Raw genomic sequence first — 60,948 nt, 5'->3', positions numbered from 1 at the left:
GGGAAGACACTGGAAGTAGCCGATACACTGTCGAGAAGTCAAATAGCCAATATTGCAACGAGCAGTGGACCTACAGTGAACTACTACGTTGACACAGTTATAGCCAGCTTGCCCGTGTCACAGTCAAAGTCGAGCCTGATCATATCAGTGACTGAAAGGGATGAACAGTTACAACTAGTAAGTAAGTTCATAAAGCAGGGATGGCCAGAGCACATAAGAAAGGTACCGGAAGGTATTAGAGGCTTTTTTTTCAGTGAAAGATGCACTGTCAATAAGTGAAGGACTGATAATTCTGGGCAGATGCATTTGTATTCCAAATGAACTGAGACCGGACATCCTTGAGTGCATTCACGAAGGCCATCTATGGTTGACAAAACGGGCAAATTCATCCGTATGGTGGCCTGGTATATCATCGGATATAAATAACAAAATTTATTTGTGTATGTTCTATCGTGCAAACAGGAAAACACAAAGGAAAGAGCCACTTAAGTCAACCCCGCTACCTGAGAGACCGTGGCAGCACGTGGCTATAGATGTTTGCGAGAACAAGGGCCAGATGTATCTTATGTTTCTGATTATTACTCACACTTTATAGAGATCCTTCATCTGCCAAAGACAACGACAGCGCAGGTGATAAACAGACTACAAGCTACGTTTGCGAGATTTGGAATACCGGAGCAGATTATGAGTGATAACGGTCCGCAGTTTACTAGTGAGGCATGGACTTCATTTAAGGAAAAATATGACTTTGAACATGTTACATTGAGCCCTTCACAACCCACAAGCAAACGGGCATGCCGAGCGCATGGTCCAAGTAGCCAAACGCATCCTCAGACAGGACAACCCATACCTCGCTTTGATGTGTTACCGCACAACACCACATTCATCTACAGGGGTAAGCCCTGCCAAATTGTTGATGGCCAGAAAATTTGTACGACACTGCCTACATTGATGAAAAACCTGCAGCCAAAGTGGCCAATGTTGGTGAGAGAAAGAGATGCTTTGGTTAAAATCACAACAAGTCTTCTACTTTAATCGGAGTTGAAGCCAGGTGATGCGGTGCTGATGAAACTGGACGGGGAAAAGTCATGGAAAGCTCCAGTGTAGGTCAGAACGCAAGAGAGTGCACCGCTTATTCGTGGTGCAGGCTCCGAAGGGGGAAGGTGAGATGAGGCGGAACCACAGACATCTACAGAAAGTGCCTGCTCGGAATGTCTAAATGCTGATAACAACTGTGAAAAGACAGTGAAGAGCCCGCAGAAGCCTGAAAAACTGCACATTAGCAACGCGGATCAGCCAGTGTCGCAGACACCATGTGAAACACAAGGAGTGACTGTGACCAGGTCCGGCAGTGTAATAAAACCTACTGTTAAACTAAATTTATAGTTAAGTAAATTGAAAATCTATGCACGTTTAATGTGTAGTGGATGTGAGTTATGCATCTTGAATGCGATGTTAAATGTTTATTTGATAAAAAGGAAACTGTTAAATGTTTAAAATGTTCATTATAGTTAAAATGAATAGTTATTAAACAAAGAATTACGGTTACAATAATGTGTTTCTTTAGGAAAAGTTAAAGGGAGATGTGTCATAGAGATTAGATAATTACATATGTTGATTGACCTATCAGAGAGTAAGAGGGGAAGGGGCTTTAATCCAGTAGCCAAAGACATAGGGATTGAGACTGTGTCTGTTGTAGAGCTGTAATCGGGCCTTGAAAGTTAGGCCCGACATGACCCGAGCCCGAAAGATTTCAGCCTGAGCCCGACAAGTACATTTTGATTGACAGCTTTCTAAAAGCCAGAACACATTTACAGCCCGACATTATTCAAATGTGCGCACTTTCGCCTTATGTCAAGAATGAGTCATTTATACATGTTTTAACATAATTTATTCATGAATAATGTAGGCGGCCACTTGAAAGTTTGTAACAAATAAATAAAATAAGTCCTCTGTAACATCGTAACATCTCAGCACTCTAAACAAACATAGGCATACACTTAGCCTATAAATAGGTCAGCACGCCAATAAAAATTAGTCTTTCATAACAAATTAAATTAATATAAATTCTAAAATTAAAATTAGGAAATTACGATAAAAGGTCTGCCAGATTTGCTTCGCCACTGGTAGCTTTAATTTAATAAAAGAATAATGCCAACATTAGCGTATTTACTCTGTCTACATTATGCATTTAGGAGTCAATTAATATTTAGTTATAATTAGGGATGGGTATCGCTAAGGTTTTATAGGTATTACTACTCTTACCGATAATGCTTAACGGTCGGGTACTTTAACGGTATTCTTATCGGTACTTTGTGTTGTGTTACTTTTTGTTGTGTTACTTTTTGATGTGTTAGGCAGTCAAAAACTTTGTTTTCGTACTGTAAGGGGCTGTTCACATATCGTGTCTAAAAACGCTTGGAAAACGATAGGCGCGCTGCTTTCTAATTTTTTCCCAAATCCTTCGGGCACTTGTGCTCCTGAGGCGTCTGCCATTGCTAAGCAACCATGACCTGCTCTCTCCATGAAGACACGGAAATTTCAGCAATGGATAAATGGATTTGCAGCACTAAAAATTGCTTGCAGTAGCTCTGCTACTAATTTAATTTAAAAATCTACATACAGCTATGATCAGCTGTTCCTTCATCTTGGCTGAGCTTTCAATGTTGTTACGGAAAAGGTGAGGAATCTACATGACCTGTGGTGCGCTTGCGGCATTCTGAAAAGTTGAGATGTTTTTAACTCGATGAAGTGCGGACGCGCCTGGAAAAAACGAGCGCGTCACACTGTGTGCGCGTCGCGTCCACGCTGCTTCCATTATGAGCGCGCATATCGCATGCCTACATTTGAAATAAAGAACTTGAGCGCGCAAAAGACGTGATATGTGAACGGCCCCTTATGTGTGTGTGTGTGCGCCACGCTCGTTCTTAACGTCAAACGTCTTAATATGATCACACATTAGAAATGTTTGGTGAGATAAAATGTGCACGATAACATTATTAAGCAAAAATACAGTGTATTTTGTACAAAAATGTACAGTACATAATTTTTTTCCCTCCAGTTCCCGAAAGCAGAACCAACACTGTCAGATCTTACTGATACTACGGTTTTTCATAATTTAGCCCCGGGGCCAGTTTAATACCGGGTTTCGGTACCCATCCCTAGTTAGAATTTGAAACCCTTTACTCACCAAGATTACTAGGCCTACATGTTTTTGTGAAGAAAATGTTTTGAATCCACATGGCTTCGTTGCATTCCTGCGCTCACTGATGGTGCATCCAGCAATATAACCTACTGGTTCAATATTCTCATTATAAACATGGTCAAAACATTTCCACACCTTAGACTTTGCTTTAGTTGCTGGTGAAACAAAAATGTAATCGCCAGAGACAAGCATCCGTTTCACCTACTCAGCCTACATTTTCGCATCTCGCGCTAATCGAAACACATCACATGACCACTCGTTTACCACGCAAACCGGAGCGCAAGCCCGAGCACGTGTAAAATGACATGAATTAAAGGGGGGGTGAAATGCTATTTCATGCATACTGAGTTTTTTACACTGTTAAAGAGTTGGATTCCCATGCTAAACATGGACAAAGTGTCAAAAATTAAGTTGTACGTTTGAAGGAGTATTTTTGTTCCAAAAATACACCTTCCGGTTTGTCACAAGTTTCGGAAAGTTTTTTTCAAGTATGGGTCTGTGTGACGTTAGATGGAGCGGAATTTCCTTATATGGGTCCTAAGGGCACTTCTCCCGGCGAGCGTGCCCGTAGAGCAGAGCAGAGACATTCACTGACCAGAGCGAGAGAGTTTTTGGTTGCCAGGGCAAGACAACCCTGCACAGATTACCAAAAAAAACAGCATTAAGGGACCAGTGGATGGAGTTTATTTTTACAGAGCATCAATGGAGCACGTGTTTTTGTTTGTTCCCTGCATTTCGAAGATGCTTGTTTTACAAACAAGGTCCAGTTTGACGCCGGATTTGCATATCGTTTATTTCTTAAGGATGATGCAGTCCCAACGAAAAAGGGTCACAATCGTGTGTTGGAACCGCAGGCGGTGAGTAAAACTGCTTAAAACATCTGTGTTGTTGACTTAGCTATCGGCGCTTAAGCACATCAAGTAAAAAACATGCGATGTTGGCATCAAACTGCACTTCCCACATGTACACCATTAAAGAAAAAAAAAAAAAGACGACATAAAGTGGAACTTAGTCATTTTCCAAAACCGCTAAGCAAATATATACAGTTTTAATACATACCACATAGAGACGTCCTGCTGTAGTCATTGCTGCTGCTGCTCTTGTTCAATTTCAGCCTCGGGATCTGATTCTGGATCATAAATATACGGCTGAATCTGACTGTTAGCCATGGTTTGTTTTGGATGATGTTTTTTTCCTCACGGTAATGTCACAGCTTACAGACGCTCTCAACGCAAAAGCTTACCATACTCGTGATTCTTTAGCTCCGCCCACACGTCACGCCTCCAGCCGCTTGTGTTTTTCCGAAGAAAAGAAACGGTACAGACTATCTTTCTCTTATAAATATAATAAAACTAAAGATTTTTGGAGATATGAAGGATGCAGTACTACTCTATAGGTACTCAAGATTAACAGGAGATTGAGTGAAAATTAGCATTTCACCCCCCTTTTAAGCTCGAACAAAGATCTTCAGCTTTAGTCTGTTGCACTCAGTTATATAAATAAGTTCTTAGCAACAAAGCCGTTGTAAGTGAGACTTATTTGACAATAATTAACATTTTAAACACAACACTGTTTTCGAGAAACTGTTGTGCATCTAAGTGGTTTAGTTTCATATTAAAGCTGCGGTAGGGAACTTTTGACGCTCTAGCGGTTAATAAACAGAACTGCTTGAGTCTTGCGGAAGAACATCGTAGCCGGAACTACTTCTCTCTGTTTATGTCTATGAAGAATCACAAAGGTACTGGGTTACTCCGCCGCGGTACCCCCTAAGCAATCTAAAATAGTCCGAATATAAACACTTATTATAGGTGCACCCTAGTGATTTAGGACAAGCTAAAAACACGGTTTGGAAAATGGATTCATGGTGTACTTGCTTATTATATACATTTTTCTACATTTTTTTAGTTACGGACCGCAGCTCTGATTGGTTGATTTCTTACCGGGAGCGGTCTGTAACTGCAAATGGCAATAGGACCACTGGGAGGAGCCAGAGGAGCTTGATTTTTTCACAGATTATCTGTCTCATATTCTACTGTCAGGACATAATGACAGGTTTAACAAATATGTAAAAAATATATATTTACAAAAGTTACCTACTGCAGCTTTAAGAGTATCATTTAATGTTTTTTTTTACTTTTAAAATATTACATAATAATAATAATAATAAAAAAATACCCATTTAAAACCTCATAAAATCTCATAGCATTATTTATGCAATTCTAAGTGTGGTCTAAAAATACATTGTATGGGTCAAAATTATAGATTTTTCCTTTTATGTCAAAAATCATTAGGATATTAAGTAAAGATCATGTTCCATGAAGATATTTTGTAAATGTCCTACTGTAAATATATCAAAACGTAATTTTTGATTAGTAATATGCATCGCTAAGAACTTCATTTGTTTTTGTGAAAAGTGTGGACATCCCATAGGCATAATGGTTTTTATACTGTACAAACTGTATATTCTATGGCCCTATACCAACCCTACACCTAACCCGAACCCTCACAGGAAACTTTGTGCATTTTTACTTTCTACAAAAAACTCATCCTGTATGATTTATAAGCGTTTTGAAAAATGGGGACACGGGTTAAGTCCTCATAAGTCACCCTCTCCTTGTAATACCTGTGTCATTCCCATGTCATTATACAGAGTTGTGTCCTTATATGTCACAAAAACAAGAGCACACACAGTATTCATAGTTAGTATTCATTGAAAGTTTGACCAGATATCTTTGTGGTTTGATTTCATTTAGAAAAGAAAGTGCAACATGTACTGCATACAAATATGTTGCAGTAATTTAAATTTTTCAAAAAGACTTTTCCCACTAAGTAAAATGTATTATTGAGAAAGGGACAAATTATCTTTCTGAAAATCTACATTTTATAATCATTATGTAATGAAAATTTATATACTCTACTTTGAATTTGTTTATGAGGGTGGATATATTGTGGATATATTTTGTGGTTTATTATATTGTCTGCTTGCAGTTAATTTATAAAAAGTACAGAAGCTTGACCAATATGCATTTCTAAAAGCCTACAGTCTCCTTAATGAAACAAATATTATTTTCGAAATTGTGAAGTCTCAAAGGCTTTATAATAATATAAAGCTTTATAATGCTATTGTCCCATGCACTACCGGTATATAAACTATTATACTTGAACTAACATGTAGCAAAGTGGGCATTACTGAGACTTGAATATGAAGTCAAATTTATTGGTATAGCGCTTTTCACAATACAGTACACATAATTTCAAAGCAGCTTTATAGAAAGTATACTGTTATGTCTGTAAGCTAATAAAGTTAGACCTCATGTTTCCTTATTTTATGCTACTAATATATATATATATATATATATATATATATATATATATATATATATATATATATATATATATATAATATATATATATATATATATATATATATATATATATATATATGGAGCCAAATAAATCACCACTAGCAAATTATTCTTCTATTAGAACCAAGCTCTAATTAATAAGCATATTGCTTAAAGACTGACACAACCCTTTATAAACAATAATGACATTTAAAATAGTTCTAAATACAAAAAAGCACATATTTTAGGCAATCAGTGAGATCAGGTGAGTAGAATGTTATACATAATGACATCAGACAAAACATCTATAATATATAATGTTGCACAAATTATTTAGGGATCAAATGCTAAAGCGGAATGGAATGTCCACATCTTTCATTTGGTTATTGTAGTCTTCATCAAACATCTGGGATTGAGCTGAGGTGAAATGGTTAACCCAGTCACCAACCTCTCCTGTGTAAACAAACATGCTTAGTGATTCATTATGAACACAGTATTTTGTACATAATTTCTTATTACATGTTCCTTGGAATAGCTGATTCTGATTGCTTAACTGCCATATTGAGTGGTCAAAATGTTTGCATAATGACAGCAAAACTATTTTAATGTTATCCATAACAACAGAATAGAAACAACATTAATCATGGGATGACGTTGATGACATGACAACATTTTGGCTAAATATGTTAGCTAACAATTAATTAAATGTTCATTTTTAGGCTGCTTTTTCTATGCCACAAGAAAATGACTTGTTTTAGCTAATCTACAAGATAAATGATTTTACAACAGATTCCTGTATGCTAAACAGCCATATAAGCAGGATATACGTTTCTGTATGGTTTCATTAGTCTAAAAACAGCCTAAATGTATACAACTCTCAGCCAGCTAAAACAACAAGCAGACCAATCTTATCTTATGGCAATAGGTCCTGTTCCTCATTCTTTAACTAAAAAAACAATTAACTTAATATCATAAGTGGTATTTAGTATGGTTTTTACAAACCTTTTCTCATGAATGCAGAAATGGACTGATCAAACACAGGTTTTGGGATGTAGGAGTAGTTAGCCATCGGATTGTCTTTCATGACTTGGAAGGATGTCAGCTGCACAATCCTCTTTATGACATCTTCAGAAACAGACAGGTCCAGATAGTGCATGATCCTTTTAATCTCCCTAAAAGGATTCTTGAAAAAAAAGGAAAATATGAGACAAAAAAACTCAGAAAAGCAGAGAAAATTGATTAAATCAAATTTTAGAAAATTGGCACGACTGAAGATGTGGTACTAAAATTACCTCCTTTATGTCCTCATAGAGTATGTAGAGAATATTCCTTTCCTTGCGTTCCTTCCAGTAGCCTTTTACATGGTCATACCAAGAGCCCCAACCTACTGTAAAAGCATTAGAAGACAGAGTAACCAAGGATTTCAGATTAAACATTTCATTCTATGTTAGTCAAAAGCTAATATGGTAAAAACTGAAAAGAGTGTATATAGTCTGTTTAGTAGAGGGATTGTTCACCCAAAAAATGGAACACTGTCTCAGTTTTTGTCCATATAATGAAAGTCAGTGGGTTGAATATATTTACATTTTGTGGACAAAAACAGCTGAAGTATTTGTCAAAATGTTTGCTTATTGTTTCCCAAAGAAAAATATCAGTCACACAGATTTGGAGTGACATGAGGGTGATTAGATGATGACAGAATTTTCATTTTTGTAAATTATATTTAAATATGTAGTTTTATCTCACATTGTCCCTTCATGAACTTGTGAATGTATCCATCCCAAGGTCCTGGTTCTGGCTGGGTAAGGTTCATGCGATCAAAGTGGAAGTAGCTTACAAGGTTATCCTTAGCATTCCGGGCCAGATAAATGACCTGGAAAAACAGGGGGACTAGTGGACATGATTTGCAGTACTCAGTGATCAGATACAGTTCAAGGGGTTTTAACATTTTCATTTACATTATATTTACATGTATTCATTTAGCAGACACTTTTATCCAAAGCGACTTACAGATGAAGACAGTGGAAGCAATCAAAAACAACAAAAAGATCAATGATATATAAGTGCTATAACAAGTCTCAGTTAGGTTAACACAGTACATGTAGCATGGGCTCTAAATAATATAATAAATAAAAAGAAAACAGATAGAATAAAAAAAAGAATAGAGTAAGCTAGTGTTAGAGGTCTTTACACACACACATAATTGCATAATAAATTAAAAGAAAATAGAATACAAAAAGTTTAGAAAGCTAGTTAGTTTTTTTTAAAGAATATAATTAGAATAGTGAGTGTTAAAGTTAGAGGGTAAAATATAGATGGAAGAGATGGGTTTTAAGCCGATTCTTGAAGATGGCTAAGGACTCAGCTGCTCGGATTGAGTTGGGGAGGTCATTCCACCAGGAGGGAACATTTAATTTAAAAGTCCGTAAAAGTGACTTTGTGCTTCTTTGGGATGGCACAATCAAGCGACGTTCACTAGCAGAATGCAAGCCTCTAGAGGGCACATAAGTCTGAAGTAACAAATTTAGGTAAATGGGTGCAGAGCCAGTGATAGTTTTGTAGGCAAACATCAATGCCTTGAATTTTATGCGAGCAGCTATTGGAAGTTGTGCAAATTGATGAACAAAGGGGTGACGCGTATTCTTTTTGGTTCATTAAAAATGAATCTTAATGCTGCGTTCTAGATTAATTTTAAAGGTTTGATAGAACTGGCTGGAAGACCTGCCAAGAGGGCATTGCAATAGTCCAGCCTGGACAGAACAAGAGCTTGAAAAAGGAGTGGTGCAGCATGTTCCGAAAGAAAGGGCTTGATCTTCTTGATATTGAATAAAGCAAATCTGCAGGATCTGACAGTTTTAGCAATGATCTAAAACTTTAGTCAGCTGATCATCAATCATAACTCCAAGGCTTCTAGCTATTTTTGAAGGAGTTATGGTTGATGTGCCTAACTTGATGGTGAAATTGTGATGAAACGATGGGTTTGCTGGAATCACAAGCAGTTCTGTCTTGGCAAGGTGTCATGGTTGGTAAACCGTGATCTCGGGTTGTTTACACTTTGTGGTGAATTCTGTGTGTCCTGCATCTGCACTGATTAGTTGTGGGCGTCTCCGTTAATTGTATCAGCAACAGCTGCCACTCATTACTCATCTCCTATATAATGGCTTGTCTCACGTCTTGTGTTTGTGAGATCGTTGTTTCATGTCGTTGTGTTACTCCCGTCTGGCTTCTGTGTTAGTTTGCGTTTGGATGTCGGTGTTTTCCCCAGTACTTCATCCACTCTCCGCACGTTTACTCAGCCACGGACACTTACCTTCGGCTCTGTTCCCCGCAGTTCCTGTGCCACTCTCTCCTGCTGCCTCACGCCGTCAAGACCCGGACTCCTCACCTACTCTCCACTACCGTCTGGATTTCTCACCATCCACCGTCTCCGTGGAGTGTAATCGCCTCATCGTCTTTGTGTGTCTTTGTATGATATCTCATCATCTCATTAAATCCTGTTTACTTGCTATTGTTTCCGGACTGTCTTTTCACCAGCAGTCACAGAACGATCTCACCAAACATGTAAGCAGCGAGCACCAACACCCTCACCGATTTCATGCACCATAGCGTCAAGAGAATGGATCAGCAGCAGGAGAGCATCTCGAACACCGGACGCGCTGTCCAAGCGCTGGTGGCACAGGTGTCCGAGCTCACCCAGCAGATCCATCAGCTCACGTCTCCCACAGCGCCCATCGCCCCGCCTGCGCCGACCGTTCCCCCGGGGATTCCCCAGGTCCACTTCCGGCCTGAGCCGCGACTTCCGGCGCCGGAGAGTTACGCTGGTGAGCCAACTTATTGCAGAACATTCCTTAACAAGTGCTCTATGCATTTTGCCCTGCAGCCCCGCACTTTCGCCACAGAAGAATCCAAGGTAGCGTTCACGCTCACACTTTTATCAGGCAAGGCTGCCTTATGGGGAACGGCGGTGTGGGAGAATCAACATCCGTGCTGTGCCTCGTTCCACCTCCTATCTGACGAGATGAAGAGAGTTTTCGACCGGGCCGTGACCGGCAGGGAGGCCGCCCATCGCCTCTCGGAACTTCGACAAGGACATTCATCTGTCACAGAATATTCCATCGAGTTCCGTACCCTGGCGGCCGCGTGCCAGTGGAACGAGGCGGCGCAGTGGGATAGATTCCTGCATGGGTTATCCGACCGTGTGCAGCAGGAAATCTACCTCCTCGAGCTGCCCCCTACCCTCAACGAACTCATCGACCTGGCGTTGCGGGTGGAGGCCAGGTTTAATCGCCTGGGCCGCCAACACAGTCCTTCCAGAGCTCCATTTTCTCCTGGTAGGGGGCGCTTGAGTCGAGAGAACGCGTTCGGTTCTGTCGACGATCACGAGCCCATGCAGGTGGGTCAAGCTTGGCTGTCCTGGAGGGAGAGGGAACGGCGGAGGTCCCAAGGACTATGTTTATACTGTGGAGACTCTGACCATAACATCTACTCATGCCCGGTTAAAGGACCCAGCCCGGTAGTAAACCTGAGGCTACTATCGGGCGGGATCTCCACTGAGAAGTCCTCACCTACATCATCGACCCTCCTTCCGGTGAAACTGCGGTGGAGAAATCAACATCACGAGTGTCACGCCCTTCTGGACTCCGGAGCCGAAGGTAACTTCATGGATTCTTCACTGGCACATCACTTGAACATTCCTGTCCTTCCTGTGTCTCTCCCCATCCATGTCACCGCACTCAACGGCCAGGAACTGCCTCACGTCACCCTCCATACTGAACACATCACACTCATCACATCTGGCAACCATCAAGAAACCATATCCTTTTTTCTAATGGACTCCCCTGTTGCTCCCATTGTATTAGGTCACCCCTGGTTGTCCAAACATAATCCACGAGTGGAATGGGGTTCTAACACTGTCACATTGTGGAGTGAAAGACGTCATGAGTTGTGTCTGGTTTCTGCTTGTCCTGTTGTTCCTGTTTCTGTCTTACAGAAGGAGACCATGGCTTTGCCAAACGTGCCCGTTGAGTATCTGGACCTGAAGGAAGTGTTCAGTAAGTCCCGGGTTGCTTCTCTTCCTCTGCATCGTCCCTACAACTGTGCCATAGACTTAGAGTCAGGTAAATCTCCGCCTAAAGGCAAGTTATACTCTCTTTCTATTCCTGAGAGGGAGGCCATGGAGAAATATATTTATGATTCCCTAGACTCTGGGTTCATCCGTCCTTCCTCATCTCCAGCGGGGGCGGGGTTCTTTTTTGTGGGTAAGAAGGATGGTTCTCTGCAACCTTGCATTGATTACCGAGAGCTGAACAACATTACTATTAAGAATACTTATCCGTTACCACTCATGTCTTCAGCTTTCGAGAGGTTGCAGGGAGCATCTGTATTCACAAAATTGGATTTATGTAACGCTTATCATTTGGTCCGCATCAGGAAGGGGGATGAATGGAAAACTGCCTTTAATACCCCTAGAGGGCACTTTGAATATTTGGTGATGCCGTACGGGCTCTCCAACTCGCCCAGGGTTTTTCAAGCACTCGTGAATGACGTGTTGAGAGATATGGTAGATCAGTTTATATATGTTTACCTGGATGACATACAGATTTTTTCTTCATCTCTCCAGGAACATGTTCAACACGTCAGACGAGTGCTCCAGAGATTATTAGAGAATGGGCTTTTTGTCAAGGCGGAGAAGTGCGTATTCCATGCACAGTCGGTCCCCTTCCTAGGGTTTATCGTGTTGTCTGAGGGAATACGAATGGACCCTGACAAGGTAAAGGCTGTGATAGATTGGCCATCTCCAGATTCCCGTAAGGCCCTACAGCGGTTTCTGGGGTTCGCCAATTTCTATCGGCATTTTATTCGGAATTACAGCCAACTAGCCTCACCTCTGACAGCCTTGACCTCCCCCAGTACTCCGTACAGGTGGTCTGACGCAGCTGAGACTGCGTTCTCTAACCTCAAGAACCGCTTTGTTTCGGCTCCCATCCTTGTCGCCCCTGATCCCACACGGCAGTTCGTGGTGGAGGTTGACGCATCAGAGGTGGGGGTAGGAGCAGTGTTGTCCCAACGTGCTGCTTCAGACGATAAGGTCCACCCTTGCGGGTTTTTCTCTCATCGATTATCTCCTGCCGAACGTAATTATGACATTGGCAATAGAGAGTTGTTGGCGGTCAAATTAGCGTTGGAGGAGTGGCGCCACTGGTTTGAGGGTTCAGGGGTTCCCTTTATTGTTTGGACCGATCATAAGAATTTAGAGTACATCAGAACTGCTAAAAGACTCAATTCCAGGCAGGCTCGGTGGGCACTTTTTTTCGGCCGTTTTGAATTTACCCTATCGTACCGCCCGGGTTCCAAGAATGTTAAACCCGATTCTTTGTCACGTCTTTTTGATCCCTCCGCCCGTCCCGCTACTCCCGAGTGTATTTTGCCTGAGAGAGTAGTAGTCTCAGCACTCGTATGGGAGGTCGAGTCGAAGGTCAAGACGGCCTTAGAAGGGGTAATGCCTCCGTCCGGTTGTCCACCGAACCGCTTATTTGTGCCGGAGGAGTTAAGGTCCGAAGTTGTCCAGTGGGGTCATTGTTCCAACATGGCTTGTCATCCAGGGATAAGTAGAACTAATGGGTTGGTTAGACAACGATTCTGGTGGCCACATATGGCTCGTGACGTCCGCGATTTTGTTTTGGCTTGCTCAGTTTGTGCCAGTGGTAAGTCATCTAACCGACCTCCTGATGGGCTCCTTCAACCGCTGTCTGTCCCTTCGAGACCCTGGACACATATCGCTCTAGATTTTGTTACCGCCCTCCCGCCCTCTAATGGCATGACAGTCCTTTTGACTGTAGTGGACCGGTTCTCGAAGGCGGCACATTTCATTCCCTTGCCCAAATTACCTACAGCCAAGGAGACAGCGGTTACTGTTTTAGATCACATCTTTCGGCTCCATGGCCTCCCGGTAGATGTGGTTTCAGACAGGGGATCCCAGTTCATATCCAAATTTTGGAAAGAGTTTTGCAAGTTATTACGAGCATCAGTTAGCTTGTCGTCGGGTTATCATCCCCAAAGCAACGGACAATCTGAGCGAGCCAACCAAGATTTGGAAAGGACGTTGAGATGTTTGGTCTCCAAGAATCCTTCTTCCTGGAGTCAACAACTCTCTATGGTGGAGTACGCCCACAATTCGTTGCCAGTGTCAGCTACGGGCCTCTATCCGTTTCAATGTAGTGTAGGGTACCAGCCACCAGCGTTTCCCAGTCTGGAATCTGAAGTCGCGGTCCCCTTCGCTCACGCGTTTGTCCAGAGGTGCCACCGCACCTGGACCAGAGCCCGTGAGACTCTGCTCCGGGTGAGGGAGCGCACTAAGGCCAAGGCCGATCGCCACCGGTCAAAGCCTCCCGTCTACGTCGTGGGTCAAAAAGTGTGGCTTTCTACCAGTAACATTCCATTGCGATCTGTTTCTAATAAACTAGCTCCCAAATTTATCAGCCCGTTCACTGTCACCAAGATCATTAGTCCGGTGACAGTCCGCCTCAAACTACCTCCTGCGTACAAGAGGATACACCCCGCCTTTCATGTGTCCAAAATTAAACCCGTGTTTTATGCACGTATTAATCCGCCTACTCCGGTTCCCCCGCCGCCGCGTCTCATAGATGGGGAACCGACTTATTCGGTTAATCGTATTCTGGACTCGAGATGGAGGGGACGAGGATTCCAGTATCTGGTGGACTGGGAAGGTTACGGTCCGGAGGAGAGGAGTTGGGTACCTGCTAGGGACATATTTGATCACTCCCTTATTGATGAATTCAATCAGCAGGTAGGCCCTTCTGGGAAGTCCAAGAGGAGTTCTTGGGGGGGGGGGGGGGGTACTGTCACGGTTGGTAAACCGTGATCTTGGGTTGTTTACACTTTGTGGTGAATTCTGTGTGTCCTGTGTCTGCACTGATTAGTTGTGGGCATCTCCGTTAATTGTATCAGCAACAGCTGCCACTCATTACTCATCTCCTATATAATGGCTTGTCTCACGTCTTATGTTTGTGAGATCGTTGTTTCATGTCGTTGTGTTACTCCCGTCTGGCTTCTGTGTTAGTTTGCGTTTGGATGTGTGTGTTTTCCCCAGAACCTCATCCACTCTCCGCACGATCACTCAGCCACGGACACTTACCTTCGGCTCTGTTCCCCGCAGTTCCTGTGCCACTCTCTCCTGCTGCCTCATGCCGTCAAGACCCGGACTCCTCACCTACTCTCTACTACCGTCTGGATTTCTCACCGTCCACCGTCTCCCTTGAGTGTTATCGCCTCATCGTCTTTGTGTGTCTTTGTATGATATCTCATCATCTCATTAAATCCTGTTTACTCGCTATTGTTTCCAGACTGTCTTTTCACCAGCCGTCACACAAGGTTGAGTTGAAGGTGATGGTCCATCATCCAGCAAGAAATGTCTGTTAGACAAGCTGAGATGCGAATAGCTACCGTCGGATCATCATGATGTAATGAGAGGTATGAGTGTCATCAGCATAGCAGTGGTATGAAAAGCCATGTTTCTGAATGACAGAACCTAATGATGCCATGTAGACAGAGAAAAGAAGTGCTCCAAGAACTGAGCCCTGAGGCACCCCAGTAGTTAGATGTTGTGACACACCTCTCCAAGATACTTTGAAGTTTTAACATTACAAGGCTGAGTGCCTTTTATGACCAATACACTCTAGAGAGAAGTAATTTTGTTTTGTCTTCTGTGTTGGGGAGGAGACATGAAAATAAATAAAAAATTTACCTTGTGTTTTAAGTTAATTAAAAAAATACTTTTTTTTCAAACTGAATTATAACCTTGCATTTATTTTCCCAGAATCCTTTAGGGACTAGCTGAATGGGCAGGTGAGTTTTGATGACTCTCGGTGGTTTCATCTGTTTAAGTAAGTCAAGCCCTAAATGAGGCACAAAGATAAATTAGTTTTGTATACACAGGTGCATTGACATATCCTTCATATAACAAAAAACATATATGACTGTAGATGAAACATGCACTGATGTGTTAATGTGTACCTGATGGTATGGGTGGAGGAGCGCAAATCTCCAGAAATGGAATACGGACAGCAGTTGGCGCTCTCTTGCAGACCTCAGCATCTCCATTGTGCAGAAGAAGATCTACTATCTCTTGAGTCCAGGTTGTGCCTCAACACAGAGACAAAAAATAATAATAATAATAGACCCAATAGTTCTCAACCAGGGGACCAGATCACACTAAGAGGCCTCAGTAAACCTCCAAGAAATAAATTACAAATTTTAATCAATAAATTATTAATAGTATATTAAAATATCTCATTGAGAAATGGTTAAGAACCACTGCACTGGACATAATGAACATATGTACTGAACTGCAGAATGGTGTAAAGGTAAAGGACTCTAAATAATACTAAAGGATATCAAGAGTAAGTCCATTACCAATACCCTGCAGTACAGTTTTTACGGCTTTTCATGTTTTCACTGTTATACACTCAGTGGGAATTTTACATATCTTCTGAATGAGCACAAAACCTCCCGTACAAAAACATGTGAATAGGACAGAGAAACAGATGCATATTGAAAATATACAGCATATGTTCAGCAATAGACAGCATATAAATGAAAACTGCATAATGTTATGGAGTAAAATGTTGATCCAGAAAGTGGTATGTGTCTGTGCAAGGTTTGGATGTGTTGATGGAAGAGTTGTACTGGATTTATGCTTTGATAATCGTACTGAATATCATCCAGATGTAGTTTTTGGTAGAAATTAGATTTTCTCACCTTTTTTCTCAAAACTATACATATTTATGAAACCTTTATTTTTATTTATTTATTTTTATTTTTTTTTAAAGTAGAGGCTCTGGTCTTTATTTTGGTTTATTGCATGTTAAAATATTCTTACAGCAAAATATACTGGAGGCCATCAAATTTTTGTAAAAATCATCGAAAACTGCTGCCCTTGGCTGCCACCTTTTTTCAAAAATACTGGCAGGAAAGAGTTAATATTGATTATGAAATGCTTTGAGCTAAGGAAAAGCACTATATAAATTAAACTCATCATCAGAAGAAAAATGAGGGACTAAGCAAGCATGGCAGAGAGCATCTGGCCAGCTGAAGTAATTAAAGACATTTGTTGCTAACTTTAAGCAAAATGGCTGAAAACCCACACTTGTAATGTGATGTTATTGCATGTTGCATTTGACCAATAGGTGGTGCTGCTCCCAAATTGATGTGGTGTGGTCAATGTGGGATGATGATTACATACACAAAGTTGGGCATCGAAAGGGCTGATCATGAATTATTTTTTTAATTCCCTATGGGGGAAAGCTGAACAGATTATTATTATAGTGAAATGGCTGAACGTAATGAATAACTTGTAATGAGAATTTGTTATTTAGATTTAGCAATTTCTTAGACTACCCTAGCAACTTGCTTTCCCGAAGCACATAGCAACACATATACACTTATTTGGCAACTTTTAAAAGTTATTAGACGTTAAAAAGCATTTTCCTCTTAACCACACAAAGAGGAAAGTATTGGAAAGCTAGCCAAGTGGCACATTGGCTAGACACTTGGAGAAAGGTGCCTAGTAATACACACGTCAAATGTGAATTAGGTTGCTAGTTTCACTTGATCAATAATGGTTTCCTTTATGATTAACATAGTTGTTAGTTTGTGCCTATAATTGTTAATCATTTATGCACATTATTGAACATATTTTCTCGCAAATCAATATTTTTCATCCGTTTATCTGAGTTAAGTGTCATTTAAAACACAGGAAAAAATGCTAGTGAAAAAAAAAATCACATCAACATCCTTCTGTGTCACAAACTCGTTTAACAACTTTCAGCAACAAATGATCTGCCTTTAGCAAATAAATTTTGATCTCCCTTTTTTTTTGCAAATACATTTTTTTAATCAATTTGCAACATGGTCTGTGCTGTTAGCGCAAGAGCTTGAGGCTGCATACAATGCTTCGGCCAGGCAGGCAGCAAAAAAAATCCCCATCACCTCGAGACAGTTGATGTGTAAGTGTTGCTCCAGGTTTGACCAAATGCTGATCTGCCCCCATACAGAGCTCCCCTGTAGATGCCTACAGGAGTGGGGACAGAGTCTTGTACTGTCAGGCCAGGAACAAATAATAAGGAGATTAGAGTGGAAGAAGAGTTTTTAGCCAACAACCCTGCTTCAGTGTGGAAAGGTCTGAAAGACATTACAAAATACAAGACACCATCCTCCAGCACTGAGGCGAATCAATCAGACCTGAATGAGTTTTACTGTAGATTTGAAACTCCTGGTTTCACACCTCACACCCGCTCTGACCAACTCTCTACACAACCATCAACACCTCCAGCATCCCGATTTCCCTGAACTCTTGCCCTTCAGATCAGTCAAGATTATGTGCGTCAGGTCTTCAGGAAGCAGAAAAGAAGGAAAGCACCAGGGCCAGATGGTATTACACCAGCCTGTATAAAAATCTGTGCTGACCAGCTGGCCCACATCTCTTTACAGATCACTGGAGCTGTGCACAGTCCCTGCCTGCTTCAAACACTCGACGATCATACCCATTTCAAAGAAACACCAAATCATAGTACTTAATGACTACAGACCTGTTTATTTAACATATGTGGTCATGAAATCATTTGAAAGACTGGTGTTGGATTATCTGAAGGACATCACTGGACCCTTACTGGACCCCCCACAGTTTGCTTTCAGAGCAAACAGGTCAGTGGATGATGCAGTCAACATGGGACTGCACTACATCCTGCAACATTTAGACAAACCAGGGACATATGCATGGATCCTGTTTATGGACTTCAGTTCAGAATCCAATACCATCATTCCAACACTCCTCCAAACCAAACTAACCCAGCTCTCTGTTCCTAACTCAACCTTATTTGTCAATGGATCACCAGCTTGTGAGAATTTGTAAATTCACATCAAACAGCCACACCATCAGCACTGGTGCTCCTCTGGGATGTGTGCTCTCCCCACTGCTCTTCTCCCTGTACACCAATGACTGCACTTCTACCTCTGTCAAGATCCCGACGTTTGCAGATGATACTACAGTCATCGGCATCATCCAGGATGGTGGCACGTCTGCTTATAGAAGCAAAGTCAAGCATCTGGTGCAGTTATAACAACCTAGAGCTGAACACGCTCAAAACAGTGGAGATGATACTGGACTTCAGTTGGAAACCCCCTGCACTCCCCTCACTCACCATAATGATCAGCACTTTAGCAACAGTGCAGTCATTCAGGCTTCATTATCTCTCAGGGTCTGAAGTGGGACAATCAAAAAAAAAAAATGTCACATTGACTCCATTGTCAAAAAGGCCCAGCAGAGTTTTTACTTCCTTTGGCAGCAGAGGAATTTCAATGAGCAAAGTCTCTGTTTTCCCATCTGCATCATGCAGGGGCTGGGCTTCTTCTGGAGAGATGATCTTCCTTGCTGAAGGAGAAAAAATTTGATGAAACGGCACACAGAGCTGATGTATACAGCAGTGTGCTCCACCTCTTTTGACAGAATCACAATACATCACATTGAAACATCAGTATCATAATGTGTAGTAAACAGCTGAAAGTCGACATATGTGACTTTTTTTGTATAACTTTTTCTGTAATTGAATTCATTTTACTACAGTACAATTCCTGGCCTCACCAGTGACAAACAATAATAGAATCTTAGAATGCATACAGCTTGTGGGGGTTGAAATAAAGGTGTGAATCTCTTGCTCTTTCAAATGGAGAGTGTCTGATGAGCATTTCAAAACTTGCTGAGCAGCAATTTCTGTTTTAGGACAAAAGCCTCGTTTGGTTTGTCTTTTGCGATTTTAGCATTAAATATTAACGACACAAAGCTGATTAAGTTAAATATTATTATTATATATGCTATAGACTGCGAATAAGATTGCAGTTTCACATTTTGCATATGCATTACAATGTTAATAATTTTTACACGCAATTATACAAAATAAACCCAACAAGATTTGTAATGAAGATAAAATCTGTACACAAATAAGAATAAATGTGGCACATCGCACTCAGCATCATGCACAATGCAAATCTTGCACTCTGATATTTTAAGGACTAGTCCTGCATTTAAATGCGGCTGCAATTTTTCTTTTTTTTCTTTTTGTGAGTTTTACTTAAACTGTATAAAAGCAAGTAAAGGCAGCTCCCTTTAAAATCACTGAAATTGTCAATTAATGAATCTCTTTTTTACATCATGTGCACTTTGTTGATTATAATGAGAGTTGATTATAATGAGAGAACTTGAGTTTAGACGTTGAGGACATTTTATAATCCATCCATTCTTGTCAGTTTGAGTGATTTAGCTAAATCGTGGCCAGGTTTAATTTCTTTGTTTCTTGTTATAGTTAGGCTGAATTAATGGTAGCAAAATTATACAGTGCCTCAAATCTTACTAAAATAAAGGAAATAATTCATAAAACATTGTGGAGAGTGGGGCGGGGCCGAGAGGCGTGGGAACGAGGAGTGAGGCCAGGTGTAGTGATTGGAGATGAGCTACACCTGCGCCCCACCGCCGGTATCGAGTCCCACATAGGAGATGGAAGGATATAAAACTGGAGCGACTATAGTGAAGGACGAGAGAGGACCAGGCCTGGGCCATATTTTATGTGTTTGCTTTTTATTTATGCGCACCAGTCGTCCGTGAGGGGCTGGTGCACTGTTTTGTGTTTATTTTGAGATTATTAAAGTTTCATTTGATTGTGCACCGGTTCCCGCCTCCTTCTTCCCGATGGTTACGAAGGTTAATATCTTTACAAACATGCAACATTTTTTTTTTTTATCAGTGTACAAACTTATAACTTTTACCTAAGTTGTTCTCTGTCAAAATAAAGGACAGGTAATGAATTACAAAGTATGTGTGTGTCAAAATTGCATGCTGTTTTATTAAAGGATTAAAAAAAATAAATTAAAAATGTACTTGTGACAAATATAGGCCTAATATGTGAGAATATTGACAGTTTGCATATAGATCCATGTATGTAACCTAGCTCCTTAAAATAGGCTACCACTTTTAATGCTCCGATGAAAACTAAACCACTATTTCTTTAGGATAATATAACAATGTTAAAAGTTAAATGTTTCAAATCTTAAATATGGTGTAATACGGTGTAGATTAGAGAAAATATTTTGGAAGCATATGGGTTGCAAAATTCAATTTGGGATGTAATATGCAAAATGACAATGCAATATGTAAAATGACAATGCATTTCTGTATTTACAATTACATTTTCCATTACATTTGTACAACGTTTGGTGCAAAATTAAAATGAAAATTAAATTACATAATTTTCATTTGCCATTTCAAACACCAGTTTTAATATGTAAAATGAATACTAATTTGAACGCTTTGTAAGTTGCCAAATTAAAATGAAAATGTATTACAGAAATGATTAGATATGTCTAAAATGTTCAAGCAAAAAACTGTGGCAAAATTATCATTTAAATGCAATTTTTCTTAAATTCATTAACACTCACAGTCAAGACACTTACGATTGCATTTTCATTCAATGTCCCGCAATGAATGTAGCAAAATTCAGTGTGCACATTGAAAATGCATTCCGAGCCGATCACGTCTCCGCCCCCTCCCGCCAGAGCCAGATTATCCATAAGGGCACTTGGGCCAGTGCCCAGGGGCACCAACCATTCACAACAACTAGGGGGGCACCACATGACACAAGCTTTAAAAATATTTTTCGTAAATTGTTTTATTATTAACTTGACATTCTTAAAAGACCATATGTAACTCGTTTATGAACACTAACTTAACAACAACAATAATAATAATAAAATATAAATAAATAAAGATTACATGACCACTATCAGTACCCCCCTTCCATCCCCAATCTGACAGAGCTGAGTTGGTCCACAACAAGTACGCCGCGCAAATGTGTCATTTTTTTTAACGGCTACAGAAAATGAATCAAAATGGACAGACGTCAATTGAGTGGTTTTGCAAAAAGAAAGTTAAAGAAAGACAAGGACGCTAGACATTTAACTACAATTCAAAATGTTCCAGGGATCTAAAGTTTTTTTTTAATGAGTGAAGAATGAGCTCAGGATGACAATGACACAGAAGCGATTAATTGCACTCTTGCTTGCTCTCCCTGTATACCATTGAAGTTAAAGTTAAAACATTACCATCTACAGCCGCGAGAGGGCGCTCTATGCTGCTCAGTGCTCCTGTAGTCTACCACTGAAAACATAGAGCGCCCTCTCGCGGCTGTAGACAGTAATGTTTTCTCTTGGTTCTTGATTCTAAATATATGTGACTTATAGTCCAGTGCGACTTATATATATGTTTTTTTTCTTGTCAGGACGTATTTTTGGACTGATGCGACAAACTTAGGTGCGACTTATAGTCCGAAAAAATACGGTAGTTGGACAAGTTAATAAATAATAATTTGATTTGTGAAATCACCAAATCACCTTAATTATGCCTGGGGGGGGGGGCATAGGGGGATGGGGTACACTGTCTTAATACGGCCCTGCCTGCAGCCATGTCAATCACTGTGTGAACAAGGCGGGGCTTGCAGAAGTTCAAGAGACTCAAATCTCAAGAAGAGGATTCGAGTGAGAGAACATGGACAAGACCGTTGGTCCATGGTCGTTTTGATCATTTCAGTTTATGGCTTCAAAATTTCATTCGCACTTGTGGGCGGAGCTGAAACACTGCTTTCATCTGATTGGTCGAATTGCTCCACCTTCAGCTCTGTCTTTTCATTCTTTCAGGCAGAATAAGAGTCAGTGCGAGTGAAGCACTGTAATGTCTAAAACTGCACTCACTGTTAATTAGAATAATATTTTAATCAGATGTAGCTGGGCACATAATTCGTGCTGATGAGACCTGCAAATTATTTCTAGGTTGTAGTATTTTATGAATTTTTTCCCACTGATAAATTCAGTGCAAATAGTTCTCTCTCTTTGGATAAAAGTGAAGTGGAAATAAAAATCAATAATAGACTGAACAGTTCCGTGTCTGTAACATTTACCACTCTCATCTTTTAAGTCATAAGGCACTAGATATGTGTGTGTGACATTAATAAATAATTGTAAAAATGAATATAGTTACATTTCTAAATAAAAATAGTAAAATTAGCTCTATGCTGCTCAGTGCTCCTGTAGCCTACCCCAGAGCGCCCTCTCGCTGCTGTAGACGGTAATGTTTTCTCTTGGTTCTGAATAAATGCAACTTATAGTCCAGTGCCACTTATATATGCTACTTATATATGTTTTTTTCCTCGTCATGACATATTTTTGGACTGATGCAACTTATACCGAATAATACGGGTAACATTATTATCATTATTATTTATCATGAGAGTAATTGACACAGACTAGAACTTTAATGTTTCACCAAATTCAGCTCAGATCTTCAGACGCGTCTGACTCGTGTTGCTGTATAACTGGCCAGACTTACCTTCCAAAAAAATCCTATTTAATTTGATTTCATAAATTTAACTATATTTATTTCCACTTCACTGTTATCCAAGGAGACAGAACTATTTGCACTGTTTTTATCAGTGGGACAATATTTATACAATACTATAACCTAGAAATAATTTAATTTAACTGGCCAGACTTACCTTCCCCAAAAATCCTATTTAATTTTATTTGATAAATTTAACTATATTTATTTTCACTTCACTGTTATCCAAGGAGACAGAACTATTTGCACTGTTTTGGGACAATATTTATACAATATAACCTAGAAATAATTTAACGGGGTCTCTTGCAAGTCACAGCAGCACGAATTATGTGCCCAGCTACATTTGATTCAAATATTATGCTAATTAACAGTGAGTGTAGTTTCAGACATTATAGTGCTTCAATCGCACTGAGTCTTATTCTGCCTGAAAGAATGAAAAGGCCGAGCTGAAGGTGGAGCGATTCGACCAATCAGATGAAAGCACCGTTTCAGCTCCGCCCACAAGTGCAAATGAAATATTGAAGCCATAAACCGAAATGATCAAAACGTACATGGGCCAACTGTCTTGTCCATGTTCTCTCAAGTGAATCCTCTTCTTGAGATTTGAGTCTCTTGACCTTCTGCAAGCCCGGCTCGGAATGCATTTTCAATGTGCACATTTAATTTTGCTACATTCATTGCGGGACATTTAAGAAAAATAGTATTTAAATGATAATTTTGCCACAGTTTTTGCTTGATCATGTTAGACATGCAAATGTGACAGATATTATAATACTACAGATACTACGTTCTGGTTCTCACAGCTCTGTAGCCTTGATCAGATGTCAGCAGTTCAAAGAGGGAGTGGGCTGTATGTGAGGGGTCCAGAGTGATGTTGCTAGCCCTTTTGCTCATGTACTGAATGAGTACAGTTCTTGGAGAGTGGGGAGGGTTGGACCATTGATTCGCTAAGCAGTCCGGATAACCCTCTGTAGTCTTCTGAGGTCAGATTTGGTAGCTAAGCTGAACCAGACAGTTATTGAAGTGCAGAGAACAGATTCAATAATGACGGAGTATAACTTTTTCAGCAGCTCCTGTGGCAGGTTGAACTTCCTCAGCTGGTGAAGGAAGTACAACCTCTGCTGGGCCTTTTTCACAATGGAGTCAATGTGAGTGTCCCACTTTAGGTTTTGAGAGATAGTGGTGCCCAGAATCCTGAATGACTCCATTGCAGCCATAGTGCTGTCAATGATGGTGAGTGGGGAGAGTGTAGGGGTGTTTCTTCTGAAGTCCACTATCATCTCCACTGCTTCGAGCATGTTCAGCTCTAGGTTGTTGACACTGCACCAGACTGCCAGGTCTTTAACCACCTGTATGTAGGCAGACTCATCACCGTCCTGAATGAGGCCGATGAGTGCAAACTTCAGGAGCTTGACAGAGGGCTCTTTAGATGTGCAGTCATTGGTGTAGAGACAAGAGCAGTGGGGAGAGAACACAACCCTGAGGAACTCCAGTGCTGATTAAATGTGTGCTGGATGAGAATTTTCCCAGCTTCACTAGCTGTTGCCTGTCTGTCAATAAACTGGTGATCCACTAACAGATGGAGGTGGGCACAGAGAGCTGAGTTAGTTTGGGCAGGAGGAGGTTTGGAATGATGGTTTTAAAAGCTGAGCTGAAATCCAAAAAACAGAATCCTCACATAAGTCATGTGGGCCAGCACCAATTATTCAAATTACTTCATGACCTCAGATGTTAGAGCTACAGGCTAGTAGTCATTTAGTCCTGTAGTTTTGGATATCTTTGGGATGGATGGGGATGAGATTCAGTGATGTCATCATCTATCTAATTTCAATTTAAATAATATATGTGCAATCAAGTTGATGATAGTGACGGAAAATAAGTGTACCCAACTAAGCAAGTTAGAGGTGACAACAGCAAGGAACCAAAACTCCAATCTGTGATATAATGGAGAAAAATACCTTGGGAGAAACCAGGCTCCGTCGGGGGGGCCAGTTCTCCATTGGCCAGACAAAACCAGCAGTTCAATTCCAGGCTGCAGCAAAGTCAGATTGTGCAGAAGAATCATCTGGTCCCTGTGGTCTTGTCCCGGTGGCCATCTAGGAGACAAGGTCTTTACTTTGAATATGTCTCTGGGGTTATCTAGTTGTCTTGGTCTCTGCTGACATTCAGGGCTGTAGAGGTCCTTTCTAGATGCTGACCATTGTGAGGCCCATTCAGATGTTTGTTACAGTTAAAGCTTTACCTATTATGAGTTTACTAGGCATTTTGCCTCTTCCTTTACAGGAACATAAAGACATTATTCATCCTTTGTTAATGCTGGCAAAGAAAGCCATTATGAATAAATGGGTTGGAGATAACCCTCCCTTATATAGGGATTGACTATTTATGATAAAATACCATATTATAATAAAATAAAATAACCTTATATGCCTAGAACAATTAAGATTCCATCTTATGGGTAAACGTATGATATTTAATAGAATGTGGGAAGAACCATTAAGATCTTTGATATAATCTTTGTTTTCCTCCATTATGTTGTGAATATTTTGCATGTTTTATATATATATATATATATATATATATATATATATATATATATATATATATATATATATATATATATATATATATATATATATATATATATATATATATATATATATATATAGATAGTTCTTTCCAGGTGATATTCACACAAAAGGTCGGAGAGGTAAAGGGGAACGAGGCCATTTAAACATTTAAATCAAACAAAAGCACTTTAAAATCAACACTAAAGCGTACTGGAAGCCAATGTATAGATATTAACACAGGAGTAATATGGTTGTATTTACGAACACTGGTTAAAAGACATGCTGCTGCATTTTGGTCCATTTGTTATCTAGATATTGTAGAACTGTTTATTCCCAGATACAGAGAATTACAATAATCAATTCTAGAAGAAATGAAAACATGAATTGCAGTTTCAAAGTGCCTAAAAGAAAGGAAGGTCTTCACTTTAGCCAACGTTCTTAATTGGTAAAAACTTGATTTGACAACTAAATCTATTTTACTTGCTTTTAAATTTATTATCAAATTTAATTGCACTATTGAAAAGGATGCACGTTTTTTTACACCTGATTTAACTGAAGTAGAGTAGTACACTAGAATTTACATGAGAAATGTTTGGGACTTCAGAAGAGCCAAACACAATGATCTCTGTCTTACTCTCATTTAATTAAAAAAAAATTCAAAGACATCAGGCTGTGACATCGGAAAGACAGGCACAGAGGGAGTCTGCACCATTTTTATGCTTCTGGTGCAAATAAAGTTGAGTATCGTCTGCATAGCAGTGATAGTACAAACCATGCTTTAAAAAAATAGAGGCTAAAGGAAACATGTATAAAGAGAACAATAAAGGGGCCAACATACAGCCAGGGGGACCTCCCCAGAAAAATATCATCCAATATTGATTGAAAAGCTTCTATTTTTAAGATTGAATCCAACTTAATGCAGTTCCTCTGATGCCCACAACTTGTTCTAGCTGAACAAGGAAGACTTCATGGTCAAATGCGTACTTAAATCTAATAGTACTAGTACAACAAGAGTCACCTGAGTCAGTGGTCATTGAAACATCATTTAAAACTTTTACAAGTGCTGTCTCTTTAGAGTGAAACTTTCTAAAACCTGATTGGAAAACATAAAAAATCTTATTGTCATTCAAAAATCTCTGCAGCTGGTGAAAAACCACTTTCTCCAAAATCTTGGATAAAAAAAGAAATATTAGAAATGAGCCTAAAATTTGATAAAACTGTCGGATCCAAATTTGAACTTTTTAAAAGAGGTTTAACAGTTGCATGCTTCAAACAGTCAGGTACAATTCCTGATTCTAGGCACTTATTAATAAAAAATAGAAAAATGTGGCAACCACAGACAAAAACCTATTTACAGTTTTTTTCAGTCGCTAACAAGCATTTGTCCAAGCAGTTGTCAAATTTTCAAAACTCTAAACACAATTAGCACAGCATCTGTCTATTGTGGCCATACCATTCACACATTTCATGTCGTTTTCACACAATATGGAGTCATTGAACACATTTCCACAATGCTTACATTTTCTGAACAGACAAGCTATACCTCCCAACAAAATTATGGATAGTTTTTGTAGTATTTACAAATGTTAACATACAACATCCCACAATAGCAAAAACAATGTTCCAAACCTTAGATACAGTATAAAAACCTCTGCTTCTGCAATGATATCAGTTAAAAAACAATATATCTAAGCTGATTTATGTTGTGTAAATTGGGCCAACCACAACTGATTCCAATCTGGCTTAGACTCAATGGCAGGGGTTATTTTTTTCTATTACATTGACACTTATACAATAAAAGGAGGACTTTGAAGAGTGATATTTTTGGAAACAGAAACAGAAAAAGACAAACACTGTAATGTATGGACGAGGAAGAGTAAGAGAAAGGGGCTCGGGGAGAAGAGCAGGCCCAGTGAGAGGAGCAGGAGCAGTGCGAGATGCAGTGAGAGGAGCAGGAGCAGTGAGAGGAGCAGGAGCAGTGAGAGGAGCAGGAGCAGTGAGAGATGGAGTGAGAGGAGCAGGAGCAGTGAGAGATGCAGTGAGAGGAGCAGGAGCAGTGAGAGATGCAGTGAGAGATGCAGTGAGAGGAGCAGGAGCAGTGAGAGGAGCAGGAGCAGTGAGAGGAGCAGGAGCAGTGAGAGATGGAGTGAGAGGAGCAGGAGCAGTGAGAGATGCAGTGAGAGGAGCAGGAGCAGTGAGAGATGCAGTGAGAGGAGGAGGAGCAGTGAGAGGAGCAGGAGCAGTGAGAGATGCAGTGAGAGGAGCAGGAGCAGTGAGAGATGCAGTGAGAGATGCAGTGAGAGGAGCAGGAGCAGTGAGAGATGCAGTGAGAGATGCAGTGAGAGGAGCAGGAGCAGTGAGAGGAGCAATGAGAGGAGCAGGAGCAGTGAGAGGAGCAGTGAGAGGAGCAGGAGCAGTGAGAGGAGCAGGAGCAGTGAGAGGAGCAGGAGCAGTGAAAGGAGCAGGATCAGTGAGAGGAGCAGTGAGAGATTGTTTTTATTTTACCCCCCCCCCCCTTTTTTTATTCTGGGCTTTTTGCTGTTGTTGTTTTTTTGTTCAGAATGCTCTTATGTGTTTCATGGATATTTTGTTCACTGTAAGTAATACTGTCAAACCTTTTCTGTTCTATCATACCGTGTTTCTACTGTACCTCCTGCAGTAAACGGTAAAGGAAAAAAATAGCTTTTTACTGGAATGCTTTTGAATGTGAACATTACTGTACATTTGGACATACAGTTCCTAACAAAGAAATTTAGTGTAAAACAGTGAATTGCATGTTTTGCATGCAAATACCTGTAAAACTGTGACTGAAAAGTCTATGCAGTTTTTGTAATGTCAACAATAGCCAGTATTTTGAAACCTGATGTACTTTGATTGACTGCATGTACCTTTTGAGGTGAAAACAAGTGATATTCTTTGACAGAATAATTTAATTTTGAGTCAGATTTTGTCACAAAGTTGGTGTGTGCAGAGAAAGATGCGTTCTATTTTGAAATGAAGATTTAGTATTAATTTAACAAAATGTGTTTTTGAGAAGAAAATTATCCATTTGGCCAATTGTGTTTTGTAGGTGTGAGTCTGTGTTAAGAGTTTAGAAAAAGTATCTGAAGTATGGTCAAGCGCTTGTTAGCGATTGAAAAAAACTGTAAAAAGACGAGGCGATATGACATCACAAGGAGACCCAGATGGTTTTAGCTGATTAACAAGCTCTTGTAGAAAAGGAAAGAGAACTGAACTGGCAAAATGTAGCACTGACCTGAATGTACAGTAGGATCATAAGTATCAGGCCTGATATCCTGCCTAATTTTCTTTGTCTTCTCTACAAACAAATGACAAAAACTCTCATACATATCTACTGTTTCAAAAAGGTAATTACAAACAGGTGGATTCACAACAGCATTTATAGTACTGAAGAGCATTCTTGGTCTTATGATATAAATACATAGACTTCTGATATTGAGATAAAAAAAGACCTTAAGATTTCATACGAGATCTGGAGCTTATCTTTCTTACATCTTCTTTCAGCTCTTCTACAAGTCTGTCTAAGAGCACGTGTAGCATCATTTAACCAGGGTACAGACTTAGGTTTGGATTTTTAAAATGGCAGAGGAGCTACAGAGTCTAAATATTAGTGCAAACATCATTAAAACAATGTATAAGCTCTTTTGCACTTTGATCAGATGGAAAAGAGACTAGACACTGAGAAAACTTCTTGAACATTGATGAGAAAGTATCACTAGTGGTGGAATATATTATACAGTACGAGTCATACAGGCAGGCTTACATGATTTAAAAACAACAGATGGCAAAGGCATAGTAAATAAAATAGGTTTATGATCTGAGAATCTGTAATCACCTAATTCAAGTCCAGTACTGAAAGTGTATGACCATGTGAATGAGTGGGACTTTTTACCAGTTGAACTAAATCAGATAAGTCTATAGGCTAATGAAGTCATTGACCAACAGATTAAAGGGACAGCACACATGAACATTAAAATTTCCAAGGATTAAAAACCTATCAAAATTAGGAATAATACAAAAACAACAACAACAAAAAAAATAAGAAAATCTTTATGAGGTTTTGGTGGTCGATAAATCAATAGAATCTCCAATGGATTAAGAGAGAACAGAGCCAGGAGTTGACGTTGTATCTGTAATGAAGCTGTCATCCGCATCTGTCTTTAAAGCCCAACAAGAAAAATTACAAATAGTTGCCAATCCTCTTACCCTTCTTACAGTTTGCGGGGAACTAAAAAATTTACAGTTGCCAGGTAACAATTCTGAAAACAGACTCAGATCCCTGGCAGACTCAGTTGTATAAAAAAATTGTATAGCCTGAATGCACTATAAGTCGCTTTGGATAAAAGCATCTGATAAATGTAAGAGGTGAGGTGAGCTAATCATAGACTGAAGACCCAGGTAAACAATTAATTAATATTTTCTGTTTATTATAGCACTATAGTTTTGTGTTGTTTGTAGTGTGATCGACGTTTGTGTAAGTACTAGTAGACATGTTAGGGAAATAACACGTAAGATTTTAATTTTATTTGATAAAATTAACGAAATGACTAGAAAAAAAGATTCAATCATTTTGCTGAACGAGACTCAAAGATCAGAGTCTGTAAAATGATCTGAACTTCCCATCACTACCAGGGAGGAGGAGAACGATATGGGCCTCTGTGAACATGGTTAAACAATGCATCTGTAGAGATTTGCAAATTTCAAAGCATTTGACATAATATACTATAAGCGGTGAAACAGTTTGAAATAAAAACCAAAAACTCAGTAAGATAGACAAACTAAGAGAGACAGAAGGGAGCACATGGGAAGCCACACACAGTGGTGCCCTATTTTTACTACTACATCTAGGAGTGTCGCTAAACATAAGAGAGCATTTATCCTCATTGCCAGATTTGTTATATCTTCATTAGATGAACATGTACTGCATTAAATGACAACAATAACACAAGACTCGTAAAACGCAACTTTACTAACTGTTCACTGGTATACAGGTGACACTCAGCCCATACTGCATATCTGCTAGTACGAGGTGTCATAAGGACAAAATGTACAATGCTTGAAATGCATTACACAACATGGAGTTTGGTCCAGCATACACTCCATGCTGTTCTGAGACCCCAGCCTGGCTATGTGCCCAAAGTTCCCACTACTCCTTTGCACTTGCATATTATCATGTTGACTATATTAACTGTTAATATAATTATATTCAATTAACATATTAACCCCCCCCCCCCCCCATTTTAAGTCTTATAAAAAATTGACCTCACAGGGGGGCTTATTTAGGAATTCCTATCATTAGATTGATAAAAAAAAAAGAAAGAAAAAATATCATTATTAATAATTTAACATTTAATTTTAATGGATTTATGCTCTCTGTAACCAATAACTGACAGTACACAAAGACACAAACACACCTTGTATGTCATAAACTATTCCAGTTTAATTGATTCATTTTTTTTATTTTGTTTAACAGTTCTGGATGACTCTATGAGTCAGTATGACATTATTAAAGATCAAATAAAATAGAAATAGCACCTTAAAGTTACAAGTTGCAATTGCATGATATAACTACTTTTTGTGTGTACACTGTATTCTTAGGTCTAGTATAAGAAATGTTTTTGCTTAGGTGGCCAAATTGTCTGCCCAATAGAGATTAGTTTTCCTACGAAAGAAAAGTACATTTCACTTAACAGTCATTAAGTCTAAGGCAGGCATACATTGTATTTTAAGCATTAAATGGTAAGTCCTCAAATCTGTTGCCCTTAAACAAAGCCTCAGAGATGACTGCTTAACCAAAGCATCTAAAGACAAAACAGGAAATTACTCCTGATTGTGAGCTCCAGCAGACCTCCCTGTTGATAACATTACCCAAAATTAGTTTAAACATTAACTGATCACCAGAACTAGAGACATGTCAACATTCAGATGCAGTTTTACCCTTAGTATTAAACTGATCTGATCATGTTCACATCTAAATGCCCAACACAACATACTTCACATTAGTTTTTCATGTTATACAGTATGCCAGGCCATAGAATCAAACAGTCTAAAACAGATACTTAAATTTGAATTGCACTAAGAGATGATAGTCCTTCACAATGGGTGTGAGACAATAATGACAGAATTTTAATTTTGGGTGGACTGTTCCTTTAAATCTATTGCCTAAGCACAAGTGGGAGTGCAAAGTAAACATTTCATTGTACAGTGTAGTCTGGTCATACATTAACTGCACATTTAAAAACACAATTTTAGGATAATCAGCTATTTTTAACTTTTCTTTTTTAAATCTTTACCTGCTTTCGGGTAAGTAGAGATGAGTAGGTCTGATGGGTCAGGACAGAATTCTGAAACTGATTTCCAATTTTCAGCAATGGTGCTCATGAGAGGGATACCCTGAACATCTATTAGAGGAAAGCGACGAATAGCATCACCTGCCCTCCTAATGGCGTCCTCATAGCTCAGCTGTTCCTTTTCCATCACCACACAAATGTCCTCTGGAATATCTTCTTATTCTTTTCAGTGTCCTCTCTCAGCCTTTTTCTAACTGTGTCCCTATATTTCTAGCTTCTCTGCTTTGGGCGTTACTGTAATGAATTCCTGAGGTGCAGAGCGCTTATATAACTCATGGACAGCTGGGGTTAAATTCCAAACTTCCACTGATGTTTTCTTAACTTAAGTGCAAGGGAGTGTCTGACATTTCACTTTAAATGGAAAAAGCGGGCAGAGCAGATTTCCTTTTAAAACTATGAGAATAAGTTAAAACTTGGCAAAAACTTCCCAGATTAGTTCAGCATGATCATTATTTCATCATACTTGATTTATGTGACCATTTTGAAAACTAAATTTCTGTGTATACGGATCTAATATTCAATAAAATGTGGTGAGTTACTAAAAATATTCAGGATGCATTTCCGCTTTGAAAACATTTGTCTGTCATTTAGTGAGCATTAAATATTTATTATTTGGTATCCATCCATTCAAACATTTTCTATAACTGCTTATCTCATGCATGCCTATGGGGCAGTGTTAGAGCCTATCCCATCACATATTTGGCCATAGGCAGGGAAAACTCCTAGGTGGCGATCATTGGTGTTGTAATATATATGTATTTTTTTTTTTTTTTTTTTTTTTCAGTATCTCACATAATTTCCCTTTTAAATTATGCACATGGCTAATAAGGAATTTTGGTGTTTCAATGTCCTGATCGATATTAACAAATTTGAAAATACCCCATGCAAATCAAGGGTATCCACTTATAGACACTCCCTCATCTGGCATGGGTCAAATCTGTACTGCAGGGTTGAGTTAAGAGCTAAGCAGATACTAGCTAAGGAATGTCAAAAAAGTTAATCTCCTCTAAAAGATAGATAATCGAGAGCAAAGAACATTTACATCATCAAACAATATAGTCTAGGTCAAGCACTCTCAAAAACTCCCAATAAAATCACTTAAGCTGTTTACACTATGAAATTAATATCTTACAGATTCATATAAACATTTGTGCTTTGCTGTTTCTGATGAGAGAATTCATCAGGTGAGTGAGTGAGTGAAGAAAAAAACAGAATTTTAGTGATGACTCATCTGAATACCTGATTGGTCATTGCATTCATAAGCTCAACAGCATTGTGTATGATTGGTTAATGAGCAGTGCTGTAAAAACATATCTGTATCTGGCTCAGCGCAAGCCAGCGAACACAGATTTGAATTTAGCAGCTGATGATATGACTCTAATCTTGCTAGTGTGGTTGTATTAAATATAGAAAATATTAATCCCTTTTTCGTCTTTTGGAAGCTGCATTAAAAATCCACTTGGCTCAAAAATCAGAGGGGGCACATGAATGGGCATGAAGCCTCGGCTTCTGAATATAAATACATACGCTAGCCTACTGATATCTGAGAATTACCATGTTAAAAGATAGTTCACCAAAAAATGTAAATTCTGTCATATTAAATTTAATTCAAGTTTATTTGTATAGCGCTTTTTACAATACAAATCGTTACAAAGCAACTTTAGAGAAAATTATGTTTCTACAATATTTAGTAATAGCTTATAAGTGGTGAATGTCAGTTTGTGCACGCACGGATTTGTAGAAAAATGTATACAAGATGTAGTCAGCCAGACGATAAACATTATTAATATTATTAATAATTATTAATTATTATATGATAGAGTCACACTTGTAGCAATATTTGTTAGTTATGTTTGTTGATTCAGGGTTAGCATCATCTCTTCTCAGGTGTTCTGGATCCAGACTGGAGCTTGTGTAAATCCTAGTTACCACGGGATGTAAATCCCTTGGCAAAACATAGAAATAAACAGAGACATAATTAGCATAGCTGCTGATCCAACAAAGTAAAATTAATCAGTTTAACCCAAGCTAAAGAATAAAAATGCACATTTGATCAGATGCAACTACACTCACAATATATGATACATTATTCAAATGCTTGGCGAAAGAGATGCTTTTTTAATCTAGATTTAAACAGAGAGAGTGTGTCTGAACCCCGAACATTATCAGGAAGGCTATTCCAGAGTCTGGGAGCCAAATGTGAAAAAGCTCTACCTCCTTTAGTGGACTATGCTATCCTAGGAATTACCAAAAGTCCAGCGTTTTGTGACCTTAGGGAGCGTGATGGATTGTAGCATTGTATAAGGTTAGTTAGGTACGCAGGAGCTAAACCATTTAGGGCCTTATAGATAAATAATGATAATTTGTAACTGATACGGAACTTAATAGGAAGCCAGTGCAGAGACTGTAAAATTGGGGTAATATGATCATATTTCCTTGACCTGGTAAGGACTCTAGCTGCTGCATTTTGGACTACCTGTAGCTTGTTTATTGAAGAAGCAGGACAACCACCTAGAAGTGCATTACAATAAAAAAAGACAATTGTGTCCTGCTGCTGTTGTCTGAATATCCAGTTTGTCTTCATCATGAATTGAGGAGCCCATCATCAGTACCATTCTGGAGAATGTGTCTTGTGTTAGACAGGGTGTTTCATCATCCTAAGGGTTATGTTTGTTGAGCTCTCTCTCTTTGCATGTTGAGCTTGACCGGTATTTTTACAGACAGTTAGCTCACGCCTATATTTCACCATAAACTAGGTAAGCAGGGTATTGTAATAATATACTAAACGTGATAATTCGGTCAATTGTGCATCCAGAGTTTTTTCTAACTGCATCTTTATAATACATTTCTGCAATGGCTGTACTCATTAAAGGACTTTCAAGTCGGGGGTCATGCCTGTTTTATGAGAAAACCCTTGTTTGCCAAACTAGTGTTAAGTGATATTGTCCGAATGTTTAACGTTAAAGAGGTTAATGAACTCTTTCACCATCTTCTATTGTTATAATGAACAACAATGAAAAGTGCCCATGAGGCGTGTTAAACGCAGTCTTCCAATCATCCCCGTCCCTGCTCTGAACCAGATGGTAAGCATTGCGAAGGTCCAATTTCATGAAAAACTTGGCTCCCTGCAAGAGATCGAAAGGCCGAAGACATCAGCTGCAGGGAGTACCGGTGATGTCATTCAACCCTCGATAGTCTATGCAGGAACGCAGAGAGCCATCCTTCTTTTTTTACAAAAAAAAAAACACTGCTCTGGCCGGAGAAGAAGAGGGATGAATAATACAGACTGCGAGAGAATCACTTAAATCAGGAGAGGGAGTACAGCCATCCACAAGGCAGAGAAGCACCAGGGAGGAGATCGATGGCACAATCATACGGTTGATGAGGGGAAAAAGATACAGCCCGAGAACTCCTAAAGACTGTCCACAGATCATGGTAACAAGAAGGAATTCGGGATAGATCTCCCTTCTCCTCCTGTAGGGAAACATAAACAGAGACCGGTGAGGGAGCAGACAGAAGTCAATGCGTTTGACAATATTGACTCCACGAATTAACTTAATTGTCTGTCCAGTTAATGTTCGGCCCGTGACGAGTGAGCCAGGGGTGACCAAATACTAAAGGGCCAGATGGAGACAGATAGAAACTAGGAACTTGAGGTAATCCTGGTGGTACCCGGCGAACACTCACTGAATTAGCGATAAGAGAAAACCTCAAGAGAGGCTGGCCGCCTAGCCCATGAGCGACTATAGGTGACTGCAGGGGTTGGATGGGTATATCCCGAGGGCATGCCCAATCCTCATCAATGAAGTTACCCTCTGCTACCGAGGCAATGAGTGCTGAAGACTTAATAGAAGAATGTTTAGTTAATAGAGACACGGATAGATGAGTGCATTGCCTTGTGACTGGGGGAAATGGCACTACCACTCAAATTAACTCTCTGTGGTGAACAAATTGCCTTTACAGGACAGGAGTGAGCTTGATGTCCTTGAGCCACACAATACAGGCAAAGGCCCTCCGAACAGGCGGAGCCATTTCTCCATGGCAGTGAGGCACAAGTGATCCACCGGCAATGGCTCACAATCCTCAGCACTCGGGGCTGGGGGAGTGGATGCAACTGGCTCTATGCGTGCTCAAACTCGATGGCGCAGCTTTCTCCTGGCATCTGTACAGTGGGACAGACTGATTAAATCTTCCAAATGATCAGGAACCTCATGGGTGTACAGTTCATCTTTGACAGAGTGATTGAGACCCTCTAAAACATAGGCGATAAAATGCCTCTGTGTTCCATCCACAAGTAGCAGCCAGGGTGAGGAACTCTACAGAGTAGTCAGCCACCGAACATTGGTCCTGTTGAAGACATACTAATGGTCTGGACACCTCCTTTCCAAAAACAGACCGATTAAAACTCTTAACCATTCACACGCTCTACCTGTGAGCTGGGAGATGACATAGGCCACCTTGAAAATTTCTGACGCATAGGTTCTAGCTTGTAGGTAAAACACTACTTCGTACTGAATAAGGAATGATTTACAGCTTGTAGGCTCACCAGCATAAGTGGGTGGGTTATTCACTCTAGGCTCAGAGGTGAAAGCGGACAGGAGAGGCCCGGGGTGGGCTGAAGAAATACTTCCCGAGTGAGACAATAGAGTCGCTCCACCAAATCTGCAAATTGAGCCGTGTCTACAGAGCGGCGGGTGGAGGACAGTTCCATCTTGTGATGGCCCAACATCGCTCTCTGATGCTCCAAAGCAGACTGACAAGTTGAGCCTTCCGCTAGGTTCATCTTTGGTCAGTGTGTGGTGTAAGGGCAGAAAAGCCCTTACACCACACACGCAAGAGCAGATGAGGATTAAAATAGAATTTTATTAACCGAAAACAAGCATAGGCCTAAAAGTCCCAAAAGAAATCAAGAAAATCAAGAAAGAAAATCAAACGCTACTCAGTTTGCAAAACAGCTCAGTCCTTAGCTCCAAACTGCACAGCGTACAGGCAGCGTAAGTACCAGGAAAGAAAGGGGCTACAAATCCAAATCGGAAGGCAGGATAATAGTCAAGCAGATAGGGTCGAGCGAGGTGCAGACAGGGCTGACAACGGCAAAAACGGGCTAGGTCAAAATCCAGTAGAACAGGATATTTGCGTGGCCACAGAAAATACTTTCATACAGTATTAATGCATTACAGCATGTAGCATATACTCTGATTCTATTCACTGTATAGCCTATAATAAAATGAAATATGACAAGCACAACTGTCTTTTTTGTTAAATGTCAGTTTTATTGAACAAGACAGACATTATAAAAGAATAAGTAAGAGACTTACGTAATAGGAAATATAGTCAGAAGCAAACTATTTGGTAAAATGTATGCAACAATGTCAGCATTGTATTATGATTAATAAATAAATAATTTATTAAACATAACTTTGTGCTCAGCCAAAATGATATGACCTGGAAGAAATAATAGATTCATGAGACCAACGATTATCTGTTAGATTTACCCAAAACAAATCTCACCTCATGTTTAACCACTATGGAGATATCAGAGTCAGCGGCAAATGTCAGAAGGACTAGGCGAAGTGAGAATGCTCTCGGCGGATACATGAGCACTGAGTGCCTGGTGATCGTGTGGAGCTTTTTCTCCGAAATTGGCAAAGCACATTTTCAAACAGGCGCTATCTTTATGAATAAACTGCAGATTTGAGTTTTAAACAACTACATTCTTGCCTGAAACACTCTAAAACTGCATTTCATGACACTATAACAGTTATATTTTTACAATTAAGCGGGTTTTCTCCTCTGCCATTAACGTTCGTTGGTTGGTGCAAAATCATTCTGGGATACCTAGCTGCCTCAAGTTCACACAAGTCACCTCTAGATGCATCCTTGATAAAATGGGCAGAGCAAGAACACATCCGAGGATTTGAACTGTACTTGGCTAGATGTGAACTTTGAATTGGAACATTGCTTGGGTGATGGCAGATGATGTTTCACAAGTCCACAAGTACAGACAAGAACGCATAATGAGAAACGGCTACTGTGTTTGCCCTGCTTGAATTTGTTAGTTAGTCTCATACCATGTTCCTGTGGTTCAGTGGTAGAGCACTGCGTTAGCAGTGCAAAAGGTCATGGGTTTAGTTCCCAGGGAATGGTAAAAAAAAATGAATAGCTTGAATGCACTTTAAGTTGCTTTGGATAAAACTGTCTGTTAAATGCATAAGTGTAAATGTAAGACTGTAAGAGTACCTCTGTCTGAGATTGTTTGTGTGTTAGTTTGCTTCTTATTAATTCCAAATACTGCACATTCATTGACTTTGATTCTGGATTGCACCTGTTTGTATCTGTAAGCTCTCATAACTTTAAATAAATGTACATAGGGATAGGAAGATGGAATTAATTTTCTTTTCTTTTCTTTTCTTTTGCGAACTAGGTATATAAGATTAATTATTTTTTAAAATTATTCTCATAAAGCTAAATTCCCCAACTGTTTTGTATCATTATTATGCTCATTAAAGTATTGCTCATTCAGTGCTCTACAGTGTCATACTCGCTTTCATTTTACGCCTTTACCCTTAACAGGGCATAATAACCCAGTAATGTCTGACAGCCTGCTTATGACCTCCATCAAAGAAGTATTGAACAAGAGGACATTTATACAATCATTGACGATTTGATAAAAACATTTTTTTTTTTAATGTAATCCATGCACTGAAGTTCATTGTATGTTATATTGTGTGTTCTATGGATAATCCTGTATTGAATCATTTGAATTCTGGTATTGCAAGACAGAACATAACTTAACTTTCAACAGTTTATATTTTTTGATCTGTACTTGTGTTGTTAGCTCATTGTTGAATTGGAGTGACACTGTAATTTTCTGTAGATATTAAGAATGTATATTTTTGTGAATTATTTTATTTGGTATTAAATATTTAATAGTGATGTATTTGGGGAAATAAAAAAAAAATCGTTATCACTTAATTTAACTGGATATATTGAAAGTATATTCTACCCTTTCAAAGGCAGTTTCTGCAACTAGAAACAAAATGAAAATGGTGTTCTGTTTGTTTTAAAGGAACTGTTTTGATAAGGGTGAAGCAAGTTTTAATTAATAGATTCCAGCAGGAGCGGACTGGGACCAAAAAGTGGCCCTGGACATTCTGGCCCACAGCAGCCCACCACATCATAACGCATCCGCCACTGTTTTGATATCATTTAATAATTTAATATTTAAGTAAACAGTTTAGGGATTTTAACCAATAGGGCAACTAATCCTCCGATGAAACAAACAAACAACAACAACAACAAAAAAACTGCGTACAGCAGCAGAACTCACACTTTGCATTCAGTTAACAGATCCATACGAATCATGCATGAAATAGAAGTTTATAAACTCAAACGATAGCATTATGTGCTTTACAGATGAACTTGAAGTCGTTTGGATGACTGTTAAAGGGGGGGTACAGTGTTGTTTCATATAATCAGAGTTGTTCACAGTGTTAAAGAGATGGATTCTGATGCTAAACATGGCCAAAGTTGTAAAAAAATAATTTAGAAGAATGACTGAGAATTTCTGTGCCAAAAATCTTACTTCTGGGTTGGTACAAGTTAATTTTTGGATGTGAGGGAAAGTTTACTGTATTCAGCTTCCCCAAGAACCCAGCGTTACATTACCAGTGGATGCAGTTTGTTTTTCTGGGGCAGCCACGGAGTATATCAAGTGCATTTGTGTGTTCTGGTCCCTGTGATAAAAGACCCCATTCATGTAAGTACAATTACAATTACGTGTGTTTTTTTGGAATTCTGCACATAAGTGAATATATGTTCATGGAAATAACACGAAACATCAGTATTATAGCTCTGCCCACAGCACGCCTCCAGGAGCTCTGCTTTTTCCGGAAAGATTTGGAAAGATGTATTTTTCTTTTACAAATATGATAAAACTAAAGGCTTTTTGGATATATGAAGGATGCAGTCCTACTCTATAGGTACTCAAGATTAACATGAGATTAGGTGAAACTAGGTATGTTATGTACCCTTTAATATTTGCTGTGCCTTTTTCTTCCAATAACAAAATAAACTCATCAAAAACTGACAGCGGTGAGAAGGCAGCAGTTTAAAATGCATCTGATTAAAAAGATGTGTACATTTGTGCACGAGCTCTGTAGTTCAGTACTCCAGTAGAGTGCAGTCATATCACATTAATTTATTTAGTACCTTATACTAAAGATAGCCCAGCAGCTTTGCAGTATTATTAAACATGAAAAACCAGAGTCAGTGTCACTTTCAGTTAGAATTACAACTTGATTTTCTGTTATAAAGCAGCTCTACAGTGTGGATCTAGTTAATGATGAAGTCATTTTATTAGTGGGGGAAAAAAACACCTTTTATTAAGCCAGCTCAGGGGTCTGTACCATGAAGCTAGATTAGCCGGCTAGCCAGGTAAGTTTAGTTTGCTCCAATCCTGGGTATTAGTTACCACGTAAGTGGCTTGGCTTTTAGCGGCATTCATTGCCATAGTAACTTACACTCCACGGCTAACCTGCTCAGGGGCAGGTTATGTTGTGGGTTAGAGATCTCAAACTGAAGTTGGACCAATCAGATGTGAGAGATGTGACAGATGTCTGACACAAAGTTACTCCAGTTTATCTTGCTCCAAATTAAAAGTCACTAATGCTAAAAAATATTTATATAATTATAATTATTGTGATTCATATTATTTTTATTTATCTTTTACATACAAGCAATTTTAGTTGAACAGTTATTATAAATTGTTTATTTTAAATAAATATTAATGTATACAGATAATGTAATATAAATATGCTGTAGTATCAATAGACTGCACTATTTAAAAAATAAAAAATCTGACCTTACATGTTCGAGTCTCTATCACTGTATATCTTCAAAAGTATAAACTAAGTTAACAAGTTTCACTTGTCACTGCACTGATAGAGCCAGATTATTATTTATTTTTTGTCCTCCATTTTTTACATGACGTTTAAATTTGTCATATTCTTCGATCTCTTAACCTTTAGCAAAACCTTGTAACTTAAGTTTTGAATCTCGCTGGGTCTCTCAAGGCTCGTGATTGGCTGTTCGCCAGTGATGTTACACATTCATGTTCACGTGCTCCACAAACTCTGGATCAAAGCCTGAGTTGAAAAAGAAAATCGATGATCAGCATCATGGTGCCAACAAAGCCGGATTGGAGAAGTTTCGGTTTGTCAACTCAAAACTAATCCTGTAACTCTGAATTTGTTCAGCTACCATCATGGTACAGGCCCCAGGACTGTTTTGATTATCATAACCCTATAAGGTATTTTAAGAGAGAATATGTTGTGAATATTAGATTATCCAAAATATAAAATGTATTTATTTGTTAATTTTTTAGTTAAAAAAAAAAAAGACCATTTTGCACAGAAAAAGCACGAGATTTACAGGTACATACATACAATTGTACATATCAATGTACAGTACACATACATAACCATACAAAAGAAAATAATTACAAGATCATAAAAAAAAAAAAAGATATTTATACTCTTATTGACCAGAGGGTGTAGGCTGAAGCCAAAGCTTATTATGCATAGCCTTAACTCCACTCAAGCAGCACTAATTGACATTAATTTAATATGACAATATAGGATATTCTCAATGTGTATTTAGAAGAACATGTACTATTATTATTGTTGTTGTTATTACTACTATTACTATACACTACTACTAATATTATCATCACTTTTCAGTATCTTTTCATTACTAATCGTCTATAAAGTATTTTAAACTGTGTTAATGAACTAGCCTTTTTTAAATCATCAGGGAAGCTATTCCAAAACTGAACACCTTTATTTGATGGGCAGTTTCTTCTTAAATTTGTTCTACAATATGGTATATTAAACATATACAGTATGTCCCTGTAAGGTCGCAATTACTATCTCTCAAGCAGAACATAGATTGCAAGGACTGTGGGAGGGTATGTTGTCTTGCCTTGAACAAAGGATTCGTTGGGGTATTATATGGAGAATGTGTAATTATTCTGATGACCTTTTTTGTAATAGAAAATCTGGAGTAGTTCTAGATTTATAAGTATTTCCCCAGATTTCTATTCCATATGTTAAATATGGAGTGGTGAGAGAACTGTAGAAAAATTTCTATAATGCACTTTTGTTCATAATATATTGCAATTTATATAAAATTGAAATTGTTTTTGATATTTTCTTTTGAATATTTTGCATATGGTATGTCCATGCCATTTTATGATCTATAATCACTCCTAAAAACTTAATGTAATTAACTCTTTCTAGCATATTATTGTTAATTTTATTTTAATATAATTTTCTGTCAGTTTATTATTAAATACCATGAATTTTGTTTTAGATAAATTCAAAGATTATTTATTTGAGTTGAACCAGCTTTTTAGTTTGAATACAGGTCTCAACCATTACCCACTCTTCCAGATTTTGACCTGAGCAATACACATTAGTGTTGTCAGCAAACAAGACATAATTGAGTACATCAGACACCTTACAAATGTCATTAATATAGAACAAAAATAACTTAGGTCCCAACACCGAGGCTTGCGGAACTCCACAACTTATTCACTGCAATTTAGAATCTACACCATTTATGTGTACATACAAAAGCCTATCTGTTAAGTAATTTTCAACCCAAAAATGTGCTATCCCACTAAAACCATACTTTTGGAATTTATTTAATAAGATATTGCAAAATGTCATATCATTTAACCTTTATATTGTTTCTTATCCACATGAACCACGACAATATATTTAAGGTAATTAAATGATTAAAAAAGAGTTTCTCTGCCATCTCATTTTGTGTGCCAAATATATTTGTATAAATTAATTGTATAACTAATTACATAATATGACTTTCAAAAGCTGAAGTAATTACCTTTATTTATTAGAATATGTATAACTCAATATTTTAACTAATTGCAAAAGCTGAATAATCAATACATTTCTACTGATTAATTAGTGAAATAATAAATTATTAGTTGATTAATCTACCCAATCGTTAGATTAATCGATTATCAAAATAATCAGTTGCTGCAACCCTACCTGCAGCATGGAAACATCCCTCAGAAAAATTCTACTTTTCCCAACGATGCATTCTGGTATACAGTATAGAGTTCCACATGTTCACGCTTACATACTGTATAATTAGCTGAGGTATGGTAGGCATATTTGGCGTGCTGTCTGGGGAAGGGCTCCGAGCTCGGAAATGGCCCGAACCTAGAGTACCCCCCAAAAAGCAAATGAACAAGAGGACAGCCTGTTTAAAGAACGCCCCCCAAAAATAGCATTCAGTACTGGCGGGGGCTGATTTAGATTTTCTGAGAAGTCATCTCGTTGGCAAGCCGGAAGAGCCTACGTACTCTGTTGGGAGCGACTTGGAAGGGCGTTGGAAGGGTAGGCCCTACCGGCTGCGGGTACTGAACTACGTTGTGGGCGCTGGTCGGTAGGGCTCGAGGCGATGCTCAACGGGAGCTCGTGGCATTGGAACGGTGAGCCCTACCAGCCGATGAGGAGGAGCAGTGTGGTTGTAATGCCCGACCTGGAGGGCCCGAGTTGCCTCGACCGGAATAGGTCATGGTGTCGGCGTACAGGCCCTACTGGCTGGTAGCCCCTGATAGCTAAGCCTGACTGAGAGGGCCCATGAAGCCTCCGACTGGAGATTTGAGACTCAGGACAACAGACATCTGGGTCCTCTCGGTTTGGCAGATAAAAAGCTTTGGGCTGGACAACAAGGAGGACTCTGGCGACATCCCGATGAGATGGATGAGACTCGCTTGCGGCCGGCAAGTTATAGAAACCCAAACCGGGAGAACTCTCGCCAGACGACAGAAGGGAGTGGCATGCAATCGACAGGTAAGCCTCTCCGGACAGAGAGAGTGAAAAGGAAAAGCCGACTGGCAGGGCTATCGCAGCATCCGATGGGGCATCATACTCAGAACATCAAACGGGTAAAGCCTCGTCAGGCGGGGTAAGGATAGCTGAGAGTTTTTTTTTTTTTTTCGCAGGATTTGGCAATAAAAAGTTATTTAAGTCTATGAATCATACAAATGACCATTAAATTATATCTACAGTAGTTATTGCATATTATATGAAAAATTAACACCACAGTAAATTCCAAAACTTTTTAGTTTTTAATTGGAAAGTTGTTTTAAAACAAAGTTGTTTATTTAATAATGCATTCAAAAAACACTTGCATTTGTGGTTTAATACTTAATTTTTTTTAATATTATATTCCTGAAACTCAATTCAATCACAGTCTGAAAATAGAAGCTACAAAATTGATTGTTTTTGCATTCATGCCAAATTAAAACATTATTTTAACAGGCTTCTATTATTACACTACACTATACACTATTATATGATATCGCCCAATAACTTAACAACAAAAACATTTTTTCAACCTTACAAACTTAGTAGGACTGCAATATAAAATGACATGTTTTTTATTTTAAATTGAATTGATATTTAAATTTTACTGCATAAAAAAAATATTGCCCTCGATCTGCAAAACAAACAAGTAATGACTTTTGTTCACAGCATGTTCACACTTGAATATAATCTTTAAAAGAACCAATTCAGTTGCCCTCCAGTAGCTATAAAATCACAGCCTTTCCCTAATTAAATACAATTTTAAATTGTGTTAATGTAAACATTTTATTGGAGATTTACAGAAAAATGTTCTATTCTTATGCTTCAATCAGAAAAAAACTTAAGATGTCCCTGTCCATCTATATGCTTCCAGAAAGGTTAAAATTAACATTGAAACAATATGTCCCCAGAGAAACTGGAACTAGTGTGTTAGAATTTAAGAGGCCAATGTTTATGCATATCATGATTAAGCTGTCTAGACTTTAGTAATTAACACTAGAAAATGTCAGCTGCCACTATATCAACCCAGATGACAACTGTTCAGCTTATGCACATCTCATGTAACTTGGTTATTTTTTTTTTAACAAAAACACCAAGGTATAAATGTATGTGTATTCTTCTGTTTATGGGGTCACTCTGCTTTTTCTGAAGAGTTGCTAAGAAAACTTACTATACCAATGAGAAACTTAGGAGTGGTGTGTTGATGCTTTTTCCATACAGCCTTTTAATTGTGTCAAATCATTGAATGAGTTGGTTTATTCTTACAGCTACAATTTACACAGGATATAATTTTCTCTTAAAGATATACATGCATCTCAAGTCTTGGCAAAATATGAAGTCACACTTGCACCAGCCAAAAAGCAAACAAAAACAACAAGAAAAACTATAAATCAAACCAGGTTTAAATGACTTTAAATATGTCCCCACATAAAGGAAAGTTATCATCTTACAAAAAATCAGATGGCAATTAGTAATTACATATTGACTATATTGATTAGAGTGCTGCATTCACAACTCAAGGCTTGCTTTCTAGGTGGCCTCATCAAAAAGACTAAGCAAGTTCTTGGGCTCAAAGTTACTTTTAACAGACAGTTCAGCAGTGATCCAGCTTCTCTCTCGACTGCAGGGTGAGTCTGTGATACTGTGCTGGGAGCTGTGATGAATCGGGCTCAAGCTGCTGCTGGAAGAGATTCTGGAGGGAGAGTGCGTGTACTTGCGGTGCGATGATGTGCGTGTGTCGTTGATATGTGTGTCTGGCAGTGGCGTAGAAGTACTGCCAACAGATACGTGTTCCTGGACACTGTACAAAGAAAACAGAAGATCAAAAATTTAGTAATCAAATCAAAAATTTTCACAATTTTTACATTTTCTGAAGAAAATGTGGGTGAGCCTAGTCTGTGCTAAACTCACCACCATGATGCTAGCATGCTGTACAGTACTTATAACAGTGATGCATTGTGATGAAAGTGGTTGCTAGGATGCATGGTTTCCAATCTTTTATGAACACCAGAATCAACAGCACTGATTCACTTCCGCTATTTGTAAAATTCCAGTCTGACAGAATGATTTAAAATTATTTTGATTTAGTACCAAGGGTATTTGCTTTGTGATTGTTGTGCAGTGTCTAGGGTAGCTTATTTTGTTGATTGCTGTTAGAAGTTAAAAGAACCACTCTAACGTCTTTATTAAATTCTGCCGTCTTTCCACAAAGCATTTTAAAGCCTGCAGTACCTCCATAAACTGATTCAAGTTATCCTATTGTGTAAAATCAGTTCTCTTCTCCTGATCTGATTGTAGGAAAATACTCTTTTAGTATTTACATGGATTGTACATCAGTAAGTAAACTCTAGTGAAAAATAAATATACTGAAATGGATTTGAAATACATTTATATCATGCCAAGTATATATTACAAATACATTAACATATTTATGTACTTAATAAAAATCCTGCAACTGTACTTTTAGTATACTAAACTCAAAAACCTAACAGATTTTGTATTTAATGCATTTTAATTGTGTGGAAGAAGTGATGAAGTCCAACTAAAGATACTGAAATGTATTTGATCGTGGTAAAGTGGAACTTTTGCAAGTATACTTCAGGTACACTTTAACCAGGGCTCGACATTAAGCTTTGACATGAGCTTGTCCTTCAGACAAGTAAATCCATCATTCATTTAGACATTTATTTGGGGAACAAATGTAATTTATTCTGAAGCAGACTCCTCAGTGCTCTATCAGGTATTATTTTAGTCAGCATATTTTTGATATTTGCCTTAAATTGATTGCTGTTACACTTTTTAACTTTATGAAGGACAATATTTTTCTAAACTGATTAAATGTACATGTCTCCATTTCTTTCATTCTTACATGTGATCAATACATTAAGTTAGAATAATAAGACACTATATGGTTGTTACTATTCAAATGAAATCAGTATCAACAAACTCCATTTGTCCAAATGCATAAATAATGTTATTAGATTAATGTTTTACTTTTTTGACATACAAATATGAAATGTTGGAAAAATGCAATGATACTTTTAATATATTAAACCACCATTAGGTGGTGGCAAGTCCCTTTCTTAATGAGTGAATCATTGAATCAACCGATTCGTTCAAACGACTGATTCATTCAACAAATGAAGCAAGTAACCATTTTTATAAAAGGCTCACTGACTCGTTTGAAAATGAATTTAGTAATGAAAGACTGTTGTGTGTTGCTAGGAGATGAGCGACTGTTCTGCTGTGGCTATATGCTTAAAACTATTTTCTTTAGCGGAATGGAGCAATATGATGTTGCATATATTATATAGAATATTTATCTTTTTCTACCGCAGTATGTTTGTTCATGTTTGTTTCTTTGTGTGTGCTGTTCTTATAGGTTTTTATTTCTCAGTGAGTCAGACAAGCTGCACGAGCCTCAACTGACGCGACCTTGATACTGTCAAAATATTATGTTATCCGTTATTAGTCACCGTTTACACGGAAAGTAATAAAATCTGAATCTTTCTCATCAAAGTTTCGGTGCTGCCCTAGTTATTTTTTGTTATTAAAATTTTGATCAGGTTACTTGTCCGGTCAGGCAAATAAAATTCTCTTTCACTTGCCCCTTCACAAAATCGAATTGTCCCGGACAAGAAGACAAGCGTTAATGTCGAGCCCTGCTTTAAATATCTTGCATTTAAAGACCGACATAAAGACAAAGAACATACAATTCTCATCAGTAGTGACATTAAAACACATTTTAGCCTTAATATTAAGAAATGTGAATTGTGCAAAAGTTCTCCAAATAAAGTTTAATTTTAACTTTTATATTAGGAAGTCTCAAGCAATACATCAATTAATATGTACATTTATTTTAACTACTTAGTATGAAAAATGTATTTTAAATATATTACTTTTTTACTAGGGAAAGGATTTAATATTGAAGAAAAACAAGCTGCAAATGTAGATTAAGAGAGCAACCACACGGTACAACTGAACACTGTTGGGAACGTTACTTTAAAAAAGTAATTAGCTATAGTTACTCACTACTTGTTCCAAAAAGTAAGAGTTAGTAAGAGTTAGTAATTGAATACTCTATAATAAAAGTAACTCGTTACCAAGGAAAGTAACTATTTGCATTACTGTAAAAAAAAAAAAAAAAATGCTATATGTCAAATATATATATATATATATATATATATATATATATATATATATATATATATTATTATTATTATATATAGTGTTCACAAGTCAGTTGAAATGAGTAGAACAGACAGGTGTTCGTACATAACTTTCGATATGCATTGCACATCAACAGACAGCAAGAGTTTTATCCTGCACTTCAAGTATTATCTTTGTAAGAAAAGTGTTTTTGGCCACTAGCTTTGTAGATGGGTGTGTCACACATTACATGTACACATTACATGCACGTTCTTGCCTTTGACCACAATTAATATGAAGTAGTGCTTATATCTTCACCTTGAAAATGCCAACTTTTCATCGGATTGCTCCTGACGAATCTCTGCTGTTGCGTGTGTGTGGGCGTTTGTGTGTGTGTGTTTGGCGCTGCTGGCGCGTTTGCATGCATGTGTGTAAAATCACTCACTCTGATTGGCTACCATGAAACACATGACTCTGCCTTAGCCAATCATAATCGCTTATCTCGTTATTACCCCACCTGCTCACTCGCTGTGAGCCAGGGGTGCGTTTGGATTGCATAGTTTAATAAATCAATGCATAGTAACGCACCGCATTTAACGTTCAGTAATGTTAACGGCGTTGTTACGACAGGAAAAGTAATTAGTTAGATTACTCCATTACTGAAAAAATAACGTTGTTACCTAACTCCGTTCTTTTAAACGCCGTTATTCCAAACACTGGAACTGAACAGTGAAATTAATTAAATTAAATTAGTTAATTTCACTAAAACAATAATAAAAGTTCACTGGACTAAATTGAAATAAGTTCTGTAAAAACAAATGTTGTTGTGGTAAGGCAAACTTAAATTGATTGTGTTTTCTAGTTCTCAGCATTCTTTGCAACCGAGTATGTTCCCTTTCAATACTTCACTCGTACTGCGTCGAAGACCCTTATGGGAACCCAGTTCAATCACGCCATGCTAAGAAGGGGGGACGACCAACGCAATCATACTTGATCTGTGATACCAAGATATGAAAATAGCAACTAGGAGCAGAATAAGCTCAATGAGGTTACGTCTGGCCTAGCCTGATCATCCCGTGTTCGTATCGCCTCAGTACCAAAGGGACCAAGACATCCCATATCTTCTGAACTGTCTGCGGGTGGAGCCTCCACTCTTCTGAGGGGACTCCGCTTGTTGACAGCATATCCGTGCCCTTGTTCAGTTTGCCCAGTAGATGCACTGCTTTCAGGGACACCAAGTTGCTCTGGGTCCATTACAGCAGTCGTGATGTTAGTCTGAAGAGACGCATTGATGACAGCCCACCCTGGTGATTTATGTACACCACTGTCATGCTGTCTTATTTAACCAGCACGTTGTGGCTCTTTAGGTCTGACAGGAAGCCCTGGCAGGCTTGTTGAACTGCAATCAAAACTTCTGGAATGTTTTTAGGAGGCGAGAAGCACCTATTTTGAAAGAGGCCGCGAGTCGCTGTAGAGTTGCGATGCGCTCTTTCACCATTGTCGCCTTCATCGTAACGGAGTCTAACACTGTTCCCAGAAATGATATCCATTGGCTGGGAGATAGCAAACTCTTGACAAAATTCCCCCTGAGCCCCAGGCATTCCAGATGGCTGAGGAGCAAAGTTCTGTAACTCGATGCCTCCCCCTCTGACTGAGCTAGAACTAGCCAGTGGTTGAGGTTATTGAGAATGTGGATTCCCTTCTGCCTGAGAGGGGAGAGAGCCGCATCCATGCACTTTGTAAATGTGTGAGGCGCCAAAGACAGCCCAAAGGGGAGGACCCTGTATTGGTAAGCCACACCCTTGAAAGGCAAATCTCAAGAACGGCCTGTGACGGAGGGCTATCTGGAAGTGAAAGTAAGCGTCTTTCAGATCCAGCGAAAAGAACCAATCTCCTGAGCGTATTTGTGAAAGGATTTGTTTCAACGTGATCATTTTAAAGCACCGTCTCATGAGGGCACGGTTCAGATGTCTTAAATCGAGGATGGGGCGCAGCCCGCCATGCTTCTTGGTAACAAAGTAATGGCTGTAAAACCCTGAGTTGTGGTGCGCTGGGGGAACGACTTCTATAGCTCCCTTCACCAGCAGATTTTCTACTTCGGCACGCAGAACGTGAGCGTTCTCGATGTGCACCGAAGTGGTGACCACCCCGCGAAAGCGTAGTGGTCGTCATGCAAACTGAAGGGAATAGCCATGTTTTATTATTCCCATGACCCAATCTGATACCCCCGGGAATGGCTTGCCATTGTGAGGCCCGGATGGACAGAGGTTGGATTAACTTGAGTGTCTGTCTGCTGCGGGGGGACATAGCACTCGTGAGTGGTATGTGAGGAAAACTGCTTTTTTTTTTTTTTAGAGCAGTGGTTTTCAACCCGTGGACCGCAGTGGTATTGCTGGTGGGCCGCAAATTACTATTAAAAGAAATAATATTGTTAATATATGTAAAAATGTTTGTCATAAAATAATAAAATAAATTCATATATATAATTAAATAACAAAAATAAATATTAAACTGTAACTATGCTTCCACTATTCGAGCTCGCTGACTGGTTTAAGAATAAACCACCAATTTATATTTTTGCTGCATTTGCTACAGAACAACAAATTCACACATGCATAAATGGCTGTCAACAAGGTCAACATACATGGCTGTCAACATGTTCCCTCCTGACTGCTTGCTCCGATGACTGTCTACCCACTGCTGAGCTCTTCCTGGATCTGGTTTTCCCATTTTGCTGAGTGGTGCCAGCCAGAGTTATTTTCTGTTCATTGCCAGTTCATTCTAGGGATGTGCGATTAATAGAAATAGTCATAAAATCACAATTTGAGCGTGCACTATTTCTAAATCGCTTTATAGCATGATTTGCACCATGCACACCGCAGCCCTGACCTCCAGCAGTGTGCTATTTGATCCAATCAGAATGCAGCGCACCTAGTGCGGAAACAGAACAGACTGGGCACATGCCTAACTCCAGGTTCACTTACTGTCTGTGATGCGCCTTTTTTCCGAGCCCATGTTAACATGTAAACCAGTGTTCACACTGCACGCGGTAAAAGGCTAGAAATAAAAATGTGCGAAAATAATTAATATTTAGCACATGAGTATAGAGAGAGTTGTGAGTGCAGAAGATGCAGTTTAAGTGAGATGAAACACGTTTTAAGTGCGCACACTCTCTCTGGGCGAGAACAGCGTGTATCTGAGCAAACACGCCTGGTTTTGTGACAAAGCAAAGGAAATGCATGGGAGCAGAGAGATTCGCACTTTTGCATTATTTTAATATGCTTTTGTGTTACAATACTGCACTCTCGCTGCTGCTTCTGCACCGCACACATACTATATACTTACTTCAAAAGGAGTCAGTCTACGTGTGAACCTGTATAATGTATAACAAATCTATTTCAACACCTGAGGCACCGCTACAATTAATGAGCTCTATGAACAATGCATGGCAAAAAAGTCCCTGGAAAAAGGATTTATTTATATATATTTCGCCATAAGTCTATACATTTTGTTACACCTTTACTGTAGTGATTATTTTGTTCTAGAGAAGTTACAACTTTTTGATAAAGCTCTACTAGGTTTTCTTTTGGAATTATGTTCAAATTCATCCTGAATGCATTTGTGACTGTAAAGCATATCTGTGTGTCGAAATTGTGATTAAAATCGAAATCGCAAAATTGATCAAAGAAATTGTGATAGTTTTTTTTTTTTTGTCCATCCATGTCCCACTGTCTTAGTTCATTCAATAAATACAGTTAACAATCTAGCTTCTGAGTGCAAAGTTATTAACCCAACAATAGCGGGGTCAGATAATTTTTTTGCTGTGGGCCACGCAAACATGTGTTTGGTTGTGTGTGCTGCGAGTTGAAAAAGGTTGGGAACCACTGCAATAGAGGTAAAAGCTCACACTTATGTTTTGCAAAATTACTGTTTCAGTCTCTCTGTAAAGCAACATACTGTCTTGTTTAAAAAGTAATCTGAAGCAAACTATAGCGTACACCTGAAAAATGTCACCACTAATATTTAAGTTAAAATTTTTTTTTAAAGACGTTCAAATATGTAGTGTCCATAAAAACATGAAACAGGCTCACTCCAGTGAAATGTAATCTGCGCTGCTGTTTTGTTGCAGAAAATCCATTCATGATACACCAGAATAAAGTGTATTGATGTGAGCAAGTTTTTTCTCTTTTAATAATGCGGACCGATTGAACCTTTTAATTACATTGCTCTGAGACCCCAACGCACCGCACGCGGACTTTATTACAATTTGAAAATCACACTAAGGATATTGCAGTTCGTTATTCATGCTGGTGGGCTATATCATTATGATGAGTGGGTTCCTGGTTCCTGCCTCCTCCTCCTCATAATTGTGAAGTTTTTAATGTGTTACACTGGTGCCGAAGCCCGGGAGGAAGGAGGGACGCGCTGCCGAAGATCCCTCGCTGCTGGGGTGAATCCACAGTGGTGGGCGAAGGAGTCTGCCACCGAGGATTCTCGGTGAGGTGGGCTGGAGTGAGTTGCTGGGGACCGCCTCGATGACTCCTTCGGGAAGGAGGCGGGAACCGGTGGACAATCAAACAAAGTTTTAATAACCAAATAAACACAAAACAGCCCTTCGCAGATGACTGCTGTGTACAAATAAAAAACAAACACAAAATAAAGCCCAGGCCTGGTCCTCTCTCGTCCTTCACTGTCATCGCTCCTCTTTTGTATCCTTCCGATCTCCTCCGTGGTTCTCGAGACTGGTGAGTGCCGCAGGTGTCGCTCATTTGCCAATCACTCCACCGGACTTGCTTCGCTTCAGCCCTAGACTGAACTGTGTGTGTGTGTGTGTGTGTGTGTGTGTCAATGAAACGCAAATTTAGCTCTAACCAAGTGACTTTGTGCGACCCACCTTGTTCCATTCTGTGACCCACAAGTGGGTCGCGACCCACAGTTTGAAAACCCCTGGTCTAATAAATTAGTTAACAAAAACTTATGGATATGCAATGCTAGAACCTTCTTGTTGCATTCATCTAATCAATGACAGTGACACCACAAATATGCATATTAAAAAAAGTTAAACCAGAATGTAGGAATGTACAGTGTGAAACAGTACTGTATTTTCCGGACTATAAGTCACACTTTTTTAAATAGTTTTGCTGGTCTTGCGACTTATAGTCAGGTGCGACTTATTTATCAAAATTAATTTGACATGAACCAAGAGAAAATATTACCGTCTACATCCGCCAGAGGGCGCTCAATGCTGCTCAGTGCTTCTGTAGCCTACACTGAGCAGCAAAGAGCGCCCTCTCGCGGCTGTAGACATTAGTGTTTTCTCTTGGTTCTAAATAAATGCAACTTATAGTCCAGTGTGACTTATATATGTTTTTTCCTCATCATGACGTATTTTTTGACTGATGTGACTTATACTCAGGTGAAAAATACGGTACTTTAATTTGTCATTTGTGTGCATTGTACCTGTGGGTGAATGTAGGAGAGTGTTCAGGATCGTCTGGAGGGAACACGAATTCAGGAATGGGGCTTTCTGAGTCGTAGTAAATGTTACTCATGTCTGCATCTCTCTCCCACCTCTCTCTTGGAGGGGTACAGGTTGATGAGGTCTCATAAACAGAGGTAAACAACAGATTGAGAGAGGAAATGAAATTCCAACTGGCTGTAAGAAGGGACTGTTGGAGGAAAACAAAACATACTTGAATGAGCTCAAGGTCTGTTCACACAATGTACAAACAATCTCATGAATAATTTCCACAGAATGCTTCCAATGACAGAAAGGGTTGATATATTTTCTAATAAGAAAATAATTTTCTCTGAAAAACAACAACAACTAAAAACTTGACTCACTTTACAACTGGAGTGTATAGAGGAAAGACATAGCAACAAATAAAAATTAAAGGGGTCATTTGATGTTGCTAAAAAGAACATTATTTTGTGGATTTGGTGTAATGAAATGTGTTCATGCGGTTTTTCAAAAAACCTTTTGTTTATTTTCCATGTACTGTACATTATTGTTTCTCCTCTATGCACCGCCTTTCTGAAACATGTCGATTTTTACAAGGCTCATCGGTTTGAAAAGCGAGGTGTGCTGTGATTGGCCAACTATCCAGTGCTTTGTGATTGGTTGAATACCTCAAGTGAGTGATGGAAATGTTTCGACCCGCACCATACTGTGATGCCGTATGTCCCGGAGCACAGAGACAAAAATATTAAAATCCATTATAGACTTCGAGTTTGATGAACCAGGAGTTGGCAACATAGAGAACATGCTCCCGATAATTTCGGACAAAGTTACCCACAACCCGAATATTTAGAAACAAACTTAGTTTACAGTTTGATTTAAGACAATGGGTCTTAAGAATGCCCAGAGTGAAAAATTAAAAAGTCCAAACTAGACAGAGTTATTTGACGTCGAAGGAGCTAGCCAAACTTCCTCGCCTAGCGGCGTAATGGAGAATGATGATGACAAGCAAACGCAACTCAGAGGAGGTCAAAAAGAGACCGGTGACTTTGGCCTCACTTAAATAGCTGAGAGAGTTCAGAAAAGACAATAGTCAGCAGCTGAATGCAATTCGGGAAGAAATAAATAAATCCAATACTAGGATTGAAGAGGCAGATTGACAAAACACGGCTGTGGCGGAAGATACCGTGCAGGAGCTGCTGCACCTTCAGATACACCATGACGCTAAGCTGACTGATTTAGAGGGCTGCTCCAGACGAGAAAATATCAGTTAATGGGGGAGGCGTTAAAGAGGGAGCAGAGGAAAATTCCCCATCGATGGTGATGTACGTGGAGCGCTTGCTGCGGGAGGGCTTGGAGCTTCCAGCTACAATTGAACTTCGAGTTTAAAGAGCTCACCGCGCCTTGATGCCGAGACTGCCGGGAGATGCCCTGCCAAGGTCTATAGTTGTCAAGATGTCAAGCTACAGGATGAAGGAAGAGCTGCAGAGAATGTCCTGGCAAAAGTGAGGATTTCAACATCTCGGGTAAAGAGTAAATCTTCATCACGATTATGTGCCGGATGTCTTAAAAAAGCAAATGGAGTATGCCGAAGCAAAAGTGGTACTGAAGGATAAGAAAATTCGATTTCAGATGCCGTTCCCTGTCAAATTCAGAGTTTTATATCAGGAGGGAGTTGTTGTATGGATCGGCGGAGGAGGCTACAGAGAATATGGCGAAGAGGGGGTTCCCGGTGTCAGTAATTAAGCACCCGGATTCGCTTTTGGAGCGGATCCAGCGGTTCACGTGGCATACCGTTAAGAAACCAGGGAACGGCACAGAGCTGGCAGAGCTTTGGACTATAAGGAAAAATTACAGGCTTTTAGACACCAGGAATCAGGATGTTAGTGATCTGAAAACTGCTGTGTGCGAGGAATATAACGGGTAAGTCCGTTGAGTCATTATTTTCTTTTTTCGCTCGGGACTCCCATTAGCCGTGTTTCCACTATCGAGCTAGGACCGGGCGTTCTAGTGCGTGCCAGGGCCAGTCGCGTTTCCACTGTCACTTAATCGTGCCTCGCCGGGGCTTCCTCTGGGCCAACGGCCAGTTTTTTTCGGCCCGACGAAATCCTTGGGCCAAAGCGGGCCAGCTGGGGCTAGAGGAGGGGTTATGAACAAAGGTGGGGTTTCTCAGCGTCTGGAGAGCGTCAGCGCGGTTCATTTCAGAAAGATAACAGCTTTAACACGGGTTTTAAAGAATCAGTTAATCAGAATTTAAAATCAGTTGAGCTCAAAACTCACTCTTAGTCAGCAGCAAGTGTTTGAAATAACTTGATCCAATGTGGATTATTATCACTAAACAAGGCAGAAATATTTATAAACGATGTAAAAGACTATGCACGCTAAACATTAACATTACCATGGTAAATGCAACCACTTGGAGAATTCAGACATCAGCTTCTTATTCTCTATAACAACTGTGTATGTATTAAGTAAGTTAACATTTTATCTGTCGTCTGGTTTCAAGAGTTTAGCTCCACGTTGCGTATCATCAAAATACAATAATGATTTTTGTTCGTGAGCTTTTATAAAAATAGAGTCTGCGCTGTGGATAATAACAGAAAGATAACAGCTAACACCAGCATTAAACACTTTTTTTTAAATACGTCAAGCTCAAAACTCACTTTCAGTCAGCAGCGAGTGTTTGAAATAACTTGATCCAATGTGGATTATAATCACCATACAAGGCAAAAATATTTATAAGCGATGTAAAAGACTATGCACGCTGGGCATTAACATTAAACATGGTAAATATAACCGCTTGAAGAAATCAGACGTCAGCTTCTTATTCTCTATCACAATCGTGTAATTATTTAGTAGGCTAACTTATATTATCTGTCACAAGCCTCGTCTCGAGAGTTTAGCTCCACGTAGCCTATCATAAAAATATAATAATGTTTTTGTTCGGGAGCCTTTATAAAAAAATAAAGATATTATCATTCATTCTTATAATGTGACGTAAAGGCTACTGTGACTACAAATAAACAGAAAGAGACTCGACTGAATAAGCAGGCTATTTTCATAAGCGTTAAAAATTAATAAAATAGAAAGTATATTTATGTGTGATTAATTTTGAGTCTTGATAAATTAAATCAATATGATCAATGTATCACGTATTCTATAGTTAAAACATCTTTGCTTTTGAATTTGAATATATAACAAAGCATGCAAACAAACGGCGGCTTTTATCATGTTGGTTTTGTGATCGCCATGTTCCAGTGACTTATTTCTTAGTTTTCTGAAAACTTCTCTTTGATGGTGAAATAATGAGGTTGCATGACGTTGTTCTGAGAGGCGTGTAAAGGGCGTGTTTTAGTGACGTGCAGCGGTGCTTCAAGCTCCACTGTGGAAACCCTCCGCTACTCTGGCCTCGTGCTACTGGCCCGGGGCTATGAGCCCCGCCCGGCCCGCTTTAAGCCCTGGCTCGCACTGGCCCGACAGTGGAAATGCGGCTATTGTAATGTCATTATGTGGGGTTAGTTTGAAGCGCAGCCTGTGTACAGCCCACAGCAGAAAACACTCTCTGATGGCACAGAAAGAGTATAAAGCGATAACGTCTCGCTAGAGTGACCAGCTTTGGAAGGGCCTTTCATTTGCTTGTGGATGTTGGATGTGACGTCACCCGTAGTGTGAATTACGCTATTTAACTATTTAGTCAAAATTATCTATTTAGACCAAAATAATTTTTTGCACCAGGCTGTAAACATGTTTTTTCTGCTGTAAGGTGGGGCATTTTAACATGGGGAGTCTATGGGACTGACTCACTTTTGCAGCCAGCCTCAAGTAGATGAATTGCAGTTTTAGTCACATCCTTATTGGCTTAACGAGAGAGAGCGGGAAGTTGGCGCTCGGTTACAACAAGGACATTTCAGTAATGGATTTCAACCACAGAAAAACCCTTATTGTAACTCTGCTACCAGATCTATTTACAAAGAAAAGTAAAAAATTATCTTCTTTTTCAAAAACAATGGGGAATTTCACCCCGAAGGAAGCTGAGTGAGTTGGTTCTTTTCACATGACCTGGTTCGCTTGCGTCATTCTGAAAAGCTGAGATGTTTTTAATTAGATGTGGTGCAGACACGCCTGGAAAAAACGAACGCATCTCATTGTGTGCGCGTTGCACCGCTTCCATTATGAGCGCACATACTTCATTTGAAATAATGAACTTGAGCACCCAAAAAATGCGATGTGAAAGGCCCCAATCATCGGTCAAAATATTTACTCTCGGTTAACAGTTAAACGGTCAATATGAACATCCTTAACTGGCATATACACATAATATAACATACAAAATTAATTAATTATAAGCCACACAAAGTCAACATATTGGTATTTCTTGCTCTGAATCTGCCATAAAATAAAATAAAAGTTTGTTGATCTTTGAAAAGGTGTACCTGCGTTATTATGCCATTATCATTATATTAGTTTAAACCGGTCTTAGAACGACAATATTATCGTTTACGTGACAATTTCTTGGACAATTTATAGTCCAGCAAAATTTGTTATCGTGACAGGGCTAATTAAGATGTTAACTAAACTAAAAAGAGAGAAAGTTGAGGTGACGTTTTTATAGGAAACACATCTTTCGTATAGAGAACATGCTAAATTACAACGTTTGGGCTTTAGGCACCAGTACTCATCCTCGTATAAGGCAGGACACAGGAGTGGGGTGGCAGTACTGATCCAACAAGACTAGCTTCGAACCCACTTTTGAGAAAAAGGACACAGTGGGAAGATTTATTCTCGTGAGGGGAAATTTAAGGGGCTCACTGGTTACTTTATTTAACATCTACACTCCTTTTAACTCTGACTGGAAGTTTTTCAAACAGATATTTGATTTGATAACAGCAGAGACCCATGGGGTCCTAATCTGCGGGGGAGATCTTAACATTAGACTAAATCCCAGACTGGACGCCTTAAATACACACACAGCCCAGTCCAAGTTGTTAAGCAAAAAGATCAATCTGGCTATGAAAGAAATCGGGCTAATTGATATCTGGAGAGAATTAAATCCTACAAAGAGAAACTACACTTTCTTTTCAAATCCACACCTGGCATATTTGAGGACTGACTGTTTTCTTACTTTATCTTAAGATCTAAACAGGGTAGTTGGCTTCGATCTGGGGAACATGGACCTTTCAGACCATAGCTGGAAGCAGGAACAAATTCACAAAGACAAAAATGATAAAAAAATAAAATAATTGAGAGCTTCTTAGGAAGAAAATAATGAAATAAATGAGATTTATACAAAAGATATACAAAAAAGTTGATTTTTTACAAAAAATAAATATTATGAAGGGAGTGGAAAAGCCAGCAAATTATTAGTTTATAGGCTGAAAAAACAACAAGCAGAGATTTCAATTAATAAAATAAAAATCCTATTAATAATTCTATGCATTACAAATTTATGAAATACAAGACTGTTTTGAAAAATATTATATAAAAAAAAAATATACTCCCAACCTCAAATAGATGGAGAGAAAATGGAAGATTTTTCCAGAAAATTAATCTGCCTAAACTAAACCGTGAACAAAGTAGGAATCTCGTAACTGATATCAAATCAAATTGAAAAAGGTTAGAAAAAAACGTACTGTGCCATGGTATAACAGTAATACTCACTCTCTAAAGAAAGTAACTCGTAGTCTTGAACGCAAATGGAGAAAAACTAACTTAGAAGTTTTTAGAATTGCATGGAAAAACAGTATGTCCAGCTATAGACAGGCTCTAAAAACTGCTAGGGCAGAGCATATACACAAACTCATAGAAAAACAATCCAAGGTTTTTATTTAGCACAGTGGGATTCAAATGTTCCACCAACGTTTAATAGTAATGACTTTATGAATTTCTTCACTGAAAAAATAGATAACATTAGAAATACAATAGCGAATGTAGATTCTACAGCGTCTAACACTTCAGTTTCATCCATCGCACCCAAAGATAAACTGCAGCGCTTTACAAATATAGGATAGGAAGAGCTAAATAAACTTATCACTGTATCTAAACCAAAAACATGTTTATTAGATCCTGTACCCACTAAATTACTGAAAGAGTTGTTACCTGTAGCCGAAGAAACTGCACTTGTTAAAATCACAAATTACCTGCTTCTTGCGTCAGATCAAGGCTGCATCTCATTTCTAGTTTTACTTGATCTTAGTGCTGCGTTCGACACCATAGATCATGAAATACTCATAGATGGATTACTAAACTATACAGGTATTCAAGGGCAGGCTCTTAGATGGTTTAGATCCTACCTGTCTGATCACTACCATTTTGTTTACTTAAATGGGGAGTCATCTCATTTAACATCAGTAAAATATGGATTGCCACAAGGATTCGTCCTAGGTCCCCTTCTATTTTCAATATACATGTTGCCCCTTGGTAATATTATTAGAAAATATGGAATTAGCTTTCACTGTTATGCTGATGATACTCAGCTATATATCTCAACGAGACCAAATGAAACCTCTAAATTATCTAAGCTAACAGAGTGTGTTAAAAATGTAAAAGATTGGATGACCAATAAAGTTCCGTATCAGTTACAAATTATCATTACTTACCTATAAGGCCCTAAATGGTTTAGCTCCTGTATACCTAACTAGCCTTCTACCACGCTACAATCCATAATGCTCCCTAAGGTCACAAAACGCTGGACTTTTGGTAGTTCCTAGGATAGCAAAGTCCACTAAAGGAGGTAGAGCTTTTTCACATTTGGCTCCCAAACTCTGGAATAGCCTTCCTGATAATGTTCGGGGTTCAGATACACTCTCTCTGTTTAAATCTAGATTAAAAATGCATCTCTTTCGCCAAGCATTCGAATAATGTATCTTAAATTGTGAGTGTAGTTGCATCTGATCAAATGCACATTTTCATTCTTTAGCTTGGGTTAAAATAATTCATTTTACTTTGTTGGATCAGCAGCTATGCTAATGATGTCTCTATTTGTTTCTATGTTTTGCTACGGGACTTTCACAAGCTCCAGTCTGGATCCAGAACACCTGAGACGAGATGATGCTGACCCTCAGAGGACCCCAGATGATGCTAACCCTGAATCAACAACAGAATTGAGGAGATACCCCTTGACTATGTAAGCGCTTTGAGTGTCTAGAAAAGCGCTATATAAATGTAAAGAATTATTATTATTATTATTAACTAACAAATATTGCTACAAGTGTGACTGCATCATATAACAATTATTAATTATTAATAATATTAATAATGTTCATCATCTGGCTGACTACGTCTTGTATGAATTTTTTTTACAAATCCTGTCATACGTGCACAAACTGACAATCACCACTTATAAGCCATTACTAAATATTGTAGAAACATAGTTTTCTGTAAAGTTGCTTTGTAACGATTTGTATTGTAAAAAGCGCTATACAAATAATCTTGAATTGAATTGAACTGAAAAATAACAGTGAAATAAATTCACTCAGCCATGTCCCATCTTAAACCAAAT

At 38.9% G+C, this 60,948-nt stretch overlaps 2 protein-coding genes across 4 annotated transcripts in view; both read right to left on the bottom strand.

The window, feature by feature from the left end:
- Positions 1 to 6,625: 6,625 nt before the first annotated feature.
- On the bottom strand, positions 6,626 to 32,211 carry sult1st6 (sulfotransferase family 1, cytosolic sulfotransferase 6). The gene is made up of 7 exons (XM_052612185.1): positions 31,890 to 32,211; positions 15,583 to 15,711; positions 15,367 to 15,464; positions 8,296 to 8,422; positions 7,842 to 7,936; positions 7,552 to 7,732; positions 6,626 to 7,002 (listed from the first exon to the last, which is right to left on the bottom strand). Exons 1-7 carry the CDS (start codon positions 32,071 to 32,073, stop codon positions 6,890 to 6,892), a joined length of 927 nt encoding a protein of 308 aa, XP_052468145.1. The 5' UTR covers positions 32,074 to 32,211; the 3' UTR covers positions 6,626 to 6,889.
- Positions 32,212 to 45,048: 12,837 nt separating this feature from the next.
- pkmyt1 (protein kinase, membrane associated tyrosine/threonine 1) overlaps positions 45,049 to 60,948 on the bottom strand; it is a 51,532-nt gene continuing 35,632 nt past the window's right edge. For 2 of the 3 annotated variants that reach the window (XM_052612176.1, XM_052612174.1), the window contains exons 7-8: positions 53,453 to 53,661; positions 45,049 to 45,644 (exon numbers count right to left, since the gene is read on the bottom strand). In XM_052612176.1, the coding sequence (XP_052468136.1) occupies positions 45,374 to 45,644; positions 53,453 to 53,661 (480 nt within the window). In that variant the 3' untranslated portion in view covers positions 45,049 to 45,373. The remainder of the gene's footprint in view (positions 45,645 to 53,452; positions 53,662 to 60,948) is intronic. The other variant, XM_052612177.1, reaches the window with a different exon arrangement.

Source organism: Carassius gibelio, chromosome A12 (genome assembly GCF_023724105.1).
Source record: "Carassius gibelio isolate Cgi1373 ecotype wild population from Czech Republic chromosome A12, carGib1.2-hapl.c, whole genome shotgun sequence".
NCBI lineage: Eukaryota > Metazoa > Chordata > Actinopteri > Cypriniformes > Cyprinidae > Carassius > Carassius gibelio.
Note: the sequence above shows the minus strand (reverse complement) of the source record. Positions and strands in the feature narration are given on the sequence as shown.

Excerpts from the sequence above, each read along its gene's own strand:
- sult1st6 (XM_052612185.1), bottom strand. The coding sequence starts at position 32,073 with ATGGAAAAGGAACAGCTGAGCTATGAGGACGCCATTAGGAGGGCAGGT. Across the intron at positions 15,465-15,582 it reads TCCTCCACCCATACCATCAG|GGCTTGACTTACTTAAACAG; the intron begins GTACACATTAAC and ends TGCCTCATTTAG. Across the intron at positions 8,423-15,366 it reads TCTGGGAAAATAAATGCAAG|GTCATTTATCTGGCCCGGAA; the intron begins GTTATAATTCAG and ends CTGTTTTTCCAG.